The following is a 61,471-nucleotide window of genomic DNA, read 5'->3' as shown; positions in this document are numbered from 1 at the left end:
ATAATAATAATAATAATTATAATGTCACTTAATATCTTAATAGTCTTAATAGTCCTAAAATCTTAATAGTCCTAAAATATTTATATAATTTATTTATATTTTATTTATCATTTATCTATTGTCATTTATTTATTTTATTTATTTATTCATGGAAAAAAAGAAAGACATTAATAAAAAAAAAATAAAAAAATAGGGGCCCGGGTCAACTGATTTCACCCTAAAATTCAACAGAAAGACATATAATTATGTCACAATAAATGTAAACATGTATATGTACATTTTCCATTATTGTTAATAATAATTTGATTTATATTGATTTAATATAGTAGGTTTTGCTTTATGCTAATGAACGTGCAGGTGGGGTTAATGATTTTAAAAAAATCATGTCACAATGTATTTACAAAACCTTAATAGTCCTAAAATACGTATATTTTATAGAAAATTATTTATGTAATTTATTTCTTGTCATTTATTCATTTTATTTATTTATTCATGTTTAAAAAAGAAAAAATAGGGGTTCGAATCAACCAATTTCACCCTAAAATCAACAAAAAGATACAAAAAAAGTCATATGACTAAAAAATTATTAATCAAATATGATCAATTAAAAAAAAATAGATGAAAACAAATATATATTATACACACACACATATATATATATATATATATATCACACAAATATATATCATTATATGCTATAATGAGAAAGAAAATTCAATTATTTAAATAGTATTTGAATAGCACTGTAGTAGCTTTTTGTGGTGTTCATTTTCTGTTCTAATGTTAATTAATAAATTATTTTTAATTCAACCTGGGCAGAATTAATGTACTTCAGTAATGAGGATCTAATGACAATCATTATAAGAATAATGACAAAGCACAGAAGTGAAACTGTGAGCGGATTAATTATGATGGAATGTATTTCTCGGTTTGTTTTCACCCGATGATACAAAAATACTGAAAAATATCTCCAAATGCAATCAACGGGAAAAACCCGAACCAGTCTACGGAACGGAGCACCTGCAGTCGGTTGGTTTGAACCCGAAGCTTCTCGCCGTGTGCATCTCCAGAGTTTTCCATTTCCAGGTCATCTGAGCATAGAACCCACCTTTTATCTCTGTTTGCTCTACAGCACTGCACAGTGTGAACCCCTAACCTTTTCATGCATTCATCCTCCTCAGCGAACTCTCTAATCTCTGATTTACTTCTCTCTTTTCACATCACTAAAAGCCATCTGAGCTCTTCAAAGAAACTCCTCCATGGCTGCTGTATCACACAGATGTTCGGGGTGCGCTGTGCTGCACTCGTTGACTACCTGCAGCGGAGGGCGAGATCTTCGGTGCATACGGTAGTGATCAGACATGAAACTAGGCCAAGCTTCGCAACCCCAAAGCCTCACCAACCCCCATCAATTCAAACAGTGACATCTCTATGACAATCGCCGGCTGAATTCCTTCATTCGCAAACAGGAGTCTTGATTTATTTTGAGTCTCTGAAACACAGCTGATGCTAAAAATGATTGTGTAGCCTCATGGAAACATTTTTCTGAAACTCTACTTCACAGATTGATGTCTTTGGCATTTCGCCCATGTTCTGGGACTATCTGAGTCGAAGGGGAGGAGAGAGACAGCGCACGGAGTATCTATCTGTTTTGCTTGCCCTGCACATGGTAAACTGACCCCCGCTGACTTCGCTCGATTGGAGGCCAGTCAACGGACACTAAATGAAGGCACCCACCTTTACAGCACCCTGGGAAAAGGACCATCAATCCAGCGTGTTGATTAGTAGCGATACCAATGCTTACCAAATGCCTTGGCTAGATAAGACAAGACCAGACACCTGAGCGTGCCTGAAACGGTTTCACTGCACAAAACCTGAAAAAAAAGGAAAAAGAAAATATAATTCATACCATTATTTTATATTTCGTTTAGCCTGGTTTTGATTATTAAGATTTTTGGAACATCATTTTTATAACAATTAAGCAAAAAAGTTACATTTTCAAAAATCAAAGGACAAAAGTATATAAACTGTAGCCTATTTTTGATTATTATTTATTACTGTGCCAATATTTTTGTAGCAATTAAAGGGATGGTTCACCCAAAAATTTAAATTCTGTCATTCAGATCAATCGATACATGAACCGATCGTCTTTTCTTAGTTACCTAAAGTACGTAAAAAAACATGAATGAACATCAAAACATTTTATTTCAACCACAGAAAGACATCGATACACACAGTTTTTCAAGTTCAAGTCCACTGAAGTTAATCTACTATCCTGTCTGATTTGTCTCTCCGACAAAATGGTGGATTCTGCATTATGATTGGTCAGATCGCCTGTCAATCAAGCTGTTTGCGAAGGCTCAATTGCGAGTTTATACACAAGGTTCTTTATTGGCATCGATGGTTCCATGAAGAACCTTTCGAATGCAGAAAAGGTTCTTTATAGTCGAAAAAGGTTCTTTAGATTTTTTTTAATGTTCTTCAAATTGGTTCTTGTGAGAACTGTTCACTGAAAGGTTCTTTGGGAAATCAAAAATGGTTCTTCTATGGCATCACTGCAAAAACACCCTTGTGGAACCTTTATTTTTAAGAGCGCATCTCAATACTTAGGAAAAAAGTCTTGCAATTGTGAGAAAAAAAGTCAGAATTGCAACATATAAAACTCACAATTGCAAGAAAAAAATCTGAATTGCGAGTTTGTCTTGTAATTCTGACTTTATTTCTGACAGTTGTGAGTTTGTATCACACAATTCTGAGCAAAAAGTCAGAATTGCAAGCAAAAAGTCAGGATTGCAAGTTTATATCTCACAATTCTGACTGTTTTTCTTGCAACTGTAAGTTTATATCACACAATTCTGAGAAAAAAGTCAGAATTACAAGAAAAATAGTCAGAATTGCTTAATTAAAAACTCACAATTGCAAGAAAAAAGTCAGAATTGTGAGTTTATGTCCTGCAATTCTCACTGTCTCTCATGATTGTGAGTTTGTATCACAATTCTGAGAAAAAAAGTCAGAATTCTGAGTTTATACCTTGCATTTCTGACTTTATTTCTTGTAATTGTGAATTTATATCCCACTATTCTGACTTTATAACTCGCAATTGTGACTTTATGTCACACAGTTCTAAAAAAAAAGGTCAATTAAAGGGATAGTTCACCCAAAAATGAAAATTCTGTGATTAATTAATTACCCTCATGTCGTTTTTAAACCTGTAAGACCTTCGTTCATCTTAACGACTTTATTTGACAATTTCTCATCTTCTGTGTCAGTCTTTAACGTACATGCATTCATGTTATTTTCTGTTGTTGTTGTCGTCTCTGTGCACTGGAAGCCTGTTACACTAAAACAAATTCCTTGTATGCATAAGCATCCTTGGCAATAAAGCTGTTTCTGATTCTGGTTCTGAAAGTACCACAACGCTTTCGTGTGGTGCTGGCTTTCTGAGAGACTATTGTTGAATAAATTTGTTAATTTAGTTTTCTTTGCTCAAAAAAAGCATTCTTGTAGTTTCACAACGTTACGGTTTAACCACTAATGTCACATGGATTATTTTAACGTTCTTACTACCTTTTTTTATTTTTTAATGATTTGGTGAACTATCCCTTTAATTGTTATAAAAATACTGGTACTATAATCATTTACATTATAAAAAAAGTCAGTTTATACAAAGTTGATTTATTGCCATCTTTGATCTTATTTTATTTATTTATTTACTCATGCGAAATATTACCCAGTAATGTTGTTTACAAGTTTTCGTAAGATTCATTTGCACATCAAAAGGCGTTTGAGAACTCAAAAAATGGGGCAATGTGGTTGCCTCGCTATTTGTACGTTTTTCCAAACATTTAACACACAATCTCTCAAGGGTCTGGTGAGATTATATCATGTGTTCCCCTATCTCTGACACACCTGCCATTTTTGGATCCCAACGTTGCACATTTTGCTCGGGCAGCCCCTGCTCTATCACCCACGCATCAGGTACAGTGAGTGTAGCGTAGACTTCCTGTTTACAAACCCCAAGACCTCCAGCTTCCCGCCACACAGACCTGCGGTCGCTCTAGCGCTAACTTAACGTGACACGGAGCGAGATGCAGTATAAGTTCATTAACCCTTTCACAATCCATAGTAAGTCTGTTTATATACACGTCCGCGTTTGGTTAATGATCTCTCCAAACTTTCTAAACATGCATATGTTGTAAGTGAAAGAATAATTAGGCATTTGTGCGTCTGTAAGTTGTGCACTCACACTCACGTTCACGTTAAAGGGATAGTTCAGCCGAAAAATTAAGTTATTTACTCACATTCATGTTGTGCCAAATCCGTATGATTTTTTCCCCCCGTGGTACACAGAAGATGATTCAAGTGGCTGCTTATCATAAATGCACAATAACTTAAGTTGTTAAGCTTTCAACAGGCACCATAAAAGTAGGCTAGTTATATATAAGTAGCGCTATATCTTCCGAAATCATACGGTAGGTATGTGAGAGAAACATGTGGAAATTTAAGCCACTATTCACTGATATTCTTCCCCAGAATTGAGCTGTCACTTGCTGTTAGTGGACTATTATGGAAATCCGTTTCCGCCACTGAATAAAATAAATAAATACAGGTAGTTGCGACTTTTTATCTCGCAATTCTGACTTTTTTTCTTTTAACTGTGTAATACAAACTCGTATTTACGAGTTAAAACGTCAGTATTGCGTGATATAAACTTGTAATTGTGAGAAAAAATGTGAGATATAAACTCGCAATTCTGAGAATAACTTACAATTGTTAGTTTATATCTCAGTTCTGAGAAAAAATTCAGAATTGTGGGCTAAAAACTCACAATTGCGAGGTAAGAAGTCAGAATTGCAACTTATAAAACTCGCAATTACAAGATATAAACTCGTAACTGCAAGAAAAGGTTCGTAATTCAGACTTTATTAAAATTGCAAGTTTATATCTCACAGTTCTGACTTTATTTCTCACAAGTTTATATCTCAGTTCTAAGAAAAAAGTCAGAATTACAAAATAACTCGCAACTGCGAAGAAAAGTCAGAATTGCAAGATATAAAACTCGCAGTTGCGTGAAAAAATGTCAAAATTGTGAGTTTATGTCTCGCAATTTTAACTTATTTCTCACGATTGTGACTTTATATCACACAGTTTGGAGAAAATCAGAATTGTGAGTTTATATCCGACTATTCTGACCTCATTTCTCACAATTGCGAGTTTATTTCCCACTTTAAAATTCGCATTTGTGAGTTTACATCACACAATTCTGAGAAAAACAGTCAGAATTGCGAGTTATAATGCTCAGTTCTGAGAAAAACAGCCAGAATTGCGAGATAAAAACTCGCATTTGCGAGAAAAGTCGGAATTGCGACATATGAAACCCTTGGTTACTACAGTTAAACCATGGTAACCACAAATTAACCATGGTTTCGCTGTGCTAACCTTAGTTTAACCATGGTATTTGTAGTAAAACTGTGATTATACAAATGGTAATCAATATGCCAAAAACCATGGTTACTACACGTTTACTATAGTGTAACCATGGTTATAGTCAGAAAAACAGCCAGAATTGTGGGCTAAAAACTCACAATTGCGAGGTAAGAAGTCAGAATTGCAACTTATAAAACTCGCAGTTACAAGATATAAACTCGTAACTGCAAGAAAAAGTTCGTAATTCAGACTTTATTACAATTGCAAATTTCTATCTCACAGTTCTGACTTTATTTCTCACAATTGCGAGTTTATATCTCAGTTCAAAGAAAAAAAAGTCAGAATTACAAAATAACTCGCAACTGCGAAGAAAAGTTAGAATTGCAAGATATAAAACTTGCAGTTGCAGAGTTTATGTCTCACAATTCTAACTTATTTCTCACAATTGCGAGTTTATATCCCACTTTTCGGACTTCGAATTTGCATTTGTGAGTTTACATCACAAAATTCTGAGAAAAACAGTCAGAATTGCGAGTTATAATGCTCAGTTCTGAGAAAAACAGCCAGAATTGCGAGATAAAAACTCGCATTTGCGAGAAAAGTCGGAATTGCGACATATAAAACTTGCAATTGCGATATAAACCTGTAATTGCAAGAAAAAAAGTCTGAATTGTGAGTTTATATCTCATAATTCTGACTATTTCTTGCAATTGCGAGCTTATATCCTGCTATTCTGACTTTTTGTGACTGAGTTTATATCACGATTCTGAGGAAAAAAAAGTCAGAATTGTGAGTTTATATCTCGCACTTTCGAGAAAAAGTCAGAATTGCGACATAAACTCGAAAATGCAATATAAATTCATAATTGCAAGACAAAAGTTTAAATTGTAAGTTTTTGTCTTTTGTCTGAGAAAAATAGCCAGAATTGGGAGATAAAAACTCGCACCTACGAGAAAAGAACTATAAAACTCGCAATTGCGATATAAACTCACAATTGCAAGAAAAAAAGTCTGAATTGTGAGTTTATTATCTCGCAATTGTATTTCTTGCAATGGGAGCTCATATCCCACTTTTCTGACTAACTCACATTGCTGAGAAAAATAGTCAGAATTGCGAAATAAAAACTCATACTTGCGTGAAAAAACTCCAACATAAAACTCGCAATTGCGATTCAAATTCGCAAGTGCATTAAAAAAGACTGAATCGTGAGTTTCTGTCTCCCAATTCTAACTATTTCTCACAGTTGTGAGTTTATATCACACAATTCTGAGAAAAATAGTCCGAATTGCGAGTTTGTATCATACAGTTCAGAGAAAAAGGTCAGAATTGCAACCATGCATCACGCAATTCTGAGGAAAAAAAAATCAGAATTCTGAGATGTAAACTCACAATTGCGAGAAAAAAGTTACAAGAATAAGAATAAGATAAAGAGTCACAATTACCTTATTTTATGTTATTTTTTTATTTGTCATTCAGTGGCGGAAACGGGCTTCCATAATTAAGTGGGTTGAACGTGAAAATGAATCTGGTTCATGGGCGAATCATTCAAAAGAATCTTTCTTTAACATTCTAAATCTTTCCTTTTGTTCCACTACACATTTGGAATCCAAACAGGTTTGTAACAACATGAGGGTAGGTAAACAGTGACAAAAAATTCATTATTCCTCTAAACAAAACATATTTATCACATTTTGAATGAAGTTAACTAACAAGGAGGTGCAGAATGCGAAGCAAGGAGCGAAAGAAAGAAGGAGAGACGGATGAGGCGGGTGGAGGGGTGAAGTGGGAGATTGTGGGTGTCGTGGGACTACTTCAGTAACAATAACAGCATGTTTGTGTGTGCCTGTGTGAGCGAGACAGAGCGAGGGAGTGTGAGTGGGGGTGTTTTCGCTCGCAAAAGTGATGAAATAACATCTCCTCTCCACAACACAGCTGGTGCTGCCATGCAGACAGTCATGCTACCTGACCTCTCCGACATTCTCTCTGTCACTGTCTTTCTCAGGAACTCACCTTCGCTGCGATACACCGTAAAACGAGATGTCTGTGCGGCATAGCCCTACAGTGTCCTGTTTATTGTTTAGGAAGTCTTTCAAGGCCTTTGGAATGTCAGCGTTTTGGATTCGGTCGTATAATTTCACCCAGGGCCAATTGTTAGCATTTCTAGCAAATGTTCGGATGTGGTCATCGAATGACCGGCACGCATTAGTTTTGTTATCTGACTCCAGGTAGTAAAGTCGATCATTGTAGCTTGCATAAGGGATTGTATGATTACATATAGGAGCGACTTTTTAATATTTTCCTTTTTTTGTCTGATTCTTTCATCCTTTTTTCCTCGTTCCCCTCCCCCCTTCTTTGCAGATTAGAATTCATTAGCAATCAAAGAGCCTCCAGAGAGCTCCAGCTCTTAATTACCCACTCATTTGCATTTTTGCATATTAATGACTGCAGAGTTTTGGTGGGGATTTTTGCCGCAGTGGTTTAAAGGTACCTCGCTTCTCAGTCTCCAGGGACCCAGAGATGTCCAGAGGCAAGGCTTCGGGGCTGCGGTGCGGCCCTGAAAGCAGTCTGTGTGTGGAACGGGGTTGGGGGGCACTCGCGATACGGGATGTGAGGTTCAGGGGTTAAAGGTCAAGGTCTCTAATCAACATATGAAAGGGGGGTTGTCTTGAGCGGCACCAAATTATTGACATATGGAATAGTTACCGACAAATCCGTGCTTGAATAGAGACTAGAGTGATACTATTAGCTTTTTCTCTATTTAAATAAGCAATTGGTTGGCAAGTGTACCTGAGTGACGATCTATTTCAAGCAATTCAAGTGTGATTCTAATGTCATTTGACTCTCAGTAATAATAGGCTGTCAATGAGGCCGATTAAGACATATTTTTCTCTTTGAGATATACCTCCTGGAGTTCATTGTTGGGAAATCTGCAGGGGTTTTATCTAGTCCTGTCATAGCGTGAAATCTCTCTCTCTCACTGACTCACACACATACTGCAAGAGAAAAAAAAGAGGAGAGAATACAGAGTGGGCCTGCAGATATCAAAAAAAAAAATGTAACGGGCTGCTTCAGGGTTTTCTTTGATCCCGGTGACCCTGTTTCCAACTCAATCTGTTCGGACAGAAAAAACACCCCTGAGTGAGAAAAACAATGTAACCCCTTCGCCTGCTCTGTTCTGCTTAATTATTAATCACCCCTCGATTCTCTGTTTTCATCCTGTTTCTGTCGTGTCTAGGACATCATGAGGAGAAGGACACTATCCATAGTCTAAAATAAGCAGGTTTTCTGAGTAGAAGGACAAAATATTCATATTTTACATAGTAAAGGCCTAATAAAGTCTCACATGAGATTGCTCAACCCTAAAAGTATCTTTTGAAATTTTGATATCACACAAATTTCTGCCATTTTAGCACATAAGATGTTTTCAAACCATATAAATCCACAAAAAAAATCACAGTATTCATATAAATCAATGCTAATACTGATGTTTGTGTTGTTTTCCTGCTATAAACTGTCACTTTTCTACCTTATTGAGGATGAAGTTCATTATTAGTAATATTTCATCCAAAATATTAAGACATATGGAAATCTGCTGCATATTAAGTATGGTTTTACTACAAATAAAAGCAAAAAACCTTGGTTACTATAGTTAAACCATGGTAACCACAAATTAACCATGGTTTCGCTGTGCTAACCCTAGTTTAACCATGGTATTTGTAGTAAAACTGTGATTATACAAATGGTAATCAATATGCCAAAAACCATGGTCACTACATGTTTACTATAGTATAACCATGGTTATAGTCTGTAAGAATGGCCATAGTACAAAACTCAGATTAGTTCATATTGAATTTATACAATAGTAGTTATTTTAGAGAACCCTATTGTAAACGACACTTACTATACACAAAGAACAATGCAGATAATTTGGACATATACAAATGGTAATCAATATGCCAAAAACCATGGTCACTACACGTTTACTATAGTATAACCATGGTTATAGTCTGTAAGAATGGCCATAGTACAAAACTCAGATTAGTTCATATTGAATTTATACAATAGTAGTTATTTTAGAGAACCCTATTGTAAACGACACTTACTATACACAAAGAACAATGCAGATAATTTGGACATATACAAATGGTAATCAATATGCCAAAAACCATGGCGTTTACTATAGTATAACCATGGTTATAGTCTGTAAGAATGGCCATAGTACAAAACTCAGATTAGTTCATATTGAATTTATACAATAGTAGTTATTTTAGAGAACCCTATTGTAAACGACACTTACTATACACAAAGAACAATGCAGATAATTTGGACATACAGCCATGGGACATCTTGAGGAGTTTGTCGCGGGAGAACAGTTAAGGTGTAGTGACATCTTGTGGTGATGTAATGAACTACATTGACATGTTTTGGCGCCGTCGTTGACAGGTCGTTGGCCTGAGGTAAGAAATAAATGTGGCAAAAAGTGCGTGTTTTTTGGATATATGCTACATGTAAGTGTTTATTTCAAATTAAATTTAACATTACAAGTATTAGTGATCATCTTAAAGTCCCAGGACCGGATTATAGTTTAAAATTCTGAATCAATGTCGTCAGAACGCTGCCTATTTTAAGAATTGGCGCGAAATTATTGTTAATTAGCCTACAGTAGCACTGTTTGCTATTGTGTAGAATTCCCTCGACTTTGGTAACTTTTGTGAATATGAAGGCCGATTCAACTGACTAAGAAAAGGCAAGCAGTTATAATTATGCTATAATAGACCAATTCGTTGTTTGCAAACATTGATTATGTTTTTGTGGGCGGAGCCTATCTGGTGGCAAAAATGACAATTTTCAAGTAGCAGTCTGTTAAACCATAGAATAAATTAATTAAAAAAAAACAAACAAACATAATTTTGAGTTTATATTTCAGAATTCTGACTTTATTCTCGCAGTTCCGAGATTATATCTCACAATTCTCATAAGAAAAATCATTTTGTCATTCTCTCCCTGCTGAAAAAACAGCTAAAACCAGCATAAGCTGGTCAGCAGGCTGGTTTTAGAGGGGTTTTGGCCACTTCCAGGCTGGTCAGGCTGGGAGACCAGCTAAAACCAGCCACTTCCAGCTTAAACCATCTAAAACCAGCCAAGCAGCCTAGGCTGGTTTTAGCTGTTTTTTTTCAGCAGTGGCTCAGAATCATCAGTTTATATCCTTTCTTCCCTCACAATTGACAAACGCTATCCTTAAGTTAAATCAAGTTATAAAGTCCAAAATTTGAGATACAAACTTGCAGTTGTGACAATGTCCCCTATCAACTGCATATGTGAATTTTACGTAGACTTATTATTTAAACCAAATTTATGCGTTAAGAGCAGAGTAATTATAGCAGTTTTTATCCATTAGTTGGTCCGTTTAAACATCAGCAGTTAGTTTCAAATGGCATCTTTGACAACAGTATTTTATAAAAATGATTTACATCCTGATTCTGACATCAAACCAAATACACCAAAGGTGCAACAATACATTTTTTTTCTCTTATGGATTTTACCAGTTTCTATCCATTTGCTAGTATTTTTCTGCCACCACAATGCAAGTGATGTAACTGTGATATCTACTCCAAATTGGTCTTTAACTACTGATGGAGACACAATCAAACTTGTAGCTGTATTGTGGAACATAGCAGCTAGCCTATAGCTTGTAATTAACTACTCTACAATGGTTTTTAGCTGGCTGACCAGCTTCCATAAACTAGCCTTGCCATCTTAAACTTTAGTAGTCAAAATTTGAAGTGGATCAAAAAAGTTGTTCTAAGTGAAGAATGGGTATTGTTTTGGTTTTAGGACAACTTTGATTAAAAGGTTTTGATCCACTTCAAATATTGACTACTGTAGTTGGACCACCTTGTAAGATCCTGGGCCAGATGTTGACCACTTTAAACCAGCTAGAAACCAGCTACAGAAAGGCATAATTTGGCCATAGCCACAATGTATTCAAAAGAATAGCATATTTGAAAGTGTAATATTTCATCTGTACACCAGTTATGTAATCAAATTAATACTCAGTACCTCACGTGTCACACATATTCTGATGAGAGAAACCTTGATGTAAGCTTATGAAAAATATATCCGGATCATATGTTTGAAATGATGGAAGCTCATACGAGAAGAAAGCTTTTTACTCTGCATATAGATGCCAAGTTGAGATCATGTGATCAGCTAAATAGTGTTAACTGTATCTTGGTAACCTCCCTATTATCAGACACTTTCATTTGAGGATTAAATGAACAAATATGCTTGCAAATACAGCCTCAGGCTAAAATTCAGCAAGTACAGACTAAATTTGAGTTTTTATGTTATGTTGCATCCACACTGATAGGTGTCAGTATTAAGTTAAAGATCACAGTTTAAACGGTAGGCAAATTCCACCAAAAGATCAAGGAAAAGGATAAGTACAATTTTGTTTACTCTGAAATCGCAAACATCTTACATTTACAACTAAAAAAAACATCTTCGACTATAAGCTGGTCTCTAAGCCTGGTAGGACTGGTCTCTTGGCTGGTTTTAGAAGGGTTTTGGGCACTTTTTGAACAACTGTCCTTCTAACTAGACTCCAGGTTGGCCAGGGTGGAAGACCATCTTAACACTGGCAAACTGCACTCTTAAAAATAAAGGTTCTTTACTGGCATCAGTGGTTCCATGAAGAACTATGAACATCCATGGAAACTTTCAAATGCTGAAAAGGTTCTTTAGATTTTTAAAATGTTTTTCAAAATGGTTCTTTTAAGAACTGCTTACTGAAAGGATCTTTGGGCATCCAAAAATGGTTCTTCTATGGCATCACCACAAAAACAACCCTCTGGAGTCTTTATTTTTAAGAGTGTGGTAGGTTTTAATAACTGTTTTTCCAGCAGAGTTGACACTCTCATGAAAATAAAGATTCTTTATTGGCATTGTTGATTCCATGAAGAACCTTGAACATCCATGGAACCCTTCAAACGCAGAAAAGGTTCTTTAGATTTTTAAAATGATTTTCAATATGGACATTTAAGAACTGTTCACTGAAAGGTTCTTTGGGGAACCAAAAATGGTTCTTCTATGGCATCACTGCAAAAACACCCTTTTAAACCCTTTATTTTTAAGAGTGCAGCTTCCTTTTCATCTCAATCATATACATATTCATAGATTTTAAACCTCTTTTAGAAAAAATATAGCATACAAAGACAAGGAGGTCGTAAACATTCTGTTTTTAATAGAAATGTCTTATTTCTTAAACGTCAGACATTTTTGGATATATTTTGTAAAAATAAAACAAAACAAAAAAGAAAAAGAATAAAATGAAAAAAGGAAAACAACATGGAATTGTTTGATTTAGACGATGTAGATTTAGTGGTCTCATATACAATACAAATTCTTTTCATCGCCAAAAGTGCAAATTCTCCCAAATTCTCCTGTACATCTCAATAGCTTCAACACACACTGACAGACAATGGAAAGGAACAGGACTTGAATTAACAAAAAAAAAAAAAGGGTTTCTGCTGTCCAAGCCTGAGACACTGGGAATTTTCTGCCGCCCCAAAGTGTTAAAAAGTGCCCCCAAAGCCTGAAAATGAATTATTGTTTTCTGTGCAGAGCTTGTGTCCGTTCAGCTGATTACCCACATAATGAATTAAGCGCACAGATTTGATGCGAGAAACGTTAGCTTGGAATAGAGTATATAATGAGTCCCTTATAAACTCTTGCAAAAACATTATGGAAAATATATTTTACTGTCTAACAACTTAGAAGGAAGCAATTAGAGACATATTGTCCATATGCAGGAAAGTTGTATAATGGTCCAAACCTGACTGCCTTAGTCAGGGTTGCAGGTTGCGTATCTGCAGCCTTGTAGTGGACATTGTTTGGGATAGTTATGTCCTAACAATACCAACAATCTAGATCTACTCTCTTATAAATTCTGTATTTGCCTATGAAGCGTACTGCAGAACAATGGAAACCCAGGAAGAAATGTCCTTTAAGCAAATGTAAAGTCCTTTGTAATGAGATTTGGGTTTAAAGGTGCAAAACTGTTGAAAGAAAACATGTAAGACAACTTGAACATTCCTTGTTTCCAGAGATGTGTGTGGTACGGGGCGGCAGTTCAAATGGACTTCAACCCAAATATATCGCATGTTCAAGTTTCTTTTCTTTTCATGTAGTTTTTGCATTTAAATAAATCATTACATCCACAATGAGATAACAAAAAATTGCATTAACAAGATGAAAAAAAAAACCAAAACAAAAAAAAAACAACAATAACAACAACAGTAATAATCAAAGGAGACAGCACAGAATATTCTGGATGGCCTTTCGCAAAGTGCTTTTTGTTACAATCACAGAACTGCGTTCAGCTTGATGGCTTTTTGAAGCCCAACACACTTTCTTCCCTGCACATTCTGGGTAGAGGAAAACGTAAGACTTAAGAAACGCCTCTTTTCCGTCTACCTGCATCTGTTCTAACAGCTATTAAGAGGAAGTTATGGAATGCATCCTTGACTTGTTGAAGACCTCAGACTTCTTGTCTCCATCCCACAATTCTCATTCTGAGACAATACACCACTCAGTGTTTTAAAACGTTAGAAAAAAGACATTTTGCCATTGTTTTTCTACACTAGAAAAGAATGTACAGTTGTTAGGCAAAACAAAAATGAGGGTGTTGTGGTCACATGGGTAGTTGGCTTTCGATATAATTTTCAAAACTCATAATATATATTCGGTTGGTGTACTCTCGGTACAATAAAGCTTTGATTATACAGAAGGCAAAATTTGAGCTCAAACCAAACAACGAAAATGGACATGGACTGCCGTGATTATTTAACCTGAGAAGCATAGACAATGGCCCATAATCCCAAAATCCCCCTGCCTCCCACCACAACCTCTGACATCTGTTCTCCAGAACATCTCCTTGATCAGTGAAACATAACCAGCTGAGGCAGTCAAAGACTATAGTAGATGGCTATAAATTCCTTAGGTACATAGAATGGCACAGCAATACCTGACGAGGCTCTCCAAACCCTCCTTTTAAGACATGGTTCCCCTGCCCGAACTGCACAAAAATGCCACCCACCCTCCCCAATCTGTGCAAACTAGTACCCACCGCCCATGAGCCGCTCCTTGTGCAACATGCCCGCTGGGCATCAAACAGCAGTGGATCAGGTGTGCGAATCTAGCCATGCATTATGTCGTCCTCAGCTAGTTGTGCTTCGACCCAGCCAGAACATCTAGAATTGTAATAAGATTATCCTCCATGATTATTACGGTTATCGCTGTCATTGTAATCTTTAATGCTTTTTGACATCCTGTCCAATAAATTAAACAAATAAAGACACAAATAGATTAATATTTGGATATTACATACACATGGTGCTTTTAAAGTCATGGAAATGGTAGTTTGAGACACCTCCTCGCTGTAGTGTCTGTCAGTGGAGTCACGATCAGGGGCGGAAGCAATAAACAGCGCTAAATGGAAGATGACAGAATCTCCTCACTGCGATCAACTTTTTTACCAAGTTTTAGCTAGTTGTATTTACAAGTTGAGGTGTAGTAGACAATCTCTGGACGAAGATCTTACGCAACCTTTTAGTTGTCCACAAGTGTTCAAGAATCGCTCGGGAAGCTGGAATGGAAGCCATCTTTCGAATCCTCCTCCCAATCTCCTTTTAAGTTAAGGCACATTCTCTCCAAAATCCTTCTCCACTTGTCAAGCTTCAAGACTCTGCCCCGACTCCTTTTGGACCCACTGAACAAAGCTTACGCCCCCCTCCCACACCCCCCCAACTCCAGATCAAGCCAATGAGTCTGTGCGAACTCACAAAGACCTCTAATAACTCCACCAAACTGCTACGTAGACACAGATGCTTAAGGTTTGATCCTGTTAACCATTGGAAATAAGCCATTCCGTGAATACTGTGTCTTTCCTCAAGCGGCTTATTTCTGTTGTAGTTGCTTTGGACTCTTGACCTACACTCGTTCTGTTCGTAAAACGCAAGATTCACCTCGTAATGGCCAAGAATGGTCTTCAAGTAATGCTAGTCTTTCCCTACTTTGGTTTTCAAAGAGTTAATTGCAGACGTAAGTATAGGGAAGTGAAGTGGAGATTAAACAGACTTGCGTTCACAGAAACTCAAAGGCCTTGCCCGGTTCTCCAGTCCCCCTCCTCCAAGGACAAGGACATGGGTGACTTTTAGTGCAAAAACTCGTTCTCAGCTAAAGCACCATTTCCAGTGCTATCAGGCTTTGTACCTCCCTTCCCCTCCCACCCACCTAACCCTCCCTAAGATCCACCACCATTTAACCCTAAACCCCACAAACACAGCTAGCAATATCTTCGCTAGAAAAACAAACAAGCTGCAGCAACACATTGTACAACAAAACAAAAGAAAGCATCGCAAATTTGAAACTCTCACAAAAACAATAGACAGAAAAGGGAACTCAAGTAGGCTTTTTCCACAACAATTCCATTTCAACTTCTGCTTCTAAATTCGGGTCGTGGCATAGGTACAAATACATCCCGGAAAGGAACTTAGCATGGGATGAACGCAGGCGATGAGTGAAACGGTTGATAAGAGATGGTCTAGGTCAATGTGTTACCACACACCCTTGCAAGCATGTGATGTATTATTAACTGAGTGTTTTGGGGTGTGAAAAACACAAGCTCTCACACTGGAATTTCCAGAAGGATTAATTCTGCCCTGTCGTCCAGTCACACGCAATCTTTCTTCGTAACTTACAGTAGTGTGATGGTTAGGGTGTGGCCTTCAACAGCTAATTTATAGTGAACACTAGACTTGACCAGCGAAACTCAGCATATCACAATGCACTGACAGAAACTAAAAAGGAGGAGTATGTAGTTGTAGGTAATTATCGTAAATCCCTGCACATCTTGACGCTCTTCTGTATTAAGACAAAATAGAGAACTTTTCGATCAACTTTAAGTGCAATTATTATTCTTTGTTACTCTTCTAAATCTTCAAACCTGTCCTTTCTCTCAAGTGACTGCACTTTTTGGCAGCTCGGTGTCATGACCTAAACACTTGCGAACAATCCAAAATAATAATAACGAACAAAAATCCAAGTATCACCACTTGAATGGGCCTCTTTTTTTTTTTTTTTGTTTAGCACGTTTGCTCTTGTTTGAAAGTACCCGTTTCTTTTAACATAAAAGTGCCCCTCTCAGTAACAAAGTGCATTCAAATCTTGCTTCTTTCTTATTAAGGTGCAAAAGGCCGATAAACAGGGTGTACAATGTTACATCCTCTAATGAAACAAAACGGTGCATCCACGGCTAGAAAGTTTCGTTCGAATGTGCCACTTCATCGGCTCTTAAAGGCTCCGCCTTAGTCAAGTCTTGTCCTCATACATGCCTTAGTCCTAACTTAGCCAAAGCACCCACTCTGCTGGATTTTGGGGAGAGCCTGTCTCAACGTGCCCACAAAGTGCCTGCTGACGCTCCAGGCCCCTCTCAGTGAGTCATCCTGCTCTGATGTGGCCATAGGATGTTGCTGCACCCTTTCTCACTAGCACAAGGAAGCACATATTATTTTAAAATAAAGGTCTCAGGTTTTCAGGACACTTACTTTCAAAACTTCAGCTAGTCTTTTGCATTGAACAAAGGCGATAAAGTTTGTATAGCTGATCCCATTTTGTATCTACATTGCATTTGTTAACGATGCTAAAAAGTGGACCCTCCATTTTACTCGGCTACAGCTGTGTGCTTATTTGGAATTGGACGTAAATTTATTGCTCGTCTTATCGCTCAGGTTGTTTCAGATTTTTTTTTCTTTCGTGGTCCCTTGGGCAAAGATATTGAATAAGCACTTTGTATCTCCCAACACAAACTGCCTCCATAAATAGATATTTCTCTATCTCCGTTGGATATCTTTAGTAAAGCTGTGCAAATGCATAAAAAAGGTGCTCGCTCTTTATCTCTCTTTCTGTCGAGGAAACAAACAAACGAATAAACGATTCCCTGCTTAAGTTGTTCACCAGCCGTTTGTATAACAGCGGTGCACCTCACTCATCTGTTGCATACAGTTTCGCTCTCCTGCAGAAAGACTCGAAATGAAGTACATTTATCACAATTCATACTTTGGGCGGAAACTTCTGGGTTCCATTAAGTGCAGCTTAGGAAAAAAAATGGGTTTCTCAATTATAATGCTCTAAAACATCAAACAGCGTGTTTCCCCTTGCGAACTTAGCGCGGTGAGAAACCTGGAGTGAAGCTGAAGGAAGATGTAACCCTATCTATCTGCAATATACATCTTATAAAGGGTCTCATAAGATTACAACCTAATATATACACACGTATACAAATGTAAAGTGTCAAGTACCCAAAATAGTCAACTCAAAGGTCAAAAGAAAAATCAAACGACAAAATATTAAGACAATCCCCCAAATAAGAGATAAGGAATAAGGAAAAGCAGGCCTGTGAGAGGTAAGATTTAACATGATTGTGCCCAGTGGCGATCAGATGAAGGTAGTGCTTTAGAAACACAGGACCTCATCCCTTGTCTTACCCTCTCCCTGCCAGAAACAAATTAACGAAATCTCCCCATGTCGATTCGACTCAAAACGGTAACCTGTTACACCAAAAAAAAAAAAGAAAAGAAAACATCTTTTATAGAGAAAGTAACACTTTAAATCAAACCCCTGTCCAATTCTTTCTGGAACATTTAGAAAAAAGGTGCTGCATCAGAGTATTGCATATATTGCAATCTGAGACAATAGAATTTCTTATAGTGTATGTACATGTTGCTCATTGCATTAGAAAAAGAGATCTATTGGTTGCCTTGATCACATCTTAGACCGTTCATAGCTAACCCGTTGAAGCAGCAGTCAGCCTGGTGTTTGACACCTTACTTTTTAAGACAAGGCCCTGTAGATGCAACCCAGAGATGAGGAACTTGTTTAAACTGCATAGTAGCTTTTTCTCGTACGCCATTGTTACAAAAACACCAACAAAAAGACCCAGAAAGATGGTGACAGCACGGGTGAGTGATTTGAAGTGCCCTTCGCTCTTCCAACAAGACCAGTAACTTGGTGGTTAGTCTCTATGCGGAATGCAGAAGCTAAAAAAAGGAAGAAAAAAAAACTAGAAGATTAGATTTGCGTGACACCCTGATTTGGTTTTTTAAAGAGGACCATGTAGTTTTTTTTTGTTTGTTTTTCTTATTTTTCGCTTTCGTTCTTCCTCTCGTTTTCGAGTAAAGCCCTCTCTGACGAAGTCCGATTCATGTTGTCGCGGAGTTCCTTTGTCCCGAGGTCAAATCTTCACTACCTTCCCCGTCGGCAGCCGGACTGTGCGTGTGACTACCGTGATTTTCCTCCATGACTGATGTTCCGGTGCCCCTGTCCAGATGCCGCCGACCTGTCTCGATGTCTGCTTCCGGGCCGTGAAGTTCCAGAGGACCTTCCAGGAGCTCAGAATCTCGTATGCGTGGCTTGCGGCCTCGACGGGAAGGGATGCCGTTGCAGCCGTCTTTCTTGAGATGACGGTGGAGGTGGTCCGAGCGGACAAAGGTTTTAAAACAGCTGGAGCACTGGTAGGGGCGCAAGCCTGTGTGTACGCGCATGTGATTCTTCAGGTCGTAGTTGTGGGCAAAGGCGGCGCCACATTGAGTACACAGGTAAGGCTTCTCTCCCGTATGCTTGCGCATGTGAACCTTTAGCTTGTCCTGCCTGGAAAAGAGCATACGAAAACTTCAGATGAGCTGCTACCCATGGGTTTGTGTGAATTAAATAAATTAACTCAACCTAGTCGTAGGTAAGTACACTGTAGGTTCAAGTATGTGAATGGCAAATCAAGGCTGGAAAATTTACAAAAACAATACCATTATACATGAATGCATGCTTAATACACTTAATACACTTAAAATGCCCACTCCCATATTACTTGATGTGCCAGAAAGACCATTTATGACAGTGGGGTGAGTCACCAACTACTGCCTGATGTTGAATTACAAGACACACCGGTAAGGTCAGCCACACAGATCATTAGCAAAGGCAAACATGCATGCATATATTACATAAACGACATATAAACACAAAAACCTATCGATATCAATCTTTTCTTGCACGTCAAAGACAGAATGTGTTCTCAAAAGAAGTCTGACGTTCTTATCTTTACCTTTAAGAGTAAAGCCAAGTTTATTTATCATTCTTTTGTGCCGAAACCACCCAAGGTCATATGAGGAAAAGAGCCATAAAGCTCACAGCTTTATCACCATAATTTCTTTTTAGGCCAATGAGGCACTGAAGGGCTCAATGTTCAGTTCAGAGTCACAGTAGGCTCTAGGTTTCCCAAAAGAGCCATTTCAAAATAGTGAATGTGTTAAAAGAGCACAACCGCTCTTGTTTTACAAGCAAAAATTAAAATCTTCAGTGGCGCCTGAGTTCATCTGAGGAGAGCCTTTAGTTCATGGGAAGAAGTGTAAGATCGAAAATGAAAAGGTGTGCTCGGTTGAGGAACAGGTTTGGAAGAATGTGGTTTAACCTTTAATGTCTTTCCTCAGTTGTCCTCCAACAATTTCAAAGCACCATTAACGCTGTACAAAATATGTAATGAAATTTTGCATTCTTTATCTCCTAAACGTTAGTCTAACAAAACTTTCGTGCCCGTCAGTTTATAAACATTTCTGACTTCTGACATACCACCTGAAGCACACTGGTCTGAATGGCTAAAGAGTAAGCTTTCTTCAACAAGAGACAGCATACTGTCAAAGTGTATTGTTTTGCACCAATAAGGGAGCTATAGTGTGGTGTCAAATGCAAGGCTCTCTGTTGTAAGACTCTGCTCTCAGCTTACCCTTCTCCGTCCCTCCCCCTAAGCTTGTGACCGGGGCAGAGTACAACTAAACAAACTAGGGTGGTTGACCCGTCCAGAATACTGGAGGCTTACCGAACACACATACGCACTCCATGGACAGACACACACCCGAGTATGTAAACACAGACATGTGCACACGTTGACGCCTACTTGTGTATTTAAACATGTTCGAATGTATCTGGAGATTCTCTCACTCATAGTTTTCTCCACTTTCCCACACATCTGCCAAAATGCGGACGATATATACATACGCGCCTGTGAGAGAGCGTTTTCACGCACATACACACAATGTAACAGAGTGGGGCACAGAGAGATGAATTATTTAGAAGATAGGATTGATTTATTGCAGTGTGAGTGAAGCGCACTCTTAACCCCGATCAAACAGGATTAAGATTACAGTACCCCTTCCCAATAGGTGGCGTATTTAGGTGGCAAATTTAGATCCATCTCTACGCAAATAGGGTACTGGATATTTTTGGCGCAGTGTCTATTTCCAATGCGTGTCTCCTGATTAATTCATTAAGGTGATGGTTTCATGGAAGAGGTGATGCCCTTAAGTGCAGGGTAAGCCACGCAAGCAGCTTGCTAACAGAGATTCAGCATTGTAGCATGCAGCCATTTGTCTGAAAGAGGGGCTGTATGTGCCAGGGGCAATAATCAACGTAACACCCAGGGTCATAAGTTGAGCTGACTCACTGACGTAGATAGGCCACCGTACTGTAATCCCTTTCAATATCGGTATGGAGAGTTTTATAACAGCCTCATCCCTGATAACAGCAGACCAGGCTGTGCTACCACAACCCACTTTTATTGGACCCCCCTTGTTAAAATTCCAGGACTTTGTCATGCAGCCTTTCTGTCAACATAAAACACAACTTTATGGCTGACTGTGTTCTCTTTAGTATGCTGAATACCTGACCATTTAAATTTGATCGCACGCAAGATGCTGAAGCGTATGTAAAAAGATAAATCGAGCGCTCGAAGGCGTACCTGGTGAATCGCACTTTGCAGATGGCGCATTCATAGGGCTTTTCTCCTGTGTGTGTACGGATGTGGCGTGGAAGCTTGCCTGCACCTTGGATGACCTTTGGAGCAGATAGGGCACTTCTGGAAGGCCTTAGAGCGCATCTTCCTCTCACTGTTGTTACCCCCTCCAGTTGTTTGGTTACCACCTCCGTTGCCCCGTAATGACCACAGTGGTAGCAAACTTGGAGACATCGGGGCACTGGCGGCTTCCTCATGCTGCACACTATTAAAGTACTTCAAGTAAAACTCCACGTCTGGCTCTTCGCCCTCCGGCCCATCCTCCTCACCCCCACCACCTGCCGTGGCCTGTTCCCTTTTCCGCTCCAAGGAGTCCATCATCTGTTGTAGCAAAGCACTGGCTGGGCCTTGTTCGTGCTCCCGCTCACCTGTCCCCTCCACCTCTCTCTCTGATTTGGGCTCTGCTTGATGGAGGTAGTAATGTCCATTCTGAGTGGGAGCATAAAGGGACATCATAGCCTCTGCACCTTTCCCTCGAGCTAGAACTGAAGGTCCATCCTGGCACTCCTCATCCACATTCTCGTTTTCGGGGTCACGAGGCGGCTGCGACAGGGCTTGGGCCAGTGAGGAGTAGTAGTCAGCAGGGCCGATGGGCGTGCCATTGCTGTCAGCGCCATTGCGTTGGCTAAAGTGCAGGTGTGCGGGCAGGTCCCTGAGCTCTGGCGTGCTGCAGCTGCTACCCCAATGCGCCCCCCTCTGGAAGAACTCCAAGTACTCACGGGCACGCAGCCGGATGCCCTGCTCTTTTCCATTCTTTCCTCGCTCCTCCTCTTCCTGGTCTTCTTCTTGCTCACTGCCCGCCTGCAAAAAGAAACGGGACTACGTCATGACATCGTTCCACAACATTCATTAGTCAAGTTGTAAGAAACGCTACCCACCGGCGGGGAGAGCACTTTGGTGTCCAGCAGGTGTGTGCAGACGTCTTGGACGGGTGAGATCTCCAGCACACGGGCGGCGCTTAAGATGTCAACCACGCTGTTGCGGCTGACTGTGAGTGTGGCCGTGTAGGCAAAGTCCAAGAGGGCGGCCAGCGCCTCAGGCCGCACAAAGTCCAGCGCATAGACTTTCTGGCGGTCAGCAGCCAGGCCCGAGGTGAAAAGCTTGTGGAAGTAGGTGCTGCAGGAGGCCAACACGGAGCGGTGGGCAGGGAATTCTCTGTCTTGAGCCACTAGTAGCACATCGCACAGCAGCCCACTTAGCCGTTGCCGGTTGAGACTTCCCAGCAGGTCAGCGCTGTGTTCGGGGAAGGGGATGCCCACTGGTCCTTCCTCTACCTCGCCTGCACCCCCACAGGCCCTTCCGTCACGTCTTCCCCGCCCACCTGCTCCCGACGACATTTTCCACCAGCCTGCCGCCGAGCCGCCAATCGCAGCCGCCACCCGTCCGTCCGTCCTGCCGTCTGTCCGTCTGCCTGTCTAAGAATTTGGGAAACAGTTACAGTTACTAATCATAAAGTGACAAAGCAGGTATTAAAAGAAATGTTATTGATACTAAATTAAGGGAGAAACATTTCTAAAGTATTTTTCAAACTTGCCAATCTAAAACTTTTTTCACAAATTAGCTTAGGAGCGCAATTCATGCTGCTGATTAATACACCAATACTTTATGTTCGGAACATATTTATGCTGTCCGGTAGCAACCATGTGGCCACTCTATCATCTTCCCAGGTAGAATTACCAAGCCCTGTATGCAAATGAGGCAGAGAGGCTAAGAGATAGTGACCAAATGGTTGCTACTATGTAAAAGACCACTGGTCAAGATTATCCAAACCACAAATGGAAGCAACAAGTTATCAAAGGAAATTCTGACAACAAGCCATGACTGTAAATACACAATGAATAGGGAATCGGTGTAATTGTTGAAATGAAGAAAGTTTACAAAAATGTTGCTTTAAAGTAGTCATAACGTTTGAACAATCTACAGGTTATGTACAACATCTCATAAAGCTGTCAAAAACATGCTGTTTGACTTGTGGCATTTGAGACTAATCTATCTTGAAAAGCACTCTAAACAGCCTTCTAGTTTACAGCAATCAGTTCAGAGTGTTAAATGAATTAAAATATAGCAGCATGTCAGAGGGTGGCAAGCCTGCTGTCATGATGGCAGTGGAAAACGAGAATCTGTACTGTGCAGCTTTGCTGGGGTGGGGGAGTGCACGGCACATAGAATAGGGCTGGGCACCATGTGCACTGAATTGCGTGTCAGTTGGCTTCTGGGGAAGGGGTGGGGGCAGGGGGTTGCCGGCTAAAGGCCCGAGTGGAAAAAAATCTACTAGAGGAGGAGGAGGAAGAGTAGGAGGACACACGCAGGGCTGCAAGGGAACAGTATTAAATAGGGAGGTTGTCAATCCGGTCTGAGCCGGTTACCCCACCCTGCACTGTGTGCCAAGTTTCAGGAAAGGCCTGTCCCCTTGATCACGTGTGGGGGGAGATTAAAATGATCGACCGCAGTACAGGCGAGGGTAGAGGGAGGGGGGCTCTGAAAGGCAACCCTCCTTGATTTGTCCACTGGCAAACACACGCTCACGCATGAACACCAAACAGCCTAACTACCCCCCGCCCCTCCATCTGCCAGAGTGACCCAGCAGGGGTTGAGGCCACAGGGGGATTATACTCAATAAGAGCAATGCATTCAAATGACATTCCTTCAGATCAAGCCCCTTGGTATGTATGCAAGACCTGCTCAACCTGGCCGCTTGCTCTCTCTCTCTCTCACGCTTGCACAAAGCTGCCTTCCTCCACACCTTGAGAGCTGGCACCAAGTCAGGTCACTATTGGTGTAGCAACTAAGAGGTAGTGGGAAGTTAAAACACAGCAGCAAATCTGACCCCCACTACCTGTCTTGTATGCATTATTACTGTGGATGACATTCAGGCTCACCTTTCGTGTGCCGTTTTTTCACGCCATCTAACTTCAGCGAATACAGTTAAAGAGTTCAGTGTCAGAATATGATGAAAATACCATAATCTAGGGCACATATGCACTACACAATTCTATATAGCACACTTCAGTGAAGCCTTTCCAATAATAGTCCCCCCCACTGGACCACATCTTGACTTGTTTAAGTTAGATGGTAATGCCCATAAGCCAACGGCTTAAGCCCTTCTCTTTCTGTCTCTCCCTTCACCTTTGAGCTAAATGATGGGCACCTGTAGGGCAAGCTTTGACACAACACACTTTTAGTTATCTCTCTGATAACTACACAACCCCCCCACCCCCATACTTGACTAACAGGTGCATTCTATCTCATTGTTTTATTGCAGAGAATTTGAATAAGTTAAGGTAGAAGCCAGGCTGGAGGTTGGGTTAGACAAGTGTTTCCAGGTATGGCTCCGCATAAATCAAGGAAAATTGTCTGACTCGAAAATGGTGTCTATTTTAAAAGGGGAAAAATACAGGGTAAGTATGAAGGTGAGTAAATGATAACAGAATTTTCCAATTCTATTCTTGTTAAACACTGTGCAACACCTGGAAAAACCTATTGAATCAGAAAAAACATGAATTTCAGAGAAAGACAGCAAGAGTAGTTTTGCTATCATAGGGGAGTTTCTTAGAAGGGACACTCAAAACCAAAAGTCATCTCAGCTTCAGCTTGTGGGTGATAGCAAGGCACCAGTTAAGCGGCATCTCTGTCCCTGAATAAACCCAGGGCAAAGCTGAAAGAAAGAGGAAACAGTGCAAACAAACCTGATCCTGACACCTTCTCAGGGCTCCCAACATTCTTCATCACTTATTCATGGCTATGGGTGACAGGGGCCATGCAACGGCCCCAACGTCTCATTTCAGACCTCTTCTGATGGCCGCACGCACAGGCCTCAACTGCTTTGCAAGTCAAACCACAAGTTACTGCGAATACTCATCCCACCCCAGCCCCCACCCTCCCCTAACAGCCCCTCCCAGTCAATGTGACATGAGGCTATTTAAAATAGATTTTAAAGACCGTCAAAGTGTCTTAACAAGGATCTGAATTGTTTAATTCACCCGGGCAAGTGTAAACCAAACGAGTTTAGAAGTTCAACTAGCACGTTACCTATTAGTATAAAAGGTTATGATAGAACTAGCTCAGAAATAGCTCAGAATTGTGTAAGTGGTTGGAAATAATACAGCCCACACAGTAAAATCTTTTTACAAGAATCATGAGGTAACTACTGTCAATCAAATTGTGTCAAGGGTAGTTAATGTATTTGGTGATTAAGTTCTTAGAATGCAGCTGCTTCTCTCCTCAACTAATTCTAAAACAACGCTAATCCAGCAAAGGACACCAAACGGCAAATTTGCTTGCTGATTATATGAACCGAAAACTGATACCTCAGAATGAAACATCTTAGGCAAGCACATGCCACACATTCCAGGAACACACACTGACTTATGACATAAACCAAAACAAGCAGGAGCGTTTTACGAAACACTTTGGTGTCTTTCTATTAACTTTCTTCATAAGTCACACCTTCACAAGAGCTTGGGAATCCTTTGAAAGAATATTAATGACAAATTGACTTGTATACAATGAGCATTCCTGTGACATGCATGTCCAATCAGTATGTATGTACAAGCTAATGTTTGTGTGATTAGCTCCTCCTGCCTCATGAGGGAGGGAAGTGGAGTCACTACACTAGGTTGACAGGGTTCAAGGTCAAGGCAGAGAGGATATTACCGGCTAATCGTAAACAGTATGGAGAGGGGCTGGCTGGTTCCAAGAAGAACAGGATTTTGAGCAAGGCCCTGCAAATGAGTCACTCCTGCCAGCATTGGTTAGGGAAGCATGATTGGTCGCAAAAAGAGCAAGCAGGAAGTGGGCGAACAACTGATAAAAAAGTTGTAGTGCTGGGCCGTTTCACTGGAGATATGTCAGCAGGCTGCCAAAAATCCAGACTTGTATTCACAATGCCCCCCAAAAGGTATTGGGTGAGGCTGCTTGAAACAAGTGCACACTAGTGCAATTCTTTATTTTACTTGACTTTAGTTGCTGGAACCTTCTACAGACACGAAATTACTTCCCTCTTTGAGGGAAATAAAAAAAAAAAAAAAAAATCAATCTTATGCCATGGGGTCAATAGTACAAGCAAACTACTCTTCATGATGAGAAATTAAAGGTCTTAGTGGTAAAAGGTAGAGGAGATAAGGCAAGAAACCCAGCTTGAAAAGCAACAACGTGCCTACAATCTTCCTCGACCAGCAGCAGCTTTGTTAGAATCCCATGTTAGAATGAAGCCCACGTGTGAAAATGCCACGACGCCCCCTCATAGTTTGACCAAACTTTTCCAGGCCTAACTCCCTGCATCTGTCTTTGAGCTGCCCACAACTTCGGAGTCTTTTGGACAAACTGTGGCTGGGCCAGGAAATAAGGAAAGAGCAAGAAAACCAACACACGAAACAGAAACAAGATTGAGTAATGGCGGCAGCGCTACTCCAGCCCTTCCAGTGCCCTTGCGCTCAGGCCACAGTCCGTGTCTCGAGCTCTTCTGCTGCAGTGGCAGCCTGGCCTGTTGGGCGGAAGAAGACTTCCTGCGTGACTCTGGTGATGGTGTAACAGAACCCGCTCTGTTATCAGATGACCAGCTCTCCCAGACACTGCGCTGCACACTCCACCACCAGTCCACCACAGCTTCCACTTCCCTCTTCTGCCTCTGCTGAGGAGGCAAAAAAACATGACAACCCACCCAGGATTTTCTTTTTCAGCTCTACCTCGCAGCGTATCTCTGAACGATCGCACTAAGGTAAGTATGTCAAGGACTCCTCCACCTGCTGGAGGTCGAGCTCCACAATAGCGAATGGGGGCGAGAGCATAAACTTACAGCAATTGGATTCCACATTACTGTCAAGGAAACCAAGAAGAAGGCCCCACTCATCATGTCGACAGACTCTCGGCAGATAAGAACAAGTGGAAGAAGGCCCTTTAAAGAGTGCAATGAGAGAATAATGAGATGAGCTCTCTGATTACCGATAGTGATGCTAGCTTGCAGCAGCCCATCTCCCAGCATTGGTCTTTAATTCGATCACTTCAAAAATGTTTCACCAACGTCCACTGTCCCCCAGACGTAGTAAAACTAAACCTTATTCAGAGAGCCAATTCAAAGACTTTTGGCCAAACAGTAGCTGGTAACTTTTAATGCCTTCGGCGCCCAGTCCTGCACTGAACAAGGGCACAAAAACAGATGCTTATATGTCCTCACAACAGGCCACAATTTTACCTAACTTTTCAAAAGGATTGTGTAAGTTCAAATAAAATTGGTATTTCATAAGCATTCAAAAGCTAGTCAAAAATTTCAGACGTGCAAGTGCGTGAAAACCTAACCAAATCACACTGGATGCGAGTCTAGCAATTGAAACTTTAAAAAGTAATATTTAATCCGAAAATTTCATAGATATAGCACAAGACAAACTCTGTGAAATAAACAAGGCCACACATTAAGTTAGTACGAAAGAAAAAACCCTGCATGTTAGGAGCCCTGCGTCTGGATGTATATCAGCGTGAAGTTCACACGTACTTTACCTGTTGTAAACGCTGTCCTGAAACGACCCTGCCAGGTAATTTAACTATATACAGGGTTAACTGGTTTATGGTGGGTAAGAATCTCTTTGCCACTTAAACAAGCAAAAGACAATAAAGATCGGCCTCACCCCAGTGAGACAAGGAGCCTTGTCTGTGCATTATTCAGACACTGGGCGTCATCTGTGAATAAAAATACCCCTTGCGTCCTCCCTGTACCCGCACTAGTGAAAACGAGTCGAGCAAGTATGGGTTGGAAATGATCTGCATACATCTTTGAATAAAAAGAGCGAGAGAGAGAGTGAAAGAGACTGCAGCTTCCTGCAACGCCTTTGAGTCCAGGACAAACATGCAGTCTACTTATTTGACAAGTCCTTGTTAAAGACCCCTACCAAGGGAGAAGTTGTTGATGTGCATTATGGCACAGCTATAAAAAGAAAGAGGGGGCAGAGGAGCCTACAAGGCATCTGCCAAGAGAATAGGAAAAACTTTCCAAAGTCCAAGGTTCTTAGAGATCACAATGAGCAGGATGTCTTTGATGTGAATTTCACTTTATTTGAAACCATTTCACTGGAGACGCCAAAGTGGTAAACCCACAGTCAACCACCTTTTGTAATCAAAACTTGAATCCGAAAATATTCTCTTTATGAAAAAAAAAATTATATCAAAACAAAGACAGAGTTCAGTTAAGAAAGTACTTGGAAAGTGAAACTCGCTGCACAGAAGCTCACCAAGTCATACCTTAATACAGCAGGCCTCCGTTTTCCATCTCTATGCCATCTGCAAGTGGGTCAAGCGCTCTGAACTTAATCAAGCCAAGTCCCTCTCTTTCCCCTTTTAAGATTCCATTATTTCTCTTCTAGCTTGCCTTTCCCGTCTCAGACACCAGAGAGAGTGAGAGTGCATTTGGAGCTCTTACCGGCCGGCCAGAATTTTGTTTCCCTGTGGGTCAGCTCAGTCTCCCTCTGCCTGCCTGCCTCTGTGCCTGGGCAGGGCTCTGGTCTGGAGCAACTGCAGACAGGAAACTTCCGAGTGGCCCTAGTTACACAGGCAAGCCCTTGCCTGATCCCACACAGGCAGACACCTACTAACTCCCCCACTCTATTTTCAGCCCACTGCTCTGGCTTCACTTCCCCCTCTGCGATTGGCTTGCCTGCTCCTCAATCACCACACCTCCCCGCTAGGATAGGCTACCGGCTGTTCCCTTTCCTGTATGGCCAAGGGCAAGGCACTCTGGGAAGCGCAGTCCTCGAGTATGACTTCACCTGCTTCTAGGCCACTGCTAAGAACTACAAGTCCCAAACTGTTCACTCTTGCCACCCCCACATCTGAGAGCTTGCTTCAACGTAAGCATTCAGAGCTGAATTATACACTACCGTGTGTTGCTAGCAGGATGCCAGGTATTAAAAGTACAGACCAGCCAACAAGCAGTGCCAAGCTCTGTACGTATGAAAAAAAAAAGACAAATGGTGCCAAACGCAACTCTGTCGAACTTCAATACAGTAAATACATCTTGGCACACTACATCATCTGACATATTCAGCATTCTTGACCCAAATGAGACTTTTTTTAACACCCAAAATATTCCAGAATAGCAGTGACCCATGTAAATGCAATCTGAGACAGAAAGGTGCATGCACAAGTTAGAGTTTGTTTCTTCACGAATGACAACAAAGGTTTTAAAAAAGAAAAAGTGGACCCCAGTGCGTAGCACTGTACCTTGTCCTACGGAATTATTTTTGGTTCCTTCCTACTACGTTCTCCGCTTGTCTAACCTCCGACAAACACACCCCTTAAGGGCTGCCTCCAAAACAACAACAACGAAAAAAGTTAACAACTGTAAGAACAAAAAAAAAAAAGTTTACTGAAGCGACGCCAGTGAATCGAAGGTGTGCCAAAGCAGTTATTCGGAAGACCAAAGAAAAAGAGGAATAATTCCTCACTGGCACAGGAGCCCCCTCCTACCCCCCACACACATACTCTCTCTCTCTCTCCTCTCTGTCCCCCTCCCTCATTCCTTCCTCCTCAGCCTTGCTCCCTTCAGTCGATAGGCCCTGGGCAGACGACACGGGGGACAAGCAGGGGGAAACGAGCTCACCTGCGATGGCCGTGGCGGTGCTTGTTATGGGTTAGCTCTTCCCTCCTCTTCTCTCCTCCTCTGTGGAGCTCTCTCTCTCTTAGCCGTCCCTGCTGTTCAAAGCTCTGTATGCGCTAACCAAGCACCAGCAGATCAACTCAATTCCCTTCCTGGTTTCTGGAGGGCAAAAAGGTCCCTCCCTTTCTCTCTCTCTCTTGCTCTCCCTCTCTCTTAAAGAAACAGCATTCCCCCATGCTGCTCTCCTCTGCTCATCTCTGGGGAATACAGTAAAAGGCTGTTATCATGCCATAGTGGCCACCAGCACTCATGACAGTAACACAGCAGCAGAGTTCTCAAGGATATCGCTGGTAGAACCGGCCTGTATTTGAACAAAGTTGTTTGCAGGGGTGTTGCACGTGTACTTTGGGTGAGCGCGTGTGCCAAAATAACGAGAGTTAACCGTCCTTCTTTCTCCCCTGTGTGTGCGAATGCAGTCGCACCCACCCATCCCATTGCCTGAGGTCATGGAGTCCCACCCCAGAACAAGCCATGGCACATTCCAGGACACTCAGGGTCTGCCAGCAGTCCCCCCCGCAATACATATACACACACCCTCCACTGTCTCAACTAATACAGCTCACAGAGCGTACCTACTCTCAAGGGGTCGTCGGATAGAAGTGACACTATTCACTTACTGCTACACACCTTTTTGACACGTCTTCCTCCTTTATATGTAACAACCAAATCCTCACGAACGGTAATTAAAAATAAGTAACCAAACAACTAAACTAAACGAAACGTACCGTGATTCTCCATACTCACCAGAATCATGCTGAAAGAAGCGATGAGTGCAGTCGACCAGCGGGACAGACATGGATTATCCTCCACCACTTAAGAGACCCGTTCGCCGCTTACCTGCTGCTGGACTGAAAGTTCTCAAAAACAGGAGGAGCAGTATATGACCTCTCTCAGAGTGACTGTACAATCGAGGACTCTCCCGTAAAACAGGGAGTGGACGCAGAGGAGCGTAATTGTGTTATGCTTTAATGCTGAAGTATTAAGTAGGAGAAGAGCATGATGAACTAACACATGGCAGACATAGAGGGCAGTATAATTGGGACGCTTAAAATTGATTTATAATTAAAAGTTGTCAAGGTGCATTTCAAATGACTAAATTCACAATTCTGCACGTATTTTCAAAAGCGATGCCAAAGTTTTTTTTATAAAACATGTCTCTACAGCTTGGTTTTGTAACAACTCATTCCTAACTGGTGAGCAGCCTTGAAGCATTGGCTAAACGGTTATTTCATTTTTTTTTCTTTTTCTGGCTTAACTGAGACAAAATAATAATAATACATGAAATATTGTTAATAATCCATTATGCATATAATATGCATTGTCCATTACTGGATGTTATTACAACCATGTTAAAATATACCAAAAATGAACAGCTATAATGCAAGTCACATGTTCATCTAGCTGTCTACAGTTGAAGTTAAAAGTTTACATACACCTTGCAGAATCTGCAAAATGTTCATTATTTTACCAAAATAAGAGGGATCATACCAAATGCATGTTATTTCAGTTAACATAATAAAATACTTCACATAAAAGACATTTACATAGTCATTTACATTGTTTACTTGTTAAATTTCACTTATTTTGTTTTCTGGGAAACATGCAGGTATCTTCTGTAGCTTCTGAAGGGCAGTACTAAATGAAAAAAATATATATTTACGCAAAATAAGAAAAATGTACACATCTTCATTCTGTTCAAAAGTTTTCACCCCGGCTCTTAACACGTCGTTTTCCCTTCTGGAGCATCAGTGAGCATTTGAACCTTTTGTAATAGTTGCATATGACTCCCTCAGTTGTCCTCAGTGTGAAAAGATGGATCTCAAAATCATACAATCATTGTTGGAAAGGGTTTAAATTCACAAAAATGCTGAAAAACCAAAGCTACATGGGCTACATGTAAACATCCTTTGAGTGAAACAGCTTCAGGTCAGTACTATGATCCCTCTTATTCTGGTAAAAACTAACATTTTGCAGATGCTGCAAGGTGTGCGTAAACTTTTGACTTCAACTGGATGTGTTTTATATTACGTAATTTAAAAGTACATTAAATACAGTAAACTGCAATAAAACCTTAAAAAATTGTTCAAAACATAAGACTGACAACAACTACAGGCATATAATCATTCACAAATAAGTTTTATTTTTATATTAGAACTGTATTCAACACATTCCATATGGTAATAAAATGACTTATATCCTCTTCTCTAAACTAGTCCCAAAAAAAAACAAACAAAAACAAAAATAAAATGCTATTTAAGACTGAAAACAGTACCATTTGTACTGTACATATATTTTATACACATAAGTGTGGCGACGCATTCACTTTGTCGGAGCTGAATGCCAGTGTGTAATACAGTTTCAATGTTACTGAAAAGTACTAAGGAAAGAGAAAAAAAAAAAAGAAACAAAGCTATTTAGAGCAAGTGGGCTTTAGCCACACTTCACAATGCCCATCTGTAACACCCGTGTATTTATAAGACCTACTAATACAGCAATATCTGCTGAGGTTCATTTGATCTGCATAGCACTGTACATGGTGGCCTGAGACGTTACTTTGCACTTTATATACCACTGAAGACCAGACTATGAGTGTACCTGTTGTGGTCTCTGACGTGTTTAAATTCATTGGGCTTATTGTAAAAGCACTGTAAAGATAGGTGCAACCCTGGCTGTATTCAAACTTGAAATCAAAAGTATGAAATTTAAAAGAAATCATTTAAGCATAAGTTAGAAACAATAATTCTTCCCAAATATACTCTTCTGAAGATGATTTTAAGTTGAAAAATGAAGCAAGATTGAAGAAAAACCATTCAAGCATTTATGAATACTAAATGACTGATCTTTTCCACAGGCACAGCAGTAGGACAAGGGGCATCTGATACAGGAACTCTAATTAAGCTTACGTTTCTTTCTGCTAATGTGTGGCCATTGCTTGGCGTGACTTGATTACTTGCTACCTGTACGTCTGCACTTGAGCGCTGCTGATTGCATTTATAATCATCTTTGCAATAAACCAACCTCTATGATCAACAGTAGCCCTCTTTGGTTTTCATTCTTATTTTTAGATGCAAATGGCAGTTGATTCTCAATTAAATGTTTGCCATTGAATCAAGCTATCCATTTTAACACAGTGTAATGCTAACTGCCAAAAAAAGTAGCGATTTAGCAAGAAAAAAAAATAATAAACCGACCATGAAAAGAAAACAAAAACATCATAAAACTAATGGAGTAGCTGTTACACAAACAAAACCTAGCTGATCTTTACCAATTTGGACGTTCCTGAATAATGTGGTCGTTAAAAATACAGCCACTCCACTTAAGTGACTCTAATCTCCATATTCGTTCAAAAGACTGTGTTCCAACACCAGAGGCTCTCATAGAACAATGCCCCAGAATGCACCGCAGTGGAAGGGAAGAGCAAGCGGAGAACGGCAAAAGAGCGCACAGCGGTGTGTCGGAGGCTTACAAGCATACAGGCCTGTGAGAGCAGAAAGGAGAGAAGTAGAGCGGAGGATGAGATGGCATGGGTGGCTACGCTGTGAGCCAGCGTTCATTCAGCGCTATGAGTGGGTGTGCTGGGCTGGTGAAGGCCCATGGTTTTACACAACCATCCAGCGAAATCCACCTCCTCGACCTCAGCCCGCTTGATGAACGTGTGGCCCTGCAAAAGAATATCACATCAATTACACCATGAGCAGGTTTTGGTGCCAAGGAGCCGATGTTAATTGTATTTTCAGTACAACCTGCCTTAATTTTACCCCTACAAGTAATGCATGATGTTCTACAATGTCAATACCATACCGAGTGCAATTGGGGAAACATTTCAAGTTGTAACTAGAGCTAATTGCTGTACTAACATGGCCAAAAACTGACACACTGGTGGTTCTGTCACTCCTAACAGCTCTCACTATTTAAAGGAATAGTTCACTCAAAAATTAAAATTCTGTCATTAAGTACTCACCCTCATGTCATTCTAAACACGCAAGACCTTTGTTCATCTTCAGAACACTAATTAAGATATTTTGGATGAATTCCGAGAGCTTTCTGATGCAACTGATACGTTCAAGACCCCGAAAAGTAAAGGAGAAAAATTTACAGATAATTTACTCACCCCTTTGTCATGCAAGATGTTCATGTCCTTCGGTCTTCAGTTGTGAAGAAATTATGGTTTTTGAAGAAAACTTTTTAGGATTTCTCTCCATATAGTGGACTTCTACGGTGCTTGTGAGTGTGAACTGCCAAAATGCAGTTTAAAGCGGCTTCAAGTGGCTCTAAACAATTTCAGCCAAGGACGAAGGGTCTTATCTAGTGAAACAATTGGTTATTTTCTAAAAAACAAATGACAATTAATGCATTTTTTAACCTCAAATGCTCATCTTGTCTAGCTCTGCATGAACTCTGTGTATTCTGGTTCATGACAGTTAGGGTGTGTCAGAAAACTCCCATCTCATTTTCTTCTCCAACTTCAAAATCGTCCTAACATTGCCGTTTTTCTTTTTTTTTTAAGGGCATTTGATCTTCTTTGCATGTTCACTTTGTAAACACTGGGTCGGTACTTCTGCAGCAATGTAGAACGATTTTGAAAATGTAAGAAAATGAAAGTGTGAGAAAATGGGAGTTTTTCGACCTACCTAACTGTCTTGAACCGGAATACACAGTTTACGCAGAGCTAGACAAGACAAGCATTTGAGCTTAAAATGTATATAAATTGCAGTTGTTTTTTTTAGAAAATAACACATCATTTCACTAGATAAGACCCTTCTTCCTCAGCTGGGATCATTTAGGGCCCTTTGAAGCTGTATTTAAACTGCATTTTGGAAGTTCAAACTCATAAGCACCAAAGAAGTCCACTATATGGAGAGAAATCCTCTTAGATCTTGGATGATAAGGGGGTGAGTAAATTATCTTTTGTTCTGGAAGTGAACTTCTCCTTTAGGGACATCGTTAAAATAGTCCATGTGACATCAGTAGTTCAACCGTAATTTTATAAAGCTACGAGAATACTTTTTGTGTGCAAAGAAAACAAAAACTGTCAGAGTACCACGCCACCACATGCATGTGTCGACAGACACAGAAGAGAAGAAATTGTTGAATGAAGTCGTTATTTTTGTTTTCTTTGTGCACATAAAGTATTCTCGTAGCTTCATAAAATTACAGTTGGACCACTGATGTCACATGGACTATTTAACAATTTTCAACAACTTTTCTGGTCCCTGAACGTCGTAGTTCCATTGTCTATGCAGGGTCAGAAAACTCTTGGATTTCATCAAAAACATCTTTAATTTGTGTTCCGAGGATAAATTTTGGGTGAACTAACCCTTTAGTAACCCATGTTATTCCATTAGATATTGTCAGTAAAACTACAATTTTAATCTAATGTAATTTAGAGTCGGTTACCATACAGGTAAATGTACATACCATTAGCATCTTAAGGTCAGCTCTGTCAGCAGGGTTCTTAATGAGGCTGTGAAAAACACAGAAAAAAAACATTAAGACAAAATAAAATTCTCAATCAATAAAACATTAGCCCAGAAATCTAGAGGGAGATGTTGAGGTTTTTGTATTACGGCCTTAATGTGACAGGACAGTAACCATTTTTACAATTAGTGTTTTGATTAAGTTTTTTTTTTTTTTTTTTTTTTTTGCATAGTCAAACTGTCTTGCGCAGTCTTAATCTGCCAGTCCCAGTAAACAAATGTTTGAAGGACTAAACAGATATTGCAAGTCACTGCTTACTTTCGGAGCAAGTGTACAACAGCGAGGCCAACTGTAGTCAGATAAGTGTGTGCACATGTCGGACAAACCTAATCTACAATTATATTATCAAGATCAGTTAGCTGACTTTGCAAAAACCGAACTGGTAGATTTCAGTCTAAACCGTTTGCGTGATATTTTCATGTCGTTCCAAACCTGTAAGACCTTCATTCATCTTCAAACTCAAATTAAGATATTTCTGATGAAATCCTAGAGCTTTCTGACCCTGCAAGGACAGCGTTCATGGCCCAGAAAGGTAGTAAGGACATCAATAAAATAATCCATGTGAGATCAGTGGTTCAACCACTTTGATGGTTCACCAATTTTATGAAGCTACGAGATACTTTTTGTGCGCAAAGAAAACCAAAATAAAGACTTTATTCAATATCACCACACATGCGTGGGCATTTCTCTGCTTTACTCTCGTGGATGCGCAGTGAAGACTGACACGAAAGAGAGGACATTGTTGAATAAAGTCATTGTTTTTGATTTCTTTGCGCACAAAAGTATTCTCGTAGCTTCAGAAAATTAAGGTTGAACCACTGATGTCACATGGACTATTTTAACAATGTCCTTACTACCTTTCTGGGCCTTGAACGTGTCGGTTGCAGTCTATGCAGGGTCAGAAAGCTCTTGGATTTCATTAAAAATATCTTGTGTTCCAAAGATGAATGAAGGTCTTGGTTTTGGAACGACATGAGGGTGAGTAATTAATGACAGAATTTTCAGTTTTGAGTGAACTAACCCTTTAAAAAGACCAGCAATTGCTTTATCCTGATGAAAGTATTTAAAGTACATTTAAAAGCAATCAATGAAGATCAACAAGAAATACATGGAGGAAGTAGATTTGACGTTGGGAACAATGCAGTCGAGATTCAAACCTGCATTCTCCAAACTATACTACAACAGAGGTGTCCTATCGTGCTCCTGGAGGTCCACTATCCTGCAGGGTTTAGCACCAATCCTATGTAAACACACCTGAACCAGCTAATCAAGGACTTCAGAATTACTAGAAACATCCAGGCAAGTGTTTAGAGCAGGTTGGCCCTCCAGGAGCAAGAATAGACATCCCTCTACCATGACCCTTTTATCAAGGCCCAACTTTGCCGTAGTTCAGATGTAGGGATGCTCATTTTAACCGGTTAACCGTTAATCGACAGGAAGAACTTTGACCGATTAATATCAGTTTAAACTGTAATTTAATTACAATTTTTTTTAGTAATATATCAAAATATTTTAAAACATTTGCTGGACGCTTAAAATAAACTAAAAGATAAATCGTGTAGGCTATAACGTTAAGTCGCATTTTATTATCACATTCAGAAATAGACCTGATGCCGACACAAAATGTTTACAAACGCTATAAACATAGGCTAGGCTATTTTAGTTCCCCTCACTCCACAAAAAAATCCTTTCATTTTAACAGTATTCAGAAAAGAATTAAAAATATAAGAAGCTAGGCTATACAAACAAATTCATTTAAGCTAAAGCAAAACTGAAACTAACGTTGGGTTTCATACGACACAAATCCAAATGTTTCCGTATTCAAAATATATTTGAAGGCCAAAATATTATTTATTATGTAAACCTGATTTTGTACTTTACTCGCATTCCAATATCCGCATAAAACAAATTGTTTGGTATAATATCACAGCAGTACGTTGATAATGACTAAGCAGTGTGTTTTAACTGTGACTGTATTTTACTATGATAATGGAAAGGCTGCATTGTCAAGTTAGAAATGCTTAACTGTGTGATCGGCGCAATCACTTGATTTTTTTCCCTTCTAACAGTGGAAACAACTCCTAGTCATACAGATAGTCAAAACCGTTAACGGTTTGCTTTTGTTAGTGTACATTCAGAATAAAAACAAATCTTTGTGTATTTGTAAAATAAAGAAAAATAGGACGCCGCTTTCAACGGTCTTCCTTTCGCGCAGCACAAAAACGAACCAAAACTCTGCAAACTAGCAACTTGTTGCACATTTTTTTCTTTCGTTTTGTTAATTAAGTAAAAAATATATCGTATAGGCCTGTTCATTCATTATATATATATATATATATATATAGCCTAACTTTAGTATGTTTTTCTCCATTCGCAAAAGCACTGCAGGTACGTGATGTGATGATGGTAAAATTTGTATTTTTAATGGGTATTTTTAATGCTTATCATTTCTAAAATAATTAAATGAATAATAAAATAATTTTAAATAACATTGTTGTAGCGCCGTTGCACTGTGGGCGTCCCGAGTTCGAATCCAGGCTTGTGGACCTTTCTCAATCCCACCCCCTTCTCTCTCTACCTACATTGTCCTATCTAAAAATGCCAAAAATAAATCTTTAAAAAAAAATAATAATCTTGTCCGTTAACAGTTAATAATTGGTTAATAATCGTCGGCTGTCGGTTAGTAAAGATAACTGAAACGAACATCCCTACTCAGATGCCGTTTTGTCCAACACTGAAGACTTTGCAGGTTCGAGAACACACAGGAGCTCACCATTTTGTCACAAACTCCTCAAAGTCTGTGGTGAAGACGCCATGGGGCAGCTTGGGTGGTGGCTGCAGATGCAGAGACAGGTGGAGAGCAGAAAAAGGGGTGATTTTGAAGTGAAACTGCTACATAAAAATACTATAAAAGGCAAAAATAAGCACAAAGGAAGTAAGTTGCACGCTAAGCATATTCTCTGACCTCATTGACAATGTAGTCCAGTAGCTCAAATATAGCCATGGCTGGCCTGCTGTCCATTCCGTGTCCTGGGGGAAAACAATTCGCAAGGCTCAACGAAAACACGCATATTACGCAGACTGTGGAGAAGATCGAATGCGCATAAAACCAATGCCAATGTTTGGGGAAATTAAAGTAGGTCTTACCGCTAACCGGTCGTCCTGGAGGCCTGGGTCTTGGGGACATGCTGTGGCCTTCTGCCCCACCTGTGTCCAGCACTGGCCGGCCAAATATGGCCTCCAGTTCCTTGGCATCGGGAGGGGGGATGGGGTAGCGTCCAATAGCCAGCTCAACCAGCGATAGGCCCATGCTCCACACATCCGACTGAACTGAATAGTGCGTGCCCTGGAGTCTCTCCGGCTGTCAAGGCAGAGAGCAGAGAGCAAGTCAAAGCTCTACTAGGGTGGGGCGCCGCACCCTGCAGGTGGCCAGGAGGAGTGGGCTAAAACCTGGCAGCGACTTCCTCCTCTCCACATGGAAGAATCCTGGGCACCGGCACAGGGCTTGGAACGAGAACGACTGGGGGTTGGGGAGGGAAGTGGGCGGGTGACTCACCGACATGTACGACCGTGTTCCAACGAAGGAGTTGGCCATGGAGTCGATGAGCTGGCCACTCACGCCAAAGTCGCACAGTTTGATCTCACCGCGCGAGTTCACCAGGATGTTGGAGGGCTTAACGTCTGTAGGGACCAGAGAGAGAGAGAGACCATGTAAGTCGGAGGGCCAGGGTCCAAATCCCAGCGGCACCACCTGGCTTTTTATCCCCCTTCGAACGCCCTTTCTCCAGCACGCCCAGCAAAAACATTTCGCAAGATGCTCTGCATACTGCAAAGCTAGCTTCGACAACACCGTCGCAGCAGAAGGGACAGGCATGCAAGCCGCTTTCCACCTCCCTCCTCTTAAACACAGGGCAAGAGGAGCAAATAACAGTGCGGACATGCAACGATTCCACACATGACGGGCCCTCCTTCAGCCCGAACACCCACTGGGAGTGGACAGAGGGGTGAGAGTGGGAGAGGAAAAAGCAGGGAGGGGGTTGCAGGGTGCGGCTGCCATGTAATCACATCCGAGAGGCTGTAATTACCGGCTGGGCTCCTCGACAGCTCCTCGCAAGCAGCCGAGCGCTCCCTGCCACAACAGCACAACTATAGGCCTGACCCTCCCTGTCTAACCCTGCAAACCCAGTGTGGCTCCTTCAGACCCTCATGCAACCCTACAGAGAAACTGATACTTTGCATCTTCAGACATAGTATTATTGCTCAAATGTTGGTTGCACCACACTATTTCTATGATCTACTTAGAAAAAGTGCCCATGTAGTGCTTCTATTCAAACGTTCCAAGTGTAGCATGGGAATAATATCAACTTTTGCAATATCTTTGCTTTGTTTAATCTCAGGTTTGTAGTCGTGTGAAGGTCTCTGGATAGAGCTCCAGCAAATACCTTTGAAAAAGTGAGGCCTAATCTCTCTATAATAATCATTTTTAAGCTTCTTATGCAATTTCAATAGCTGCATTAGGGGGCTACTTCCTGCTGCCATCCAGCGCGTGTACGCACACGTACGTTTTCTAAGATATTAGTGAGGAATGTGGCTCTGTGTGTACCTCTGTGCATTATTTGGTGCTTCTCCCGAAGATACGCGAGACCTCTGAGTACCTGTGGAGAGAGAGTTGCAGATATCATCGATAGGGTTTATCTCTCAACTGTCAATGCGGTATCTAGCTTCCTGAATTTACAGAACGTGTTACATAGTCTAGTCTTTACAAAACAACTTCTGCTTTGTGATTACTGAAAGCTGAGATGCATTCGCTCACACGTGTAATAAACAGTATGGACGCACATAAACAGATCTCTGCACCCTTGTTTGGATTTCATGCTAAAGTGTTTGTCTTCTGTCGTGATCAAATGCGAAGCAGAAGTTTAACCCTATTCATTTGGAAGAATACGGCTAAATGTGTGTTGAAAAACGTGCATGTTTTGGTGACTCTGACTTGAAAGGGAGTTTGCACATCTGTGGGTGTGGTCGCAGCTTTATTATATTGTGGTCTGTGCGTACTAGTGCCAGACATGTTACGATGGAGGTTGTGTACCATTTTTTGGATTCTGCTTTTAGACAAGAAGAGCAGGTTGCCTTCTGTACCTTTCATTTAATGGATTTCTATAGCTGTTTCACAATAACCTAATCTTTGTAAATGTGCATTACCCATGCATATGTGCAATTTCTTTAAATAAAGTCTTTCAATTTTTATAAACACAATTACCGTAATTAACTGCACAGCAAAAACAAGAAGTTGGAAGAGTTAAACTATATTCTAGGGATACAATACTACAGGCCAGATTTACAGCTTTATTAACCATCTTTTGGTGTTAAAATAGCACTGTCAGGATTTACTAAAGATGCACAACGAACAATTTTTGGGCCTGACGTATTGAATATGCATTTGTAGGAGTTTGCTTTCAGACACAAAATTTATGGGAGGAGAGTATTAAAGTGTATCATGCAACAAGATTTACTAACGTTGGCGTTTGTCAAATTACTGGTATTTGCGCCATTATTTATCACCCAAAACAAAGCATGTCTTAAAGCATACAGTAACTTGCATTGCTCTTGGTAGATTGTGCTGGTCATTATGAAAATGACCTGGCTGCATCTGTGTTTTTAATGTGCGCATTGTCAGTAAATCACACGCAGAATTTTCCCCTCATTTTTATGGAATTGCGCTCTAATGCTAATTTGCCCTGTTTAGTAAGTCTGGCCCTAACTGTCTAAGTAAGACAGAAATAAAGCACTAAGAACTAAAAGACATCACATTACTAAAAGACATTTTTTTTTAGATTTGCTAAATATTTCATGTAACAGTGCTTTTTTTAAATAAACTTACTCTTAAAGAGTGTTAGATGACAGCAAAGGTAAATGTCAAAATAGCTAAATAAATACACACAATTAATATCGGCAATATAGAGTCAAGCCAAAAATTATTCAGACACCAGACATAATTTTAGATTTTTTTTTTTACTAGTGGGTGCAGGACACTAGTTCATTTATGTAAGTGAGAATAGCAAAATAAAGTAAACTGTCACATATTATACCCCAAAATATTTCTTCATACAGGCGACTACCAGTAAAATTAATAAAAATTTGGGAGCACAAATTATTCAGAAATTTTGACATAACCATTATTTGTTACATAAATTTCTATCAAAGTTATCTGACACTACGAAGACTAATTTGTTCTGACACAGTTTAATGTTTGAATTCTTGTCATATTTTATTACCATTTTCTAAACTAGTGGTTCCCAACCACGTTCCTGGAGGCCCCACAACACAGCACTTTTTGCATCTCTCCTTTGTCTGACACACCCATTTCAGGTATTAGAGTCTCTACTAATAAGCTAACGATCTGAATCAGGTGTGTTTGATTAAGGTGACATGGAAAACATGCAGTGTTGGGGGCCCTCCAGGAGCGCAGTTGGGAACCACTGTTCTAAACTGTAGCAAATAAAGAAGGGGTCACCAAACTAGTTCCTGGAGGGCCGGTGTCCTGCAGAGTTTACCTCCAACTTTCCTCAACACACCTGCCTGGAAGTTTCAAGTATACCTAGTAAGACCTTGATTAGCTGGTTCAGGTTTGTTTGATTAGGGTTGGGAGCTAAACACTGCAGGGACACCAGCCCTCCAGGACCGGATCTGGTGACCCCTGGAATAAAGTGTGTTCGTGTGAAAAATGTTAAACGTGTCTGAATAAATTTTGGTTTGATTGTATCTAACACAGAACAAATTATAGAAAAATATTTATTTTTGTGTCACAAAAAATTTATTCTACCTTAGAAATCTAACAATTAATGTAAACTTACTTTCAAACTGACTAGTAAAGCGCTTTATAGTAAAATTTGTGAAAGCACTAAGCACCCTTACGTTGTTCCAAACCTGTGAGACTTTCGTTCATCTTTGGATCACAAATTAAGGTATTTCTGATGAAATCCAAGAGCTTTCTGACCCTAAATAGACAGCAACACAACTACCACATTCAAAAAGCCCAGAAAAAACGTCAATAAAATAGTTCATGTGACATCTGTAGTTCAATTGTTGAACAAAGAAATTGCTGAATAAAGTCATGATTTCTGTTTTCTTTGTGCACAAAAAATATTCTCATAGCTTCGGAAAATTAAGGTTGAACCTCTGATGTCACATGGACATTTTTAACAACTTCGTTACTACCTTTGCTCTCAGATTTCATCAAAAATATTTTAAATTTGTGATCCGAAGATGAACGAAAGTCTTACAGCTTTGGAACAACATGAGGGTGAGTAATTAATGACAGAACTGTCATTTTTGGCTGAACTATCCCTTTAAGGATCATGCATAATTAACAAGAATATTGCTCACAGCAGATTTGCACCAGTAATTGTTAAAAGCAATAAATCTGGAGAACATATGTAATGATAAAATGCACAAAAAAAGCATTCAAGTTTTAACATGTTACAACCCTCAACAAGAAGTAGCGCCCTTATGTTTATTACACTTACAGAAGATCGGTTAGGCTTTAACCTTGTATATAATATAGTAATACAATGGTAGGATAATACTTACAGCTATGCTAACTTTGCCCAAAATTTCTTCAGGGATTCTTCTGGCTTCCTTCAGCACTTGATCCAAAGAACCTCCATCCTGCAGACAAATACGTGTCAGTGTGCCGTAACACTTTTGCAATGAGCCTTCAACAACAACATTGGTCCCACCATATGCTCCATACAGATGCTGATTTCTCCATCGCTGTAAAAGGCGCCGTAAAACCCTACGATGTAAGGCGAGTTACACTCATGTAGGACCTGCAGCTCTCGTATAATCTGGTTCCTGATGGCTGGTTTGATCTCCAAATGAATAAGCTGTGGAAAATACAGAAAGTTCGTGACCGAAAGCCATCGTGACCAATTTAGCAGCAGATGCACAAGTCTGTCGATCACTTACCTTCCTGGCCATGACGAGTCTTGAGGGTTTATGACGGACTTTGTGGACGACCCCACCGTTACCTGCGCCGAGTTCACATATGGGGTCAAAATCTTCATCTTTGAGCTCGCCCACTTGGGCTTTCTGGGTGAGGAAAGCCTCGAGACGCTTCCTCTGCTGTTCATCCAAGTCTAGTTCTCCTAACTTCCTCTGCAAGGCCTCGAGGTTGGCCCTGAAGACAGGACCAGGTGAGACCAGGTAAACCAAGTAAGTGTTAAATACACCCAACTAAATACTTACTCTGCCGCCGCATCAATGTTGGTTGACTGTCCTTCTCCTGTAGGTGTTATAATCAAGGGGACCGGTCTTCTTTTTGGTGCCATAGTGCCTGCTATCTATTTCAAAGAGTACAACCAGGTTGTCTCTGCTGACATCCAATCCTTCAAATTGCTACACAAACCCTTGCAGTTGTGTCTACAGAAGTTTCAGAGATTCGTAAGCCCCTAACTTCAACACCCTGTCATGCCTCCAAAAGCCGTACCAAATAATATTGAGGTGTCAAGTGGAAAGAGCGACTGCCATAGGCGCAAAAGTGCACGAAATGCAGTTTATTTGAGCGCGTTCATCGCTGGAATGTGTCTTCGACACGGCCTCTGACTCGAGAGCGCTCCCACAGACAAAAGGCGGCAAAAGACAAGTCAGGCCTGTCGTCCGCCCCCACAAGACCGACCGCGAAATGCTGTCCGAAATTGTTTGGCCCGGAGGACCCGCGAAAACAGAAGTTGAAATTTCCCCCAAAGAAAAAGGAGGGGGAAAAAGTCCGGCCAGGAAGCCGCTATCCAACCAAGAGGAAGCGTTCACAAACTCTCGCGAGAACTGTCGTCAGAGCACTCGAGTTATCGCGGGGTTTGACAGAAGGGATTATTAATTTGAGTAAGAACAACATCTAGTGGTGAACTGAAGAACTGTGGAGTTCACAAAGACCGTCACAAGGTAAAATTGTCGCCAAAATACGTAAGAATACAAATTTCTAAAACGTTTTAGCAGCTAATTGCACATTTGTTGTAATATAACACGTAGTAATATTGTTCTGAAGTCTGAGCGTCGTGTAAACCCAGGTAAGTTGTGCAGTTGACGAACAACTTGAGAGTAAACTACATACATTAATATGAAAAAAATATAGTTTATAATAATGATTTACCACTACTTTCCCTGGTGAAAAAACAGCATATGCTGGTAGGTATGTTTTGATGCTGGTTTATGCTAGTCCTTGACCAGCAACATAACCAGCAAAAACCAGCAAAGGACCAGCTTAAACCAGCATCAAAACCTATCTAACCAGCATCCCAGCCTCAAAACATACCTACCAGCATATGTTGTTTTTTTCACCAGGGTTACTTAACCAAAGTAGCAAAACACGCAAATACCTCAGTAAACATAAAAGTGGTAGCTGTCAAATTCACCAAATAATGGCCCGGTTTCACAGACAGGGCTTAGACTAAGCCAGGATTAGGCCATAGTTTAATTAGGACATATAAGTAATTTTTATAAACGTGCTTAGAAATAAACATTACTGGTGTGCATCTTGAGACAAAACACTGAGGCGCTGATATATTTTAAGATCAGTCAGTGCAAGTTTCTTTCAGCTGAAACACCTCAGATTTATGTTTTAGTCTAGGACTAGGCTTAAGCCTTGTCTGTGAAACCTGGGGTAAAACTTTTTTGTTATAGGCTCGTAGTAAGTTTTATTATAGTACAATTAACTGTAGTAATTATGGTATTCTGAGGGGAAAACAAACAAAAGCTATATTGTTGTAGACTTCTTAGAAATACTTAACTACCAGTCAAACGTTTTTGAACAGTAAGATTTTTAAAGTTTTTTTTTTAAGACGTCTCTTCTACTCGCCATGCCTCAATTTATTTGAAACAAAGTACAGCTAAAATATTGAAAGATTTTTACTATTTAAAATACCTGTTTTCTGTTTGAATATATTTTAAAATTTAATTTATTCCTGCGATCAAAGCTACATTTTCAGTATCATTACTCCAGTGGTGTCACATGATTATTCAGAAATTATTTTAATATGCTGATTTACTGTTCAATAAATTATAAAAATGAATACTTTTATTTACCAAGCATACTTCAAATTGATCATAATAATAATAATGTTACAAAATATTTCTATTTCAGGTAAACGCTGTTCTGAAATTTATATTTATTAAGGAAACAAACAAACAAAGAAATTACTCTTTAATTATTATTGTTTTCAACATAATTAATAATAATAATAAAAAAACACGAACAGTAACAAACATTACAGTTTAGTAACAACATTTTTGAGCAGCAAATCAGAATATTAAAATGATTTCTGAGGGTTAATGTGACTGGAGTAGTGATGCTAAAAATTCAGCTTTGAAATCAGGAATAAATGACATTTTAAAATACATTCAAATAGAAAGCAGTTAGTTTAAATAGTAAAAATATTTTACAATTTTCACTGTTTTTGCTGTACTTTGAATCAGATAAACGCAGACTTGGCAAGCAGAAGAGACTAACTTAAATCCAAGATTTAAAAATCACTGGAAAGACGGTTATTTTAAATCAGTTTAATTAATTGCACACATAATTGACAAGTGTTAGAGCTTTTACAGTTCGAGTTCAGTTCAGACAGGGACAACCGTTTCGCTCCTATCGTCAAATCCCACGTTGAGGACATCGTAGAAGGTCACCGATTTACATTTTCCTAAGGAAGCGTTGAGAGTAGCCAATAACAATGTATTTGTGCCCTGGAGCAACTGGAGGCAATTCAAAACTTGATAAAATATTATTATTTTTTATTGGCTTTTAATATGAACATATAAAAGACACAAACAAAACATTTACATCAAGAACTGCAAGCCACTGCCCATGCTGTCTTAAGCACTGTAATAAGAGGGGATGCCTCCATTCCCAAAAAAAAACACTTCAACCTCACCTGGCTACACAGAGGCCGTCTTCACCTCTGAGCTGGAAATATATTGTCAATCAATCAATCAATCACCAACTTTTCACTGTAAGCAAATGTACATTTTATCCACATCTAATAGATCATTCTAGGTATCTAAAGATGGAAGTCTATTTAAGAAGTTCCTTACCTTAAATGTGAAAAAGTGGTCAAATTTAGGGGAACATACTACATTACGGGCTTATTATGTGAAGCTCTTTAAAAATATAAAGGGGGGGGAAAAATTGGGCTATCATGAAGATGGAAGACCATGCCGACTCAAAGACAAACAAGTAATTTAACCCTTCATGGCAATATTCTTATGTTGAGAAATTCCCAAACACAGATAGGATACAGTACTGAGTATTCAAGTCAGAATTCAGGATTAGTTGAAAAAGAAAAATAAACTTTAAAACTACAACTAGTGAGCTTAATACAGTGATTTTTCTCTGAAACCTTGGAGGACAACAAAATATGCTATACAGCAATATCCATATGCCTTTAAAGTACATCTTAATTTCCAGATCAGAAACCCAGACTGCCTTACGTGACCTGATGGTGAAGGTAATATTGTACACAATGCTGGAAAACCTGGTTCGAGTGTCAAGTTCGACTGAGAAGAAAATGTAAAGACAAGTAGAACACGTCATCCCTGAGTCCTCCTCAACAGATCAGCCGTCTGGATGTGCCATTTGTGTTTGGTCGTTTAGCGGGAGTTTAATTCTTCCGAGGTCTAGGTCAAGTCTGCATAGTCCTGACTAAGCCCCGTTACGTTCGGACTGTTGCAAATGGCTGAATGTGCGCGTAACAACAGCAGGCCGTGAGAGGACGCAGCGTTATCTACCATCACAAAGCAACATGCTGGAAACTCATGAAATTGCTGCGAAATGCCTCATAAAATGCACAAACTTAATTCAAATAAAAGAGGCAGAAACTGTTAAATCAATAAATACTCAACAAATTGAGGAACATATTTAAAGATACACGCCTGTCGCTGAAGTCAGCACCACCTCAACTGGCTGAAATGAACACACACAAGAAAAAAACCTCCATACAGTGGGCTCAAACAAATCAGCCATTCGTCCAAACTGAAAAAAAAAAAAAATAATTTTAGGTATTTTGCCAATAACATCAGCTCCCCTACTAGACAAACCTAATAATTTACTACAGTTGTGTCTAAAAGAAAACTAAAACCACTCTTTGTCCTCTCTTCAACCTGATATATATCGTTCTACCTTTGTGTAGTCATAACTTCAGCAGCCATATACAAACCGAAACGACTAAAAGAAAGCAATAAATGACACGGAGACCTGCAATTTCCTATTAAATGATCAGAAATAATACATCATCATTGTTAGCTATCATACAATATTTACTTGCTGACAAGCATACCAAAAAGTTGATGTCGAAACGTCATTCTTTCTGAACTAAATGTCGTTTTGCGCACTACATTCAGTCACTACACACTAGTTGACGACAGACTTGACCGGAAACTCGTTGCTCGAGTCAGAATCACTTTTAATAGGATGCCTACATGGGCAAGCACAAAATAATGAGCAATGCATGATGCCTCTCCAGTGTTGCTGCATATGAAAAAACAAAAGGGATTGAAAACAAAACTTTAAAAAAAAAAAAAAAAAAAAAAAAAAAAAAAATTCATTAACCCTCTGGTCAAGTTCAACTGTTAGACTGAGGTAGCTTGTCAACTTGTGGACAAAGTCAAAAAAAACCCAAAAAGTGTGTATATGAGAGAGAAATATGGAAATCTTTCAGTATTGTCTCCAAATCACATTAAAACAAACAGCTAACAAACATCTTATGTGGAGGACTAACAGAAAACGCCTGGTTGTATGTTCTCGACCCGAAGGAATGAACGTTTTGGAGATACTGTAGCTTGTCTCACAATGTTTTGAAGGCCTGAACAGCTTCGTATCAAACTAAAACTGGCAAGATCTTAAACGCCCCTGTCAGAACACAAAGTGGAGAGGAAGTCGAGGACGATAAGAGTAGAACTGAAGGTGGTGTTACTCTTCCATGGTCTTTAAAGGGAGAATACAGTATTAAGATGCAATGAATGATTGGGAATGGCTTTGCGGGGCATCTACAAGTTGGTCAACGTGATGCCCGACTGCTCCAGAGGTCAGCAGCGCATGAGTGTGCATGTCTGTGTGCGTGCATGAGTGTGTAAATGCGTTCGGGAGAGGACACGGGGACACGTTTCTTGAATTTCCAAGGCTCAGATCCCATCTACACCCCCCCCAACAAGTCTTAGTGTCCTGCCGGTCTCAGTAAGCGGTGACCAGGTCTTTGTCATAATCATATCTGCCCCGTTTAGGGGCGGGGCTGTCCTGGCTGTCATCCGTGTCCTCGCTGTCCTCGGCTCCGCCCCCTCCTTCTTCATCCGACGAGTCGTCCAAAGTCAGATCCACTACGGCTCCGCCTCCCGGCCCGGCGCTGGTGCCGCCGGTTCCTGCCGACGCACCACTCGATCCAGACTTCCCGGTCTGGTTTGTGCCGCTGTGCGCTGGGGAGTGGCCGTTTGCCTCAGGAACACCTTGGATGAGAGTCATAACAAGACCTGTTATGTCTCATTAAATACTTAGTTTTGCTCAAAAACATGCAAGCTAAAGTTAAAGAAAACCTTACATATATCAACCACCGGATAGTCAGGCGTGCGGCTGTTTTCCCGCTCTCTTTCTTTCTCTTTTTCGTCCCTGATTGGCCTCCATGAGCCGTCAGTCAAATACTCGATCTCCTCCACATCTTCCGGCGTCTCTTTAAGGATCTCGGAGAGTAACCTGAAATGAGCGTCTGGTGAGTTCACCGCCAGAGCTTGCTAGAAGCAAGGAATCTGAGTAAGTGTGCTTACCCATCAATAGTTAGAAGCTCGAAGGGAGCGGGTTTGTCGCATACTGGGCAGGTCCATGTGGGTTTCTTTTCATTCATTTGCAGGAAAAAGACAGCGTCGAAACACTGCAGGTGGGCGCAGGTGAGCACTCGACATGGCACTCCAAGTCTCATCTTTACCAGCTGCGTTGGAAAGACACTTTTGTTAGATCTACAAACATTGCTATGGTGGTTCCACAGCAGAGAGTCCAAAAAAAGGACACTTACAGGACAGATGAGGGACACTCGCAGTCCTGTAGTGGCGATCTCACTTTCAGGATCAAAGCGCAGCTTGTCCTGAACTGTGTACAAATGAAACAAAATGTTTTGGTAAAATTCTGATGCCAAGTATATGGGCCATTCTAATTTTCTGATTCAAAATCAGTTGGAAATGTTTTGAAATAAATGTGTCTTCTTCCACAAATTGTATTTCGTAATTGCGCTGTTAATTCTTATATTGTATTTTCAGAAAGTTCTAGAATATTTGTCCTCTTCCCAAATTTGTCACTAGCGAAATTAAGTAATAATTATTTAATAAGAATGGTTATATTGACCTATTAAGATTTTGCTTACATCTTCCTTGTAAATATATTTTTTTCGATCTTAATAAAAAGTTACCAGAGGTAAATAAATAATTACAATTTTAACATTATTTCAAATGTGATTTATGAGATTTGTTGTATTATGAATCTAATTTTCCTTTGTAAAAGACAAAATGTTGATAATACTGATTTTAAAGTTAAGGATTCATTAGTTTGAATATACATTGAACCAAAAAAATCTTAGCTGCTAATTCAGTATACTTCATTTTTGACAAAACATCCCATGTTTTGGTTGTGACAGCACATTTTCGGTAGTGACAGTAATGTTCTGGTATTGACCACATCACATTACAGAATTTTAACTTGCATAATAAAACACTACTGTAACATACTAAAATATTAGATATTTACATAACTGTAACTGTAAAATTTAGTTTATTTCCCCCAAATAAAGGATTGTGTTCCCTTTTGTCTCTACCAAAATGATGATGTTCCGGTTGTGACTAACGGCAGTTATAGTTTCATGGGATAACATCCAAAAAAAGAGATGTCACTACTGAAACACCCAAAAATAACCAAAAAAACAAAGATGTCACTACTAAAACACCACCAAATGATTCGGTCATGACAATTTTACGGGATAACCACCTAGCCCCCAACCCCCCCAAAAAAGATGTACTTACCGAAATGCCACCAAATGTTTCGTTCATTACCGTTTCAGTAGTGACCATTTTATAGGATAACACCCAAAAAAAAACAAAAAGATGTCACTACCGAAATGGCACCAAATATTTTGGTTGTGACGTTTCGATAGGGACAATTTTACGGGATAACAAAAAATATATATATATAAAAAAAAAAAAAACAAAGATGTCACTACCAAAACACGACCAGATTTTTTGGTCGTGACTGTTACGGTAGTGACAATTTTACAGGATAGCACCCAAAAAACAAAAGAAACAAAGATGTCACTATGGAAACGCTATCAAATGTTTCAACATTTTCAAATTTTTCAAAAGTTAGGGTTTGGGACAGCCATCTCCCAACTGAAAGCACCCACTAAATGATGATTTTATATTTTACATATATATATATATAAAGCTTACTGATATTTTAAATATTATTGTGGGTTTCAATAGATAATAGAAGAATCTTGGTAAACAGCTAAGATTTTAATACTTAAATGCATTTTTTTGTTGTGGGACAGCAGTTTCAATCAATTCCGTGGACTGGCCCATATATGTATATTTATATACACACGCTACTGTTCAAATATTTGGAGTTGGTAAGATTTTGTGTTTGTTTGCAATGTGTTTGCTCAAGGTGAGAAACTTACTGCGTTCACGACAACGATCGGGACTCTCAACTGAGCAATGCTTCAGCTGGTTGAAGAGCTCTCCAGATGTGAACACCCTCACCAGGTACACTGCCACTGAGTACCGCTGCATCCAAACACCACAGCGGTTAGCAACATCACACTCAACTTCATCTAATGCAGAGGTCTTCAACCCTGCTCCTGGAGACCCACTCTCCTGGAAAGTTTATTTCCAACCGCCTTCAGCACACCTGCCTGCAATTTTCAAGCAGTCTTGAGGAGCTTGATTGGCCGCTTCAGGTGTGTTTGATTAGGGTTGTAGCTAAAATCTTCAGGATAGTGGGTCCCCAGGAACAGGGTTGAAGACCTCAGATCTAACGTATTCATTCACAAATACGAATAGCTCTTTGTATGAAGTTTTTGTACCTTTCCAAAGTTGCCCCATGTGATGGTGACTCTGTTAGTGACTGTGGAGAGGTGTAACCATGGCGTGATGTTGACGGGTCGACAGGGCCGACGTGGCTCAACACCCGGTTTATTGGAGGGATAGTAACCCTAAACAAAGTAAGTAAAGTAAATAACAGAATCAATGATTTACAGCAACAAGATATACAACGTTCTAAGAAAAGCATTTAACACACAACAGATGCATTCAGAAAAATTATTCAAATTTTTTAAATAAGGCTGGCGTATTGCTTATGTGATGCTGAAAAATGTTTAAACAGTCATTTATATTAAGCAGCTTAGATTTACGATCTTCCTGTGTGGTGAAACCACCACACTTCCTCCTTTCAACCTAATCAGATTCACAACACTTACCGGTACATGACAGTAGGACTGATTCACTTTCACAGCAATATTGGGAGGATACTGGTCCTCCTGAACACCGATAGAGTCTGTGTAGCAGATTCTAAGAGAAGAACAGGATATGTTAGCATGCAATAAACGCATCTCCGACACCAAAACTTGATGTACAGATATGATTTAGCTGAATGACATACCTGAGAACCACTTGAACCGATTTCATCCCTGGGCGAAGTTCACTGTTCATGTGTAGGCAAAAAAAAAAAAATGTTATGAGAAAACACAATTAAAGATGCTTAATATTCTTTTGTATTTTCAGTAAGTAAAAAAACAACATACATTTCAGCATTTTCCGATTATCGAAAAATCAATCAATAATTGCCACTGAACAATAATGGCATATTTTAATTTATTGATTAACATTATATAGTTTAAATATTATATTATGTCACATTATATAAAAATAAGAGTTTCATTTCCACAATTTTGTCTGTGTCATTTGCAGGTTTTAGCTTTTTTTGGTTGGTGCAGTTACATTTTTAGAGAAAAATCAAGTTGCGTCTAACGCATTTAATCACAGTTTAAAAAAAAAAAAAAAAAAAAAAAAACACTCTTATTGGAACCTATTCTAGCATAAAGATTATTTTATAAACTATATATACACACTACCAATCAAACGTTTTTGAACTGTAAGATTTTTAATGTTTTTAAAGAAGTCACTAAGCTCACCAAGCCTGCTTTTTATTTGAAACAAAGTACAGCAAAAACTGTAAAATATTTAAATATTTTTACTATGTAAAATAACTGTTTTCTATTTGAATATATTTTAAAAAGTAATTTATTCCTGTGATTTCAAAGCTGAATTTTTAGCATCATTACTCCAGTCACATGATCCTTCAGAAATCATTCTAATATTTTGATTTGCTGCTCAAAAAAACTATTATTATTATTATTATTATTATTGTTGAAAACAGCCAAGTTGAAATTTTCAGGTTTCTTTGACGAATGTTCAGAAGAACAGCATTTACCTGAAATAGACATTTTGTAACATTATTCTTATTCTTGAACAAATACATACATATTAACTTAAAACCCTGATTCCTAAAGATCAACACTGTTATTATTAGCCATCGATCGACTGCTAAATAAAGCCACCAGTTAGCAAGACTTGTACATTTCTTACCTCGAGTTCCGGATCTGTTCCACTTGACTTGGTGTTAATTCAAAAACGCATTGACTTTCTTGCAGCTTCTCACTGTTTTGAGCGACTTCAAAGAGTGACAAAAACAGAATTAGCTCACTGCATTACTTCCTTGTTGGCTAGAAACACCTATTATAATTTGGTTATTATTAAATCATAATAATGGCACTCACTTAGTTCTGTGGGTGGCAGCAGCGTTTCTAGGTTGTGGTAGAACGGCAGGGGCACCAGTTTGACTTCAGCCGCAGGAGGCGGCGCCGTTTTGGGGATGCCGTTGAGGTAGTCTGTGCCCTGGGTCGTGCCTCTGGGCGAGGAGTTAAGAGCAGGGTAGTTTACGGGCACGGACTCAGGGCGTCGGGCCGCCAGCCAGGCCGAGGCTTTGGGGAAGCGTGTCTCGTAGAGCTGTCGAACGTTCTTCAGCAGCTCCGGACTGTATTCGGTCTGGACGAGCCGAAGAGCTCTTCCCACTAAATCCTGCTTCAACCCGCTTTTACTGCGGCCCATCGAGGCAAGCAGCGTCTGCAGATCAGACACCCGGAAACTCTTCACCATGTTCTGGGAAGACAAAAAAGGGAATGAGAAACAGGGAAATGCATTAGGCACCTGTTCACACCAGCGGTTTAATACGGTCCAGTTTTTAAATACAGTGGTTAACAGGTACACAAAGCAGCTCTGCACAACTTTGTTTCTAAACCGCTTGTCACAGAAAAGTCAGTAAGTCAAAAAACACCAAATAAAAGAGAACCAGGTCTAGATTTTTCATTTGCTATTCACTAGGTGCGTTTCGGTTACAAATATATATAATACATTAAAAGTAATACATGCAAGGTGACCTGTAAATGCGAAAAATCCTAAATATTCCTTTTTCGAATTGCCTGAAATACCACCTCATGTGAGCATAAAAGCTTTTTAGCCATATGGGAGTTTTTGCGAAATTGACGCATTTCCATTGAGCGCAGCTACTGCTGCTCAGCAGAACACTGTCCAGGAGATGAGTGCCAAAAAATTTGTTATATGTAAAAGCAGCAGCTTTGTGCATGTGACCAAAATCTTGAATCTTATTGGTTGGTCAGTTGTCTTCACAACATGATGTAAAAGAGATAATAACACCTCTCTGTATTTAAAAAAAAAAAAAAAAAAAAAAAAATCAGTAGCAATGATGTATGTGAATATTTGTCCCAGTCTAAATGGACGTGTTAAAACACAGTACACTACCAGTCAAAAGTATGATTTTTAATTTTGCTCACCAATCCTGCATTTATTTGGTCCAAAGTACAGCAAAAGCAGTAAAATTTTGAAATAGCTTTAATATTTAAAATAACAGCTTTCTATTTGAATACATTTTAAAATGTAATTTATTCCTGTGATCAGAGCTAAATTTTCAGCATCATTACTCCAATCTTCAGTGTCACATGATCCTTCAGAAATCATAAAAATGAGATTTGCTGTTCAAGAAACATTTTTTTTATTTATTTATTTATTTATTTATTTCCAGTATTCTTTGATGAATAGAAAGCTCCAAAGATCAACATTTATCTGAAATAAAAAAAAACTTTTGTAACATTATACACTATACCATTCAAAAGCTTGGAGTCAGTTTAATTGTTTTTTTGTTTTTGTTTTTGTTGTTGTTGTTGTTTTAGGGGGTGGGAAAAATATAGAAATTAATACTTTTATTTAGCAAGGATGTTTTAAATTCATCAAAAGTGATGATAAAGACATTTATAATGTTACAAAAGATTTCTATTTCAGATAAATGCCGTTCTTCTGAACTTTCTAATCAAAGAAACCTGAAAAAATTCGACTCAGCTTTTTTCAACATGATAATTTTTTTAAGCAGAAAATCAATATTAGAATGATTTCTGAAGCATTAGTAATGATACTAAAAATTCAGTTTTGAAATCACAGGAATAAATTACATTTTAAATATACTCAAATAGAAAACAGTTATTGTAAATGCAAAAATATTTCAAAATTTTACTGTTTTTGCTGTCCTCCAGAGCAAATAAATGCAGGCTTGGTGAGTAGAAGAGACTTCTTTTTTTTATTTTTTATTTTTAAAAACATTAAAAATCTTACAGTCCAAAAACTTTTGACTGGTAGTGTATGTATACATAACGTCACAAGGCATCTACTAAAATTTCATAACTTTACAATACTTTCTTTAAAGTGGTTTCTGTTGTTTTGACTTTCCAAATTCAATCCTTAAGCTTCTAAACGACCTCAATCTCTAGTTTACCATGACTGAGCCCATGCAGGCCAATGACACTCTCCATATAAACACTACACAGAAATCATTTCTGCAAAACTGGTAAAACAATATGGAGTTCCAAGCATACTTGTAATCATGCCTTAGTACTGAACATACGCACAAACCTGCCGGTATTAACGATATTACGCAAACGAAAATGATTTATCTTTGCAAGCAACCCACATGTATCAATTGTGCATGTGAATAAACACCTAACCTGCAGCTCTCTAAAGTGTGGAACTGAGTTGATTTCCAAAGCTACATGTCGAAAATACACGTGTGATTTGAAAATGAAGAGACTGTTTTGTTGTTTTGCATTGTGCAGACTAATCATTCATTTCTACAGGCAGCGCGCCCCCGCGAGCGCGCGCGCAGACACACTAGCTTTGGTCTCAAAGCCTGGTGAGTTATCTAACCAAACTGCGTTTTGAACATCAAATGCACATTCAGAACGTTTCAAAATCGAATCTAACGTTAGAACGCGCCAAATACGCTACATACATAAACAGCTGACTGGATTTTGAGACCTAACCATTCACATACACACATATACAAATTGCCAACGCACTTTACAGACTCCCACTTATCCCGAATGAGCACAAAATACAACAGTGTGGAATTGAACTCGAGTTGTTTTAAAAGGCGCCGCGTCTGTCTGGCCAGTTCCCTTTTACTTTCACTATTTTTAAAAATCTCATCTACTCACCATCGCTTCTACCAGTTCGGCCGCCATCTTCGCACAGCAGCCCCGCGAGAGCCTGAAGCGAAAGGCCGCAACTGGCCAATGAGAAGCCGAGAAGGCGTTCGATGACCGCCGCCGGTGACCAATCAGCACGGCGGATTCACCATAAGTAGGCGGGGTCGTTTGCGAAGAGGCGTGACGACGAGCTTTAAAAGGGACAGTGCGGTCAAAAAAAGAGAACTTGAAGCAAGGTCTACCCTTTCTGATAGGCCTCTGGTGCTTGTAAACCTACCCACCGTCGCCTGAACTTCACAGTCTGATTTGCCCACTTTAATAGTCTGGCGTGAGAGCGAAAGCACATTGCATTTTGCATTCAGATGTGATGCGAGAGGTGGGTTTCCCGCGACAAGTGGAACAGGAGCGCATGGCTCCATTCGATCCATTCCGCGCGGGAAAATCCACTTCGTGAGTTGTAAAAAGCCAGGATATTGAGGTCTGAGTGCTTTGTGTAATTTCAGCCCTAAAATGACTACAGAAGCACACTAAAACAACGCATTCGTATAATAATAAGCGTTAACTATGTGTTGTTAAATATAATACAATAAACACACTTGTTTATCGAGGACAGTTGGGTAAACCGATCTGGAAAATCCACACGAGACTGAATCCACAATCCTGTGGAAACTCCATCCCGCGTTTTTCTTTATTGTATGTGGTGGGGGAGGGGACGCAGAAAATGTTTGAGGTCAATAACTGAGGTAAAAATAAGGCGTGAGAGGCAGAACTAGGAAATAAACAGGTACATTGTTCCTTACACATGTTAATAAAGCAAAGGTAAGTATAATATACATATATTAAAACAACTATAATAGCATGATCATGATGAACATGCAAGTCATACTGTAATCTCATACTATTTTTGGAGGGAAAAGCAAATTCAGCTTTACTTATTCACCCTCATGTTGCTCCAAACCCGTATGGCTTTATTTCTTTTCTGTAACACAAATGGAGATGTTAGAATTACAGCTTAATTTGTTTCACTTTCATTGTATGGAAAAACACAGTGAAAGTGAATTATGACTTCAGTCTGTCTACATCTCCTTTTGGGTTTCACTGAAGAAAGAAAGTTGGGTTTTAAACACAAAGCCCATTAAAAATGACCGAATTTTAATTATTGGTGGAACTCTTTCTTTGAGGAAACCACATGTTAATTTCCCTGTTTTGGCAGAAGATGGCGCTGCTGTGTAACAATGCTTTGCATTAGAAAGTCTAAACAAAGTTGGTCTCCTTAAATGTGACCCTGGACCACAAAACCAGTCATAAAGGTCAATTTTTTGAAATTGAGATTTATACATCATCTGAAAGCTGAATAAATAAGACAGGACAATATTTGGCCAAGATACAACTATTTGAAAATCTGGAATCTGAGGGTGCAAAAAAATCTAAATATTAAGAAAATCGCCTTTAAAGTTGTCCATATTGGACTTTTTTTTTTTTTTTTTAAAGCACTTTAATGCATATTACTAATCAAAAATTAAGTTTTGATATATTTATGGTAGTAAATTTACAAAATATCTTCATGGAACATGATCTTTACTTAATATCCTAATGATTTTTGGCATAAAAGAAAAATAGATAATTTTGACCCATACAATGTATTTTTGGCTATTGCTACAAATATACTCTTGCTACTTGGTTTTGTGGTCCAGAGTTACAAATGTGGTTTGAAGTTTAAAGTAGTGGGGGGGAAAAACAGTAACAACAAAGAAAATGTACAGATTTACTGATTTAGGATGACAATCAAATAATCAAATTTGCTCAACCACAAGCTAACAATAAAGACAAAGTAACAAAATCAGGTTTGGCTCAAGCAAAAGTCACACCAGGGTTATTTAAGACATTGATCCGTAGTTCTAACAGTGATGCTATTCCACCTGTTCTCCCACAAAATCATATGTTAACTTCCTTCTTGTGCTGCCTTTAACAGATAATCTTGTTTTCTTGTTTATATATATATATATATATATATATTCCTTACAATATTAATTTAAAACTATGTATTATATTTTAACATATTTTGGAACTTATTTTTATATAGCTCTTTATTAATTTACAGACATTAAAGAATTGTGCATGCACTTAAAATAAAAAGAGTAATATCATTGCGTTTATTTTTATTTTTTTAATAAGACATATTTTTTTAATAAGACATAAAAGCAATAAAGAGAAGCAACAAGCCTTTAAAATGGAAGACTTAAATATATTTAAAGCATTACAAATTATGTACTAATTTACCACAGCAAAATTTAATCTGAAATAGCATTTAGAAAATAAACAATAGTATATAATTGATATATAATATTTATATTTCTTCGTAAAAGAGCTACATTTTCTAGAATAATCTTGACACTAACATTCAGCAGTATTATCTTTGTGGGTTGGGACTGTGGTAAAGTGATAGTTCTCCCAAAAATGAAAATTCTTTACTTTTCATTTCTTTATTTGTATGTGTATTATAAAAAGCACCATACCAAAAATAGTGAATTAAACCTTGATTCCTATTACAGGACTGCATATAGCACATATAGGGAGTAGTGTGTGTGTGTGTGTGTGTGTGTGTGTATGAGTAAGTTCTTGCAGTTATTTTAAGTCAAATATGCATGTGAGTCATAGTGATATGCTTTAGCCCACATAGCCTCTCCTACCTTTTGAGTGAGGACATTACATTGCGTCCCAGTAATATTATTGGCAACTTAAGTGTTAGGTCAACAACAGACAAACAAGCACACTAACAGCGGCTTTAACGGGAACACAGTTTCACATGTAATCCAATCACTACCTTCATAAGACCGATAATGAACTAATTGACAAAGTCTTTTAGGGCACTCGTTTGGATAATCTGAAACCAATACAGCATACTTGTTCACATAAGAGCTCTATGGTATCTAAATTATATTTTATAATTAAATATATAAATATATACATGTAAATACATGGGAATATTTTCAAAATATGTAGTGTATGTGTGCGTATTTATATACATAATAAATATAAACAGTACACACACATATATTATGTAAACAAAATTTTTTACATGTGATTAATCACGATTAATCATTTGACACCTCTATTATACAAAATAAAAATCTTCGTTCAAATGTTTACAGTACAACACTTAACAATAAATACAATAAAATAAATACTGGAGCAAAAGGGGAACATGCAGATAGTATTTTGTTTATATATAAACAGAAACCAATAATGAGATCACAATCCCATTCCACTTCTGCTATGTGCTATACTGTTATGCAAGCGTACTTGTGTGTTGAGTCTTAAATCTCAAAATAGTTTGTAAAATTAGCACAAGGACCTTTAAGAGCAACTTGGTTGAATGACAATAAAAGCTGCAAAAATAATGTTATTTTAAACATAATATATACGTATTAAATGTAAATGTTTGTATTAATAAATATGAATATGTTTATTTATTATATTTAATTAGTAGACACTTTCATATTGTAATATATTTTATAATTTATTTTATGGTGAAACCAGATTTCAAATTAAAAAACATTTCACAGATAGTTCACCATCTGTTGTACAGTAAGGGGCCAGAACCAGATGATTTTTTTTAACCATTTGAAAATTGTTTGAATTTTCGAGTTTGTTAAATAAAAGTGTTATTATTATTATTAGAATATATTTGAATGTATGTTGAATGTTTATATTGATTTAGTAGATTAGTATATTATATTTAGTATATTAATATATGTGACCCCGGACCACAAAACCAATCATAAGGGTTGATTTTTTTTTTAAATGGAGATTTATACATCATCTGAAAGCTGAATAAATAAGCCTTCCATTGATGTATGGAAATCTAGAATCTGAGCGTGCAAAAATAGTGTGAAAATTGCCTTTAAAATTAATTACTTCAAATGAAGTTGCAATGCATATTACTAATCAGAATAAGTTTTGATATATTTACAGTAGGAAATTGACAAAATATCTTCATGAAACATGATCTTTAATTAATATCCTAATGATTTTTGGCATAAAAGAAAAATTGATAATTTTGACCCATACAATGTATTTTTGGCTATTGCTACAAATACACCTGTGCTACTTAAGACTTTTGTGGACTTTTGTACTTTTGTGATCCGGAGTCACAAATCATCTAATTTTTCATAATTTATGTTATGGTGAAAATAAATGTCATACTAAAGGAAATTATTGTTTTAATTTTTTTAAATAGACCTAAACCAAAAAAAAAGGCTAATAATAATAATAATACTTAAAAAAAAAAAAAAAGAATAAATAGAAAAAAAGTTAAGTATAATGCCTTTCTACATCAGTACAATGTCATTTTTATTGGTAATGCTCTCTAAAAACATAACTTTATTGTTAGGAATGAAATTAAATGGTTGCATCAAATGTTTTTTTTATTTTTTCTGTAACACACAGTATCTACACCTTAAACCTCAAAGATATAAATAAAGATACTTTATTATAATTTTTCATTTTGACATTAGCGCAGGAAAGCTACAGTAAACTAAAATGCACAATGCTTTTGTTATAGTACCAAAGACTTGACCCAAACATGATACGCACACCAAGAGGTCATGTTGTGTCACTGCAGCCACCGCCCGAGACAATTTGCATTAATCAAATACATTAATCTGTGTAATCTCTCGTAATTACAAAGATTTGCTTGGTTTAATAAAAATAATCCCCCTCAATTAGACCCCCCGCCTCTAACTCTCTTGTACCCCACTTTGCTTCTTAATTGCGTGGTTAAATATGCGGAGCATTTAAATTAAGTGGCGTTAACGCTCTACTTATTGCGAGAGAAGTCCTTCTAGAAGGAGGCTTTCCAGGAAGATTCTCAACTTGTGGTGGTGTTGTCTTCCAACAGGTGGCTAATCGAACAAACACACAACTTAACGAACGCGTGTACCTGTTTATTCGATTCGCGCATGCCTCAGAGACTGATGTCATATTTGTTACCAAATTAATCGTTTGCTGGACTAGTCTTTGCCAGCACTTCTTGAAAAGACAGAACGCACAAGGAAAGACAAAGAAAGTCGAACCAGGACAAAATGTTATAAAGTGGGATCCAAAAACTGGATTTTCAACCACTAAGCGACAGATTCCAAGATCTAACAATACAGAAATGGAGGTCAACGCATGCCGCAGTAATCAAGAACAACTGGGACTTCAGTTCACCATTGACTATCTGTTGTACAATAAGGGACGCAACAATGAGAGAGCAGAACCAGAGGAACAGCAGAATAATGGTTCTCCATCTGAAGGTCTTCAAAGTACACTCAATGAAACTCTCTCAGAACAGAATAGTGAAAATGAAGAAAATGGATGTGAAGATGAACACGAGAAGACGAATCTGAAGAGTGA

At 39.0% G+C, this 61,471-nt stretch overlaps 4 protein-coding genes across 4 annotated transcripts in view; 1 reads left to right on the top strand and 3 right to left on the bottom strand.

The window, feature by feature from the left end:
• Positions 1-12,650: 12,650 nt before the first annotated feature.
• zbtb7a (zinc finger and BTB domain containing 7a) lies at positions 12,651-25,157 on the bottom strand. Its single transcript, XM_051094826.1, is given in 5 exon segments — positions 12,651-19,134; positions 21,272-21,369; positions 21,371-22,126; positions 22,204-22,740; positions 25,012-25,157. Coding segments are annotated over 5 exon segments (1,872 nt in total). The 5' UTR covers positions 25,045-25,157; the 3' UTR covers positions 12,651-18,686.
• Positions 25,158-32,084: 6,927 nt separating this feature from the next.
• On the bottom strand, positions 32,085-44,268 carry map2k2a (mitogen-activated protein kinase kinase 2a). The gene is made up of 11 exons (XM_051094534.1): positions 43,695-44,268; positions 43,416-43,626; positions 43,187-43,333; positions 43,038-43,115; positions 40,051-40,102; positions 39,004-39,128; positions 38,595-38,808; positions 38,413-38,477; positions 38,221-38,282; positions 35,388-35,433; positions 32,085-33,630 (listed from the first exon to the last, which is right to left on the bottom strand). Exons 1-11 carry the CDS (start codon positions 43,775-43,777, stop codon positions 33,520-33,522), a joined length of 1,194 nt encoding a protein of 397 aa, XP_050950491.1. The 5' UTR covers positions 43,778-44,268; the 3' UTR covers positions 32,085-33,519.
• Positions 44,269-46,212: 1,944 nt separating this feature from the next.
• On the bottom strand, positions 46,213-56,181 carry pias4a (protein inhibitor of activated STAT, 4a). Its single transcript, XM_051094533.1, has 11 exons — positions 56,084-56,181; positions 53,300-53,681; positions 53,109-53,193; positions 52,123-52,164; positions 51,941-52,031; positions 51,548-51,676; positions 51,143-51,248; positions 49,493-49,566; positions 49,248-49,408; positions 49,025-49,176; positions 46,213-48,932 (listed from the first exon to the last, which is right to left on the bottom strand). Exons 1-11 carry the CDS (start codon positions 56,108-56,110, stop codon positions 48,664-48,666), a joined length of 1,518 nt encoding a protein of 505 aa, XP_050950490.1. The 5' UTR covers positions 56,111-56,181; the 3' UTR covers positions 46,213-48,663.
• Positions 56,182-60,723: 4,542 nt separating this feature from the next.
• foxq2 (forkhead box Q2) overlaps positions 60,724-61,471 on the top strand; it is a 2,761-nt gene continuing 2,013 nt past the window's right edge. The window contains exon 1 of the mRNA XM_051095081.1: positions 60,724-61,471. This exon is cut by the window's right edge and continues 136 nt beyond it. Within this exon, the coding sequence (XP_050951038.1) occupies positions 61,233-61,471 (239 nt within the window). The 5' untranslated portion in view covers positions 60,724-61,232.

The sequence above is a fragment of the Labeo rohita genome, chromosome 22 (assembly GCF_022985175.1).
Source record: "Labeo rohita strain BAU-BD-2019 chromosome 22, IGBB_LRoh.1.0, whole genome shotgun sequence".
Taxonomy (NCBI): Eukaryota; Metazoa; Chordata; class Actinopteri; order Cypriniformes; family Cyprinidae; genus Labeo; species Labeo rohita.
Note: the sequence above shows the minus strand (reverse complement) of the source record. Positions and strands in the feature narration are given on the sequence as shown.

Excerpts from the sequence above, each read along its gene's own strand:
- map2k2a (XM_051094534.1), bottom strand. The coding sequence starts at position 43,777 with ATGGCACCAAAAAGAAGACCGGTCCCCTTGATTATAACACCTACAGGA. Across the intron at positions 38,809-39,003 it reads GAACACGGTCGTACATGTCG|CCGGAGAGACTCCAGGGCAC; the intron begins GTGAGTCACCCG and ends CTGCCTTGACAG. Across the intron at positions 38,478-38,594 it reads TCCAGGACGACCGGTTAGCG|GACACGGAATGGACAGCAGG; the intron begins GTAAGACCTACT and ends GTTTTCCCCCAG.
- pias4a (XM_051094533.1), bottom strand. The coding sequence starts at position 56,110 with ATGGCGGCCGAACTGGTAGAAGCGATG. Across the intron at positions 52,165-53,108 it reads GAACAGATCCGGAACTCGAG|TGAACTTCGCCCAGGGATGA; the intron begins GTAAGAAATGTA and ends ACACATGAACAG. Across the intron at positions 51,249-51,547 it reads CATGGGGCAACTTTGGAAAG|CGGTACTCAGTGGCAGTGTA; the intron begins GTACAAAAACTT and ends GTTTGGATGCAG.